Source organism: Trachemys scripta, chromosome 15 (genome assembly GCF_013100865.1).
Source record: "Trachemys scripta elegans isolate TJP31775 chromosome 15, CAS_Tse_1.0, whole genome shotgun sequence".
In the NCBI taxonomy this organism is placed as follows: Eukaryota; Metazoa; Chordata; order Testudines; family Emydidae; genus Trachemys; species Trachemys scripta.
In genome coordinates, this window is record NC_048312.1 from 28,601,811 (window position 1) to 28,670,681 (window position 68,871).

The 68,871-nt window shown below is 64.3% G+C and overlaps 2 protein-coding genes across 2 annotated transcripts; one reads left to right on the forward strand and one right to left on the reverse strand.

The window, feature by feature from the left end:
• Positions 1 to 501: 501 nt before the first annotated feature.
• On the forward strand, positions 502 to 4,296 carry SELENOM (selenoprotein M). The gene is made up of 5 exons (XM_034790955.1): positions 502 to 699; positions 2,321 to 2,356; positions 2,639 to 2,673; positions 3,302 to 3,380; positions 3,681 to 4,296. The coding sequence occupies exons 1-5, from the start codon at positions 598 to 600 to the stop codon at positions 3,918 to 3,920; spliced, it is 492 nt and encodes a 163-aa protein (XP_034646846.1). The 5' UTR covers positions 502 to 597; the 3' UTR covers positions 3,921 to 4,296.
• A 1,773-nt stretch (positions 4,297 to 6,069) lies between these two features.
• SMTN (smoothelin) lies at positions 6,070 to 38,243 on the reverse strand (the record flags this gene model as incomplete). Its single annotated transcript, XM_034791473.1, has 21 exons — positions 6,070 to 7,245; positions 13,469 to 13,537; positions 15,170 to 15,321; positions 16,300 to 16,423; positions 16,518 to 16,688; positions 17,257 to 17,317; positions 17,575 to 17,637; positions 19,276 to 19,440; positions 19,960 to 20,035; positions 20,530 to 20,688; positions 23,705 to 24,196; positions 28,465 to 28,553; positions 29,301 to 29,864; positions 30,241 to 30,342; positions 33,187 to 33,256; positions 33,852 to 34,210; positions 34,675 to 34,774; positions 35,879 to 35,976; positions 36,075 to 36,153; positions 37,506 to 37,599; positions 38,029 to 38,243. Coding segments are annotated over 21 exons (3,453 nt in total), but the record flags the coding sequence as incomplete, so codon positions are not given.
• Positions 38,244 to 68,871: the final 30,628 nt, after the last annotated feature.

Sequence of the window (68,871 nt, forward strand, 5' to 3'; positions counted from 1 at the left end):
GGTTTAATTAAACTGGTTTAGTTAACTCCTGCGGGGACACACTTATTTTGATTTAAGAGCAGCTCATTTTGGTTTAGCTTAAACACAAACCTAAATGAAACAAGCCTGGTTTACACTGAAATCAGAGCCTCCACGTGGCCCTTTGCCCCAACTTAATTAAACACCAGCGGTTCTCTCCATTTACCAGGACAATTACCCAGCTGCAGCTGTCCTGGTGCAGGGCCCATGTGCACGCTCTCACGCCGGAATTACCATGACCCCGGTGTGGTGAGGGACGCCCCTAGGTTTCCCTTTGGAGCCAAGTCCTGAGTTAACCTGGGGCCGCTTTGCCCGTGTGGCTGGTGGGGAGCGAACCTGCGTCCCTCCAGCTCCAGCCGGGGACTGTCAGTGGCTGGGGCCCGCTCTGCCCCCCATGCCCCGGGACCGGAGCGCTCCGCGAGGCGCCGTGCCATAGGGAGGGGCCGGAACCCCCCCTCGCGGCCGGACAGGCGGGGGCGCAGCTCCCGGCTTGCACCGCCGCCCTCCCCTCCCTCTGACGTGGCAGCGGCCCCAACAGCAGGCTCCGCTCCGAGCCCCCTGCGCGCCCGGCCCGGCCCCATGCGCCGCCTGCTCCTGCTGCTGGCCGGGCTGCTGGCGCCGCTGCGCGCCTACGAGCCGGACTGGGGGAAGCTGCAGGGGCTGGCCCGGGGCAAGGTGGAGGTAACGGCGGGGGGCGCGGGGAAACACCCGCTGCTTTGGGCTGGAGAGCGAGACGGGCCGGGGTGTGGGGGGATCGGGCCGGGGCGAGCGCTGGGGAGCGAGGGGGCGGGCACGGGGGGATCGGGCCAGGCCGAGCGCTGGGGAGCGAGGGGGCGGGCACGGGGGGATTGGGCCGGGGCGAGCGCTGGGGAGCGAGGGGGCGGGCGGCGGGGGGCGGATCGGGGACTGGGGGCCAGGCCGAGCCCTGGGGATAAGGAGTGGGTCATGCAGGAAGTGGAACGTGGGGTGTCCAGGCAAGATGGGGGGGGGGTGTCCTGCCTCCCCGGCCGGTGTCTCAGCGCATCCCTCTTCCCCAAGCTCTCCCCGCCCCCGAGCGAGGGGGGCCCCGTGAGCGGGCTGCTGGGCCAGCGCTTGGAACCCGAGTAGCCGGGTGGGGGGGAGGCCGATCCCGGGGGGCTGGAGCAGGACCGCCCGCAGCCGGTCGCTGGCTGCTACCTGGGGAGAGGCGCATCACCCGTCCCGGGAGTGAGAGCCTTCTCCTCTGCCGCGCCTTGGGGTACCCCTGCCACCTTGCGGCTCCAGAGCCCAGCTGGACCCCGTGCCGCGGGGGTCTGCCGAACCCCTGGGCGAGGTACCCCAAATCCTTCTGGGGAGAGCTGGGCTGGAACCAGAACTGAGATCTGAGTGCCCCAGACTACATGGGAGAGGAGCTACCACCTGGGTCCCACCTCCACCCGGCGATTAACCAGGGGCAAGTGGCCACTGGCATCCACCCCCCCCATCCCAGGGAGGGGTCCCCGGGAAGCTGGGGAAGGGCCAGCGTGCTGGGATGGGGGGCAGATGACTTGGGGGCAGGGGGCAGTGCTATGGGGCAGCTGGTTGGTGACCACATACCAGTGGAAGGTGGGGAGAGGCACAGCCCTAGTGGGGATGAACCCCCAAACTCTGATTGGGGAAGGGGGTGGAGCCTCCCAATGAGTTCCCCTGGAAACCATTATCATGACCTGTTACTAGGACAACCTGATGCTTGCTTCGTTACCATGGCAACCAGGCATTCTGCTTCTCCTGGTGACCTGGCCCTGGAGACATGGAGGAGCCCAGTGTGGGGCAGGGGCAGGTGGGGAGGGGCCGGGTCCAGGTAGGAGCAGCCCACCCTGCCCAGGGGAGGAGAGGAAGGGTGGCCCCGAGAACTTGGGGGGCCCCTGCTCTGCCACAGGCTCCTTGTGGGACCCTGGCAACTCACTGGCCTGGGGGGTGCAAGCCCTGCACAGCCCCAACCCATTACAGACTGGGAGGAGCTCAGACACCCTGCTGACGGGGGCCATAGAAGGACCAGCTGGGTCTGGGTGGGGTCAGTGGGATGGAGCAGAGGGCAGGATGGGGCCCTGGGATTTGGAGAGGTGCCCTACAGAGGGGTGGGGGTGCAAAGCCAGATTAAGTGGGATTGCAGGGGGCATGTGGGGCTGTGGAAGTAGGTTACAGGTGGGGCTGCAGGGCAATGGGGGGGGGGGGGCTGGTGGAATTGCAGGGGGGGGGTAGGGGGGAGACTGCAATGGGTTTGGGGGGGGGGGGGGGGGGGCCGGGGGCAGCTCTCACCCCCCATGCGCTCCCTTTCCCGCAGACCTGCGGAGGATGATGGCTGAGCCGCCTGAAGGAGGTGAGTGCTGCCGTTCCCTGGGAGCCCCACCCCCTCCACTGGGCTGCCCTATAGGGGACTGGGGCACCCCCTTGGCCTCCTCCTGGGGTCCTTCCTCCCCCAGGTGCTGCTTGTGCTGGGGCCAGGCTATCTCAGTGCTTTGCCAAACCCCTCTGGCAGGATGGGCAGGTGCACAGTTCTCATGCAGCCTCCTGCTTTCCCTGGCGGTTCTGTGGTGTGGGGGAGCCCTCCTGGCCGTTTTGGGGCGTCTCGGGGGCGGCGCTCATCTCTGCTCCCTTCCAGGTGAAGGCCTTTGTCACCGAGGACATCCCTCTGTAGTATCCTTTGCTGGGCCGGGCCGTGGATGGGGAGGGGGTTGGCAACCCTGGGATTTGGCTCCAAGATCCAAGCTCACATTTCCAGCCTGCAAGGCTGTGAACCCCCGTGCGTGTCTGTGGGTCTGTGGCGCCTGCCTGAGTCTGCAGACAGCCTGGGCCAAGAGCTCCCATTCACCCCAGTTGAGTGCTCACTCTGGAGCCCGACGACCATTTGCCACTAACCCGCCCCGCGCTGTGGGATGTGGTGGTGGCTCCAGGGTTGCGGGGGATGGGGGCTCCCTTTACCCTCAGAAGTAGCATCAAGTCCCTGTGCCTGGGGGGAGGGGAAGCAGAGATGCTGAGCCACCTGCTGGAGGCTAAACCCCACACTGCCTCCCACCAGCCCCCTGCTTCCCTAGACACTGTGCTAGGGCCGGTGTCATCCCAGGAGCTAGCCTGGGGGTTGCTGGGCTGCTCAGTGAATCTCACGCCAGCCAGGGGCCCGTGCCCTGCTCTCCCAGCCCAGGGGACACAGAGGACCCTGCAACTTCCAGGCCTGGGGCCCTGAGTCCCCCAGTGGTCAGTGGATGCTGATGCCAGGCCAGGGCCCTGCCCCATCACTGCCAGGATCCTTAAGGGCACCTTCCAGCCACAACCTGGTGATGAAGCATCTCCCTGGAGCCGACCCTGAGCTTGTGCTGCTCAGCTTCAGATACGAGGAGCTGGAGGTAAGAGCTGGCTGGGTGGGGGGAGAGGGTGCTCCTGGGTACTCTTGTCCCAGCCTCTGCCAGCAGGGGGCACTGTGGGGAGCAGGGTGGGAGCTCTGGCTGTGGGGATGCGTTCTGCAGTCATCCTGTGAAAGCCAGTGGGGCTGGCGCTCATGGTGCTGGACTGACAGGAGCCCTGGCCCTAGCTGTGGGAGGGAGTTGAGTTGCTGGCCCAGCTGTGACTAGCAGTGGGCCAGTCAGTGCTGGGCCGGGGCTGCTGGATGTCCGGCACAGCAATCCCTGGTTTGTTTGTTTTTGCAGAGAATTCCCCTGAGTGACATGAGCCGGGAGGAGATTAACCAGCTGGTGCAGGAGCTGGGATTTTACCGCAAGGAGGCACCTGATGCCCCAGTGCCTGAGGAGTTCCAGCTTGCCCCAGCCAGGCCTCTGCCCACCCTGCAAGCGAAGGAGCAGAGCCCTGGAGCACCCTCCCCCGCAGCTCCCGCAGCCAAGAGCGAGCCCCCCAGGAAGCCTGGCAACCAGGAACACCCAGATCTATAGAGAGCAGCCAAACGTGGGCATGGGGAGGGGTGTGCGGACTGGAGCTGTGCATCCACCCCACTGGTAGGGGTGACACAGCTTCTGCCCCCAGGGGGCGTTGTTCAGGGCACAACATGGTCTATACCAGCCCTGGGTCAGCTGCCCTCCCCTGGCTGTTAACAGGCAGTCCCGTGGCACCCGGACCAGCCTGCTAGTGCTTCTGTGCTGTGTCAGGGCCCCCTGCCTGCAGGGACAGAATGAAGCCCTCAGCTGAAAGCTCTGGGTGCTGAGGGTGGATGAGCTGAGTCCCAGAGGGCACCGGGTCGCTGCCCCCTGCCATCTGCGCTGTGGTCCACGGGCTTGTGTCCAGAGCTGGAATAAAGGCCCCTTCACCCCACCTGGTGCAGTGTGTCGTCTTCTTGTGGGGGGGTGTCTGTCAGAGCCCTACCCCACGCGTGCGTTAGGAGGGCCTGTCCCATGCAACTGGCTGGCCCTGCACAGCTGGAGCCAGTGTGGGGTGGGAGCGACTGGTGGTCCTCGCAGGCTGGGCTCAAGTCGGAGCCATGCTCTGGCCCAGGCAGCGGGCGGGGGAGGGGGGCTACAGAGCCCCCCCGGCTCATTACAGCAAACGCCCCCCCATCAGCACAACAGGGGCTCTGGGTGGGGGGCACGGGGAACCAGCACTGGAGACAGGCTGCAGCTGGTGGCTCCAAGGGGGGGCTCAGACCAGAGCTGGGGCTGTTAGGGGCTGCCCCCTGCTGGTTCCCCAGCTGCAGGGGAGGGAAACCCCCTTGCTGGGCCTGGCCCTGGCTGATGGACAGAGCAGGAGCTGGGCCCTGCAGCAGAGCCAGGGGCCGCGTCGGGGTCTGCCCTGTGTCCAGGACATGGGTTGGTGGAGCCGGGCCGGGGCTCCGCTCCCTCCCTCCCTCCCAGCTGCTCCCTTGGTGGGAGCTGGAGCAGCACCTGCCTTCTAAACACAGGTCTGGGCTTAGCCCAGCCCAGCCCGTGCTGGGGATCTCAGCCATGGATGGGAGCCAGCGGGGAGGGGGAGGACGAGTGCCTGATCCTGGGAGCCAGAGCAGAGGGGATGTGGGTGCGGCTCAGCCAGGAATACACCTGGCAGTGACACTCAGAAACAGTGCAGCCACTTCAGCTGCAGCCTGGCTTCAGGAGCCCCCCATCCCTCACACCTGGCCCCTGCAGGAACCTGGCCCAGGGACACCAAGAGGGCAGCGGACAGGCCCATCTGCCTCCTCCCCTAGGCTCCAGCCCTGCTGGTTGTTCCGGGAGGCTCTCAGCCCACGGGGATCCACTTTGCAGCCATAGCCACGGGGTTGGGGGTGGAAAATAGGGGATAGGGCCTAGAGCCCACCGGCTGTGGGGCTGCAACCATCACAGGTGAGCTGGTGGTGGAGAGGGGAGCAGGGCCGAGGGACTGGAGCTGGCCACAGCGCCTGCTGGCAGGGAAGGGAGCTGGCCAGGCCAGAAGGGGGCAGAGCTGCAGGTGAGAGAACGCAGGGCCCTTCCCCTAAAGGAGAGAGAGGCACATGGTATGCATGCCCCATGCCTCCCCCGGCAATGGGAGGGTAGCAGCGCTAACCAGGGCAGCCTGCAGCACCAGGGCAGTGGGAAAAGGGCCCCACTGCATTACCATAGCCAGCAGGCAGCCCTCTGCCCACCCAGGGGTGACAAGGCCCTGCACCCCCAGCGTCCTGCAACCCACCCGGACTCTCAGCCCGCCAGTAAAGCAGAAGGTTTATTTAGACGACAGGAACACAGCCCAGCACAGGTCTTGCAGGTACAGACAACAGGACCCCCTCAGTTAGGTCCATCTTAGGGGTCCCAGGGACACCACAGCCCTGTTGGGAAGCCTGATCCCCAATTTCCCACCCAGCTCGAAACTGACTCCCCTTCCAGCCCCTCCTCTTCTGCTTTGTTCCTTTCCCTGGGCTAGGAGGTCACCTGATTCCTTTGGTCTCCAACACCTTTAGCTATCTCCTTGCAGGGGTGAAGGGCCCCAGCCATTAGTTGCCAGGAGACAGAGTATTGGCCATTTATGTACACTGGCCCTTTGCTCTGCAACAATCTCACCCCCTAGAGACTTAAGAAATGCATGGGGAAACTGAGGCACCCACACAGTATTCAGAGGAAACATGAAGAACAGTCCCAGTTTGTCACACAAGGAGCAGAGGGCAGGCCCTGTATAACACAACTTTATTGTCGGGCTGGTGGTGATACAAGTGTCTATGCAGGTGTAGAAATGGTTACACAATCGGCTAGTGGCACTTGAGTGCAAAGGGCCCAGAGTCAGGTTGGAGGGCTGGGAATCAAGTGGGAGGTGCCAAGCCCCGGGGGGCTGCCCCACTGGGAAGGGCCTATGCCCCAGGAGCCCACCCCCTCACCAGGTTCCAGTCCAGCTCCCCAGGGCAAAGGGGCTGTGGGTCCCAGCAATGGCGGTGCCTCATGGGGGTGGGGGTGAGCAGCAGGCAGCAGCGTGCCAATGTGGGAACTGCCCCCCGGGGTGGGCACAGTGCTGAGCATGGAAGTTGCCAAGGGAGAGGGCTGCAAGCAGGAGCGTGAGCAGCATCCTTCTGGAGGGCACCTCCCCCCGAGGGCAGAGAACCCCACCCCCTACGTATGCTGCATCCAGCGACCCAGGCCGCTCCCTCACCTGCCCACCTAACTCCAGCGAGAAGGCCCTGGGCCAGATGTCTACAGCACCAGGCGGCGCCCAGGGCCACAGCCAGAGAGGGCAGGGCCTTGGCCCCACAGCCAGCCTGAGACGTACACAGGGCTCTCCCAGCCCCGGGGCGGGGGGAGGGGGGGTATTGCACAGCATAAAAACAATTCCTTTAACATGAATAACTTAAAACAATACTATATAAAGCACAGGGCAGGGGGGTGATAGCCAAGCTGGCAGGGGGACCAGGCCGGGACCATGGGGACTCAGTTTGCCATGGGACAGAGGAGCAGCTGGAGGGAGCTCGTAGCATGGACAGAGGGGCCAGAGCACAGACAGTGCAGGACCAGTCTCTTGGCCTCACCCAGGCCCCTCAGGGCAGCCTGGTGGCTGGGCAGGTCTGCTGGGGGCAGGCAGCCCCCCTCTGCACACCTGGGTCCCTGCAGGAGGGCAGCAGGAGTCTATTCACGCTGCAGCCGTGCCCAGGGCAGCAGGGGCAGGACGGGGAGGGGGCTCTAGAACTCTTTCTGCCGCAAGCGTAACTCATGGCGCCGCAGGTGGTTGTAGAGGGACTGCACGTAGGTGAAGACGCACTTGGAGTCTGGCCTCTTCCCCATGATCATCATGTCTTCCACCTCCACCAGGGGCATGCAGTCAACCAGCATCCTGCGGGTAGAGGGCAATGAGCCACGGGCACAACTGCCTCCTGCAGGTCAGCCCCTGCCCTGCCAAGAGCCTCCACCGCACACACCCCCCCCCGCCGAACCCCCCCCCAGCCCCCCCCCAGTCCCAGCCCCCAAGCACCAGGCCTTGCTCACATCCTGCATGGCCTCCTGCCCAGAGGCACTAGCCCACCACCCAGGGCTCCCTCCACAACCAGCAGCCCGCTAGGCCCACCTGGCATGGGTAACCCTGGTGCATCAGCCTCTCCCTTCAGTTAAACATCTCGGACAAATGCACGCCCAGGCAGGTGGGGTGCCCACCAGCGCAGCTTCTCCTTGGGCCTGCCCACACAACCCACTGTCCGGCCCCTGGACTCTCACCAGCCAGCCAGGCACTTGGCCCCATCACCCCCACAGCTGGCACCTGCCACATATCCCGCTCTCTCTCCTCACAGCCCTCCTTGCCCCCTCTCCCACATCCCTGCCCCTCTCCCCCTGAGCTTGAGGTGACCCCAGGCTCGCTTGCCTCAGTTGCCTGGCTCCCGGGGCCTCCCACTCAGGTGTGGAGCTAGGGCTAGTGCCCATTGCATTTAAACCTTGGTCCTGACTTGAATGCAGCTGCCCGCACGGAGCCCCAGGCCATTCCACATCCCCCTGGCCTCGCCGCTCGCCTCCAGCCTGTGGTGCCCAGAGGGGCCATGCCCTCAGCCTGTGTGTTAACCTGTTCCTGGGATGTGCCCAGAGAAAGGAGACTGCCCCCCACACTGCCCGGCTGGTGACCTGAAGTGTCCCCCCTCCCCTGTCACTGTTCTAAGTCCTTGAGTCCCATGGCAGCCTCCTCCCTTGCCTGGCCCCTCTGACAGGAACGGGGCAGCCTGCAGCTTCAGCTCCAGTGCCAGCCATGGGGCAGCAGGCACCCAGAAGAAGGGCAGACGTTGCATGAACCCCTGACCCCACACACCGCAGAACTCACCCCCTCTCCCCACAAGAGCCTCCTCCTCCACAGCTCCTCCCTGTGCTCCCTCAATCCCCCGTCCCCTCCCCCCCTGCCGCCAATGGCACGCTGAGAACCCTGCCACCAGGGCCCCTTCGCCCCGGGGTGGGCGGGCCCCTTTCCCCACACCCCCCACCCCACCCGGCGCCCCCCCCCCCCCCAATGTGCACAATCATCCCACTGGCATCACGGCAGGTGCCCCGGGCAAAGGGCCTGATCCTGCTAATGCCCTCAACTCCCAGCCTCACGGCCGATGGCTTGGACAGATCGCAGGGTCAGGCCCAGGGTAGCCCAAGGCCTCCAACGGCAGCTGGCACTGCTTGCCCGCCCCTCCCCTTCCCCAGCTCTGGCCGGCAACTGGCAGTGTTGGAGCGACCCAGGCAGGCCCCCAGTGGCTGATGGGGCTGCCGCTCTGCTCCCTAACACTCCTGATTGCGAACTGGCTGCCCGTGGGGCTGTGCGCCAGGCAGGCCGCAGTGCCTGAGCCTGGGGCGAATGGGCACGCTCCTGCCTTGGCAGACTCCCCTCCCTGCCCCGAGAAACCCATTTCCTTACAGCTCCCCAGGCAGAGGCGGTGACTCCATCAGCCCTGGGCTGAGGCTCGCCCCTGGCCTAACAGCAGGGGATTTTAAGCCTGGCTGGGATACAAGCTAGGGGAGTGAGTGGGTGCAGACGGGCAGTCTCGGCACTGCATGGGCAGAGGCACATCCCACATTGCCACACCTCCCCCGCAGCCCACCCAGGTCCTTCCAGGGCTGGTCAGCGCCCAGAGCCCATTCAGTTCTTGGCCCTTGTGCCACGCTGCACGCCCCACTAAACAGCTCAGCTGCGACCTGCTCTGGCTCACCCCCCCCCGGGAAATACCCAGCCCTGCCCCCCGAGCCAGACCCAGGGCAGGTGCAGAGTGGAAGGAAGCAGGAGCCTGGTTTTGCAGCTTCCCCCAGGGATGACAGCGCCAACCCAGCCTGGCACACAGCAGCTCCTGGCACAGGCCTGCCTGGGCTCCACCCACCAACAGCTCCTGTGCCGTCCTTCCCAGAGCAGGAGGGACGGCCCTGCCAGCACACCCCATGCCAACGGGGCAAGGGTGAGAAATGCTACCCCAGAGCTGCCCAGGGCCCACAGGCAGCCAATCAAGGTGAGGCCCAGGGAGACCACAGGTCCCAGCCTGCAGCTCAGCACCAGGGGAGGCAATGCATGCTGGGAGTTGTAGTTCCTGCACCGTGGCCAAAGCAGAGAGGGGCACAGTTATGGTGTATTAACTCCCTGCGAGCAGCCAGGGCAGAAACCGCGCCTGGAGCAAAGAGAACTGGGGCTGCAAAGGGAGCGGGAGCTCAGCTACGACCCAAACACGATCCCCCAGGCTACACTCAGCCAAACGCTGCCAAGAGCAGACGAGCCGACCAGGCACTGGCCAGGGTGCCAGGCCTGGAACCCAGCCAAGCTGCGCCCCTCGTAGGGGGCACCTCATCTCCTTCCCCCGGAGGGCTGCTCTGCAGGGGAGGCGGTGAAAGACTCAAGGCTGAGCCCATGGGGTGCCTGCCAGACCCACCTTCAGCAGCATCATGGAAGCCCTGGGTGCAGTGCTGGGGGTCTGGGCCACAGCACAAGAATGGGTTAACCTCTGGAGCAGGATTGCTAGTGTTGTACCAGCCCCTCGCCTGCCCCAGGGGCACATAGCGCCCCCCACCTCCCCAGGAGCGGGTGCAGGGGAAGCTGCAGCAGAGACAGATGTTATTGTAGCAGTGGGTGGGGGGCAGCCCAGGCCGGGCATGGCCCAGACTCCCTGTCCAGCACGACCCTGTTGGCCCAGAGCTCCAGCGCAGGCTCCCAGAGGCAGATTCTGCTGGGAGCCATTGGCACGAGCCCCAGGGCCACCGCAGCTGTTGCAAACAGTGCAGGAAAGGGGAGGGGGAGGCTCCCCTGAGCCCCATGCTGGCTGGCCAGGCTCTGCTACCTGGGACTGGAATGGGGGGAGTGGATTTTAAAGGGGCAGCTGGCTAAATCATGGAGCAGTAGCAGGGGATGCACTGGAGCTCTGCAGCGATGCCAGGCCCCCCAGCAGAGAGCAGCAGCCTGGCGCACAGGAGGGGGAGAGGGACGAGCCTGAAGGAGTGGAGCTGGTAACCTGGTGCCAGGCCTTGCCCAGCTCGCGCTCAGGGGAGAGACGAGCCTGAAGGAGTGGAGCTGGTAACCCAGTGCCAGGCCTTGCCCAGCTCGCGCTCAGGGGAGAGCCACGCATTCAGGGACATCCCAACTGCAGAGGGAGCAAGGGCTGGTGGGGTGAGCACAAGCCTGGAGCCAGCGTCCCCCTCCCCAGTGCTGGCACAGACCCCCAGACCAGCTGGCCGGCCCAGCGGGGGCTGGGGTGAGACCGAGGGCCCAGGCGGCTCGTGCCTGTAAAGCGCTGAGCAATCCCTGTGTGGAAGTGCTGGAGGGGGATGAAGGATCCCTCTGCCCCCAGCCATCAGCCCCTTCTGCTGAACAGGCCTGGGCACCGGGCGCAGCAGGCTGGGGAGACGCCTGGCAGCAGGAAGGAACAGCCCCTGGCGGTGGCAGCTGCGGGTACAGCAGCAGGCTGCTGTGTAGCCAGCACCCAGGACCCCCAACTCACTGGGAAACAGCCCCATCACCCAGAAGACCCCTCCCCACCCCTCCATTTGTCCGGGCACTGAGCAGCGATGGTGGAGGCTGGGAGAGCCTGGCCCATGCCACCACCATGGTGCTTGGCCCAGCCAGCTCCCTGGCCGGGGCTGAGGCCAAGCCCAGCTGATCACAGCCATGGTGCCTGGCGCAGGCTTCCTACCAGCACGTGGCTGATTTCCTAGGAGCCAGGCCTTCCCTGCGCTGCTCAGGCCCGGGACAGAGCCCAGAGCAGGAAATGCCCCCCACCGAGGCTGGCAGGGGGAGGGGCCTGCCCCCAGGGCCTCAGAGACCCCATGCCTGACTCCCCTCCCAGAGGCAGTAGAGTACCTCTCCCCTGCCCCAGCGCCCTCCCCCAAGCTCAGCCCCACGGTGCTTTAGAGGGAGTCTCAGTCCCCTCCCAGCCCCTCCTCGGCCTGCATGGTGCAGGGCTGAGATCACTCAGCAGCCTTCCAGCCAGGGCGCTCCACGTGCTGCCCCGCCACTGATTAGCCCCTTCAGCATCCTCCCACCTCTGCAGGTGGGGAAACCGAGGCACCACTTGCCCAAGGTCTCTCAGTGAGCCGTGGCAGAGCTCCAGCCACCAGCCGTTTGCTGCTGACGCCACGTGTGCACCCCTTGCAGGGTGTTATTCTCCCAGCCCAGGCCGCCTGGGCACGGCAGGGCGGTAAGGCAGTTGGGGGAAGTTGAGATGGACTCGGAGCCTGCAGTGCTGGCACATGAAGTGAACGGATGCTGGCCTGCGGCAGAACAGCTGGGAGCTGCTGCTCACTACTGCGCCCAGCTGCAGCAGCCCGGCTCCCCCTCAGCCAGGGCCACCGCAGCCAGCTGGGTACCCACAGGTGAACCCCCCAGCCCTGCACGCAGAGCTTCCCCCCCGCCTCCCGCTCTCGCCAACACCTGCTGATCTGCACCCAGGGAGGGCTCAGCCCCGCCCACCTGGCCTAGCCCCTGTACACGCTCGGTGCACACGCAGTACCCAGCCCCGTCACACCCAGCTCGGCGCTCCTGCCAGGACCACTGGCGCTGGGAGTGAAAGGGGCTCGCTGGCCCAGCGGCGTCCAGGCATTTGGCCGAAAGCACCAAGATGGGGCAGGCATTGCCCTGCACCCCTCCCCGCACAATGCCTGCTTGCTTCCACCAGCAAGACTGGCACCGGGTCTGCTGGGTAGTACCAGCACCGCTCAGGACATTCAGCACAGAGCTCCGGGGGTGGGGGGGGGTAAGGGCTTCTGCCCCCCCAGCCCTGCCCACTTAACTACCCCAGAGGCCCTCTGCCCTGCAGCTCCCCTCCCGAACAGCTGGGCCGATGCCGACCCCTCCTGCTCCGGGCCTAGGCCCCAAATGGTTCTTTCGCTGTACTGAGTCCTGCACTGCAGCAGAGTGGGCAATCACTGCCGTGACATCTCCAGCCTCGGGGGCCCTACTGGCTCTGGGGGGCTTGGAGCCCAGGTGCCCCCGGCCAGCAGCTGCTGCGCCCCTTGGTTCCAGCACCTCTGGAAATGCAGCCCCTGGCAGCTGGCTCCCTCCCCCCCGCGGCACCGGTCCGGCTGGGTTCGTGATGGAAAAGCTCCAGGCAGCCTCAGGAGAATCCCTGCCCTTATAAAGGCATAGTTGAGCCTGCAGCGCGCGGGCGGCTCCAGCGGGAGCAGAGATGCCCCCAGACAGGCTCAAACACTAACAAGGAGCAGCGTGATGGACGTGCCTGAGTCACACTTTCCAGGCTCCCTGCTCCCATCGCCTGCCCATATATGACGAGGAGGCACCTTGCAGTGGGAGGGCTGGCTCACCTCGCCTGAACCCCGGCTCAGCCTCGCCGGCCTGCGGCACAAGGCTGGGAGCGGGCGCCCGGGGCGAGAAGGCTGCTCTGGCGGGACACAGACTGAGGAAGCACCAGGCCCAGGAGTTCACTAGCCCCCTGGCCCTGCCAGCACGAGCAGTGGGGCGGGGAGGGCTGCAGAAGTCGCGCTGCCAGCCCTCGATCCAGCACCTGGCTGCTGCGGCCCAGGGAGAGGTGTAATTAAAGCAGCAGTTCAGAACAGCCCCCGGTGCCCCACATCCCGGGCTCAGAGAGCTGGGGAGGGAAATCTCGTCAAGGCGCCCCTCTGCCTGGTGGGGGCCAAGGCTGTGGCTCAGCCGGAGTGTGGTGCTGGGGGGCGATGATCTGGTCCCCTCCCCAGCCCCCATTCTAGACGCTGACACTCGGGCAGTGTTTCAGGGCAGAGTCAGTCTGGCTAACAGTGCTCTGCCCCTTAGCGCCCTGACTTCTGGCCTGCTCTCTGGGAAGAGGAGTGTGCCCCCCAGACCCCCCCCCCATGGATGGCAGGACTCACCCCCCCCTCCCCTGACCTACTGCACAGCTGCACCTGGGCATTACCAGGCTCACCCCTGCCCTGCCCGCTAGCCCCCAACTCAGCACAGCGCAGCCAGGCCCCTCGCTGCCCCCTCCGAGCCGGGGCTGGGCGGTAGATTGAGAGGAAGATTCTCACCATCGCTCCCGGGGGTGTAAAAAGGCTACGATTTTTTGGTTTTGACCAGCCCCTTCTGGACCAGGCAGCGATAGAACTCCTGAATGTATGTGTACACACACTTCCAATCCGGCTCGCGCATCCGGACCATGTCCTCCACGTCCAGCAACTGCGGACAGTCTGCGTGCTTCCTGGGGGCGGGGGGAAAGGGGGAGCGAGTGATCACAGCCCAGTCGGGGAGAGGGTGGGGGGAGGGGGAAGAGAGAGAACAAGAGAAACGTATCAATCCAATTCACATTCCCCTGGGCCATAACAACGCTCCAGTTCACACATGCTCGGGGGAGGGTGCGCATTCCCGGGTACCGCTGCACTACTGGCACTGTGAGACTAACAGGAATCGGGGCTACACGAGCACAGCCGGGGGAGACAGAGGTGCGGGAGTGTGAGGTCCAGCGTGAGGAGGAAGAACAGAGGGAGACAGAGGAGGAGGAGGAGGAGAGGAAGGGAGTGAAGTGCTCTGGCGCCAACCAGCGGTTGAGGAGCGGATTCCAGAGCGGAGCGGCTCTCTATATAGCTGCGTATATAGATGGGGTGGCAGAGGGGAAGGCCCAGCTCCCTCCTCGCCTGGCTCCGCTTGGAATCGGTGCAAGAAGCTCACCGAGGGCCGGAGGGGGAGGAAGGGGAAGGGCCACCTGGCTTCCAGGCCGGAGGGATCGATTGCTCTCATGGTCCACGCACCGGTCCCCGTTAAGGCAAAAGGCATAATTAACAGGAAGGCGGAAGTCCCAGGCACACACACCCCGCACACGACCGCTCGCCGTACCCTGTGCGGACTAGACAGAAGAGCACGCGGGCCTGGGGAGCTGACACCCACGCGCCCTCTGGGGCCTCCTGGCTCCCAGACATCAGCCCCGGCAGGGCAGCCTGCACGGGCCAAGGGAACTCAGATCACATCCTCACACACCCCCAGCCTGTGGAAACACTGCCTCTGGCTCCGCAAGGGTGCAGCCAGCCGCTGAAGGGAAGGAGGGAGAGGTGGATGAATGGATGGATGGATGGAGAGACAGAAGGAAGGAGAGGGGCTGACACAGCCTCCAGCTGGACCCGCTCCCTTATCTCAGCGCCCCAGGAAACCAGAAGCGAAAAGGGGGAGCTCAGGAAGCTGCAATAGCGGCCCAACCCCCGGGGCGGGACTCAGCCCCACGCTGCCTGGGCTGCAGCGCTGCACTGCACCCCGGCCCCCGCCAGCCTTGCCATCCCCTCCCCACTCGTCGCCAGGCAAGCCCCAGGCAGCTTGAGGGGCCTCGGCCTGCAGGTTTTCCTCCCGCGTTCAAGCAGTTAGAAGAGGGGGACGGTGGCAGGGGAAGGGGCTCCGTGCGCCCAGGGTTAGCCAGGGAAGGCCGGCCACTGTCGGTGCTCAGTGGCGTGGCGGGGCAGCGGCTGCCGGTTATGGGCAAGGAGCTCTCTGGGGAATCATTCAGTCCCTCGCGAAGGCTGCTCCGGGGCCATCTCAGCGATGCTCAGGGCTCCGAGGGTTTGGCCCAACATCTCTGCACTGAGCACTGGGCTGCGTTGGCTTCCTGTGCACCTGCACGGACGTCGCTTTGCCCAGGGTCAGGCCAGAGCAGCCACGCACGGCATGCTGGGAACAGCAGAGCCGGCCGGAGAGCCCCAAGCACGTGGCAGGGCAGCAGGGAGCCAGCTCAGCTCGCAGGAGAGGCAGCCCTAGGGGCACTTAGCAGGGCAGTGCCATGCTCCTGAGACAGCAGAGCGGGAAGGGCCCGAGCCCCGGCCCGCATTGCGCAGCGGGGAGGGGTACGTACTCTGCCGAGGAGAAGGCCACCTCAAAGTTGCGGCGGCGGTTCTGGGGCGTCAGCTGTGTGTAGTCGAAGGCCTCGGGGAAGAAGTTGTGGACAAGGGCGCAGAAGGCCATGCCGTCGCTCCAGCTGGAGGAGAAGTTCTGGATGTCCACGTGCTGTGGGGCAGAGGCAGGGTCAGAAGAGGGAGCAGGCCCCAACCCGGCTACAGGCCGGGAGGAGAGCAGGCCCTGGCCAAGAGCCAAAGGGGATGGGGGAGCAGGGTGAGGACTAGGGCCTGACCCAGCCAAGAACCGGGGTGAAGGGGAGGGGAAAGGAGAGCCCAGCCTGGCCAGGACCTGTAGCAGAAGGAGGGTGGGGGCGAGTAGGATCTGCTGCTAGGGTTGACAACTTTCTAATTGTAGAAAACTGACACCCTTGCCCCACCCCTTCCCCAAGGCCCTGCCCCCACTCACTCCATCCACCCTCCCTCTTGTCACTCACTCTCACCCACTCTCGCTCACCTACTCATTTTCACCAGGGAAGGGGTTGGGGTGTGAGAAGGGCTGTGGGCTCCGGCTGGGGTGCGGGCTCTGGGGTGGGGCCAGGGATGAGGGGTTCACGGTGCGGGGGCCTCTGGGCTGAGGCAGGTGGTTGGGGTGAGGGCCGCGGGAGGGGGTGCGGGCTCTGGGGTGGGGCCAGGGATGAGGGGGTTTGGGGTCCAGGAGGGGGCTCTGGGGGTCCAGGAGGGGGTTCCAGATGTGGGCTCTGGGCAGCAGCTGGCACATCCCTCCTGCTCCTAGGCAGAGGGGCCAGGTGGCTCAGAGCCCACGCAGCTCCCATTGGCCACAGTTCCCAGCCAATGGGAACTGCAGAGTCGGCACCTGCAGGCAGGGGCAGCGCACAGAGCCCCCCTGGCTGCCCCTTCGCCCAGGAGCAGGCAGGACATGCCGGCCGCTTCCAGGAGCCAGGCAGCTCCACTGCACTGGCACCACCGTCAACCAGATTTTTAACAGCCTGGTCAGTGGTGCTGACTGGAGTCTTCAGGGTCCCTTTTCGACTGCGTTTTCCAGACCTGGCAACCCTAGCCCCGGAGGATGGGGGGCAGGGAGTGGGCCCAGCCTGGCCAGGAGCTGCAGGGGAAGGGGGGCACTGACCTCGTAGCCCCGGGTCTTCGCTCTGCACCAGTCCAGCAACATCTGCTTGATGCTGTTGGCGTTGGGGACGCCGAAGCTGGAGGAGCGCTGCACGGCCACCCGAGACATGGCCGGGCTCGAGGGGCTGCAGGGAGCACACACAGAGCATGTTGGTCAACTGCCCACAGCACTGGCCCAACCCAGCCCAACCCTGACACGGCCGCACCCAGCGCCCTCACCTCCCGCTCTCCTTCTCCAGCTTCTCAATCATGGCCTTCCGCGCCTGTGTGGCCGATGTCTTGGGCAGAATCTGAGCCTTCAGCAGCTCCTTCTTCTTCTCGGCCTGGCGCCGCTCCAGAGCGGCCAGACTGCCCTGGCGCGAGCTGCTCTCGTCCTCGCGGTCAAAGATGCTGGGGGAGGGAGAGACTCAGCATGGGAGGGAGTCTCTGTTCAGCCAGGTCCCAACAGCACCCTGGGGAAGGGGTGCAGGGGGGACCCAAGGAGCAGCTGCAGCTCCCCAGACTCAGTTGCAGGCCCAAAGGTCTCAATGGGGCCCCCCAAGCCAGGGGAGAATCTGCCTTCGTGTGGCAGGGACGACACCACTCAGGGTTGTGGGAGCCTTAAATCAGTGGGGTCTGCACAGTGCTCAGAGACCCCCGAGTGACAGGCCCCGGGTTCTCCCGGCACTCAGCCACGTGGAGACATCACAAGACCCCAAAGGCTGACACCCCGCGGGGGCTGCTGGAAGGACACGTAGCAGGCTAGGCGACAGCAGCTGCCTTGGGTGGGGGGTGGAGGGTAACCAAGGTCGCTGACCCTTGGGGACACCCAAATACAGTGAGTAGAGGCCTGTCCCCCCTGCTGGGGTCCATGGGTGGCACAAGTGGCCCAAGGAGCTTGGGCGGCACACACGGAGCTGCCATGCCTTTCTCCACCTCTCCCCAGAGGGCACTGCCCATTCAGCAGGGTGTCACTCACCTGCCCACCTTCTTGGACGAGGAGCTGTAGGAGGATTTGGTCTGGACAAACGTGCTGCCATCTGCAGAGGCAAGGAGAAGAACCTCAGGCACTGGTGAGGGAGGTAGCAGTAGCTGCCTTTTCCCTGTGCCTGGCGCTGCCCAGAGGCGCCGCAGCCTGCTTCCACCAGGGCCCAGCGACAATGGGCAAGTGGCTGCCCCTCCCCCGGCCCCAGGGCTGAGCGCCCAGTGCCAATGGGCAAGCAGGTGCCCCCAGAGGAAGGGGGAATTGCCACCAGGTGGCAGGAGAGAGGCCAGGAGGGGGGCGAAGGGCCCTTACTGTCCGATCTCTTTGTGTAGCTCGACTCCACTGTCGTCATCCGGGAGGTTTTGGTGCCGTCTTCTGCAAAGGGAGGAAAAGAAAAGGATCAGCCAGGGTGGGGCGAGGCCAACACCTAGAGCACCTGCCCCTGGAGAGGGCAGGGCCAGAGAGCCGGCGTGGCTGCAGAGAGGCAGCTGAGTGAGGCCAGCGCATCCCGCGAAGGCCAGGCCAGGCCAATGGGCTCCAAAGGCAACAGAGAGTACGGGGCAGAAAGATGCAGAGAAGGATCTGCCTCAGCCCGGAGACAGGAGAGAACAGGCCTGTGGCAAGGAACGAAAGGAGCAGAGGCAGTAGGAAGCCAGGGCAGGTTTGTCTGAGGAGAGCGCCACCCAGCCGGAGCCGGGCCTGGCCAAGCGCCAGAGCACCTGGTGGAAGGGCCCACGTGGCCAAGCATCTTTGTATGCCTGAGAAGGCCGGTGGCACCAGGAAGGAACCGTAAGAGCCAGGGTGTAGGCAGCTGGTGCAGCTGAGGGCAGAGCACACAGGCCGATGGGGTAGAGAAGAGTCCCAGCCCTGGACGGGAGCTCTCCCTGCTGGCTGCTGGCAGAGCCCCCTGGGCAGGGCATGCTGGAGGGCCTGGCTGCCTGAGCTCATACCAGCCTGGGCAGCAGCTGCTGGCAGGTAGAGGAAGTGCAGGAATGGACAGGCAGGGCCAGGGATGGCTCCAGCCAGCCAGTGGGAGGCCCAGCTTTAACAAGGGGCCAGGCCCTGTTACAGACCCTTGGCCGCCCCAAAGGCTCCATGCTGTGGGCCAGGCTCACTGGGGGCTCCCCATGGCGCGTGTAATCCTGTGCCCCAGGTCCAGCTCTCCCTGAACCTGCCACAGCGCTGCTGGCATATTCCTGGAGCCCCCAGGGAGCAGGCGATTCTTGGCACAGAGGCGGCGCCTCCAGAGCCCAGCAGACTCTTGGCAAGGCAGAGCAGGTCAGCGCTGGGGAGCCAGGCCCCACGGCTGCCAGTTGTCCTGGAGTGCCTGGGCCCAGGGGCCCTTTTTCAGAGTGAAGCCCAGGCAGCCAAGCACCGTCGCCATGGGGGCGGCGAAGGACAGAGAAACAGAGAGAGACTCCAAGAGCAGGGGCCACGCATTGGGAGATGATAAAGAAGAGGCCAGCAGAGACTGGCAGGCACCCAGAGACGGGCCCATGCCAGGGTGACAGAGAAGAGATCAGCAGAGACAGGCCCGAGTCAGGGTGACGGAGAAGAGAACAGCAGCGATGGGCCCTGTGCCGGGGTGGCAGAGAAGAGAACAGCAGAGATGGCCCGTGCCAAGATGGCAGAGCAGAGAACAGCAGAGATGGCCCCTGTGCCAGAGTGGCAGAGCAGAGAACAGCAGTGATGGGCCCTGTGCCGGGGTGGCAGAGCAGAGAACAGCAGAGACGGCCCGTGCCAGGGTGACGGAGAAGAGAACAGCAGCGATGGGCCCTGTGCCGGGGTGGCAGAGAAGAGAACAGCAGAGATGGCCCGTGCCAAGATGGCAGAGCAGAGAACAGCAGTGATGGGCCCTGTGCCGGGGTGGCAGAGCAGAGAACAGCAGAGACGGCCCCTTTGCCAGGGTGGCAGAGCAGAGAACAGCAGAGACGGCCCGTGCCAGGGTGGCACAGAGTGGGACCAGGCTGTGAGACCAAGCGGTAGCGCCCAGTGGCCTTGCAGGGCCCTTACTGGACTGGACGAGGTGCTCAGTTTTGGTGAGTGTGTGGTGGGCCGAGCCATCAGCCGACTGGGTGCTCTGCCGGGTGGTGGTCTCGGTGGCATGGCCTGTCTTCCCCGCTGCGGCCTGGCTCTTCACCTCCTCCAGCCGCTGGCCCCGCTCCTTGTCTCGCTGCTCTGCAAATGCACGCGGGGGACGGCATTAACGCGGAGATGAGGGCACCGGGGGTGATGGATGCTGCCCGGCATGGAGCCACCACAGCATCTCTGGGGTGCCCAGTCCCTGCCCAGTCCATCCTCCGCAACACGTCCAGGAGTCAGGGCCCCATGGGGAACTCCTTGCCCAGACTGAGAGCTGGAGACACGGCAGGAGGGATGGGGCCGTTCTCCAGCCAGGCCCCTGCTGCCCTCGCCCAGGATGCTGCCATGCCAGACGGCTCCAGGGCTATGGCACTGGGGACACTCGCACACAATGATCCGCAAAGGCTACAGAGCCTGCCTGCCTCGCCGAGCCCCTCCCTGGGGCAGGGCCCAGACATCCCCAGGCCAGCTCAGGTTTCGGTAGCACAGCTCCTGGCTCCCTGACCCACCTCTGCTGCTTCCATTCCATAGCCCTGCCAGCCTGCTGCCAGGGTCAAGGTGCCAACCCCCCCAGCTCCCCCAGCCACCAACCCCTGGGGAGCCACAGGCAGCTACCTCTCTTCCTCTGGCGCAGCTCCCGCATGGCAGAGCGGATCAGCCGGCGCTCCTCAAAGTCCGACGTCTGGTCCAGCTGCCAAGGCAAGGGCGACACCAGCAACCTCAGCAACCGCGGCCTCACCCCCTGCCCCCCAGCCACCCTCCAGCCCCCACTGAGGCCTCACCTCCCACCCTGCCCCCCAGCCACCCCCCAGACCCCACTGAGGCCTCACCTCCCACCCTGCCCCCAGCCACCCCCAAACTCCACCGCAGCCTCACCTCCCACCCTGCCCCCCAGCCACCCCCAGACCCCACTGAGGCCTCACCTCCCGCCCTGCCACCCCCAAACTCCACCGCAGCCTCACCTCCCACCCTGCCCCACAGTGGCCTCACTCCCACCCTGCTCCAAACTCCACCACGGCCTCATCCTCCCGCCCTGCCACCCAGCCACTCCCCAGACCCCACCGCAGCCTCACCTGCACCCTGCCCCCCCAAACTCCACCATGGCCTCACCCCCACCCTGCCCCACAGCCACCCCCAAAACCCCACTGGCCCCTCAAACCTACGCCACAGCCCGGCTCAACGTACCATCTTATCCAGCACGTCCTCCTCCTCGATCCTGCTCAGCTCCTCAGCGCTCAGCTTGTTTCTCTTCTCCGGCTCCCTCGCCTGGGCCTTCTCCATCCCATTGGGCAGCTCCGGCTCTGGAACCGGCACCTGGGGCTGCTCCACCAGCTCCGCCTCCATCTGCGACGAGAGGGGCCGATGTGGAGAACCTCCCAGCTGCAGAGCGCCCTGCCCTGCCGAGGGCCACGCATACATCCCCCAGCCCCACAGGGAGAGCAGCTCCGGTCGACAGCCCCAGCGCCCAGCCCTGGGAAGACGTGCCGGGGCGCATGCCCACGAGCAGCCGAGGACTTGGTTTTACACCCCAGCACTACCGTGCCCTGAGCGCCAGGCTGGGCATTAGCTAGGGGCTGATGAGAGGGAAGAGCGCCACCTACTGAGTTGCCAATGCCACTGCCTGACCATCTGCCCTGCTCCCACTACCCATCGAGCCGGGCCGTACCAGCAAGCCCAGCAGAGGCTCTGTCTGCCAATCCTCTACGCCCACACGACAGGCTGAACCGTCCTGCCCTTCCCCAGCCCCACCATCCCCGCTAACCCCTCCAGCGTTCCATAAGTAGAGCTGTGTTGGAGGCAGCCCTGACCATCTCCACACGCAGAGGGGACGTGACTGACCCGAGGTCACCCAGCAGACCAGGGCGGGAGCAGGGAATAGAACCCAGGAGTCCTGCCTCCCAGGCCTGGGCTTCTGTCACTGAGCCACATGTGACAAAGCAGGAATTTTTTGTAATACTTTCAGGAGATCAGTTTGTGCCTCGGTTTCCCCTCTGTGCTGGATTGTCACTAGCGGGTGGAAAAGGGCTGTTTGCACTCTGGGCAGGCGAAGAGACAGATATGGGTGTGGCCTAGCTGTCTGACCCTTAGGCCCAAGTTCAGTGGTGCTCTGGAGAACACAACAGCAGATCCAATTACCCAGACGCTGACACCGAGCAAGCAAGGACCCAGAGGCACATGGACTTTCCCACCTCTCAGCAAGGAGGCTGCCCAGCATTTCCCAGCCCAGAAACAGGGGTCCGGAGAGGTGTGAGCTGGGGGACAAGTGTTGGCTGCTAGTGGCAGTCGAGGATTTGGACCAAGGTCAGACGGATGGAGAGCCAGAGTTCACTACAGCTTGGCTGGGCACAGGGCGACCCCGAATGGACGATGCTTTACCCCTCATTCCTCTGGGCTGCCCTAAGGGCATCCTGTGACTAATAAACCCGACTGGCTTGACAATACTGTGAGTGTCACTGCACAAGCTGGACGAGGTGCATGCATCCCCCAAGAGTGGACAAGTCCCCCTCGGCTGTCTCAGCAGGACTCGCTGAGCAGAGCAGGCCCAGAGGTCCAGTCTAAGGAGGAGGTGAAGCCGCGTGGCTTCCCCTGGAGGAAGTGAGAGATGCCGGGGATCTGGCCCATGGAAGGGTTCCTCCCAGACGTGTTCCAAAGCTGGCCCTAGCTCCGATCCGGTGGCTCCATCACCCCACACCACCAGAGCCCGGGGCAGACGTGCTGCTCCTGCAGGCGGGCGATTCCTTCCCTACCCTCACAACTCCTGCTCTCTGCCTCAAAGGGCCCACAGAACCCTGCAAGGGGAACGGAAGAGCCGGGGCCAGGGCTATCGGCAACCTTAGCACAGGCACGAGGGTCCAAGCAGCCCATGCGAGCTCAGCAGCAGTGAGTCTACGCGTCCGGCAGCCCAGCTACACCCAACGAGCAGGGGGGCTGCCCGGGCCGGCGGGTGGGCTGGGCAGCAGGCACCGTGGACGCCTCTAGCTCCAGCCCAGGATTTCCAGGAGATTAAGGGGCTTATCGGAAAGAGGCTCCTGGCCTGGGGATCAGGAGCTGCCCTGGCAACGAGGCAAGCCCAGCCTCTTCTGAACAATCAGGTGGTGCCGGCTCCTTGTCAACACGACCCCCAACGAATGCAGCCCGGCCAGCCGGCCAGGCCCAAAATAGCACCACAAAGGCCTGTGGACGGGGGCTGAGGTGTCAGCTGGGGGGCTGAGCCCACACCTGCTTGGCTCCCTTCACACCCCCCTGGCAGAGCAGCAGGGCCCGGGCACCCTGGCGCAGGCCGGCTGAGGGGCTGAGAGGGGATAGTAGCCCTGTTGGAGCAGGGTGCCCATGGCAGGCCAACATATACAGCACAGCTGCCCTCTGGGCGTGACGGCGGGCAGCGCAGCCTCTCTCACTCTGCCCAGCGGCTCGCTGGGGGTCAGTTGTCTTTAGCTAAAACACCAGGGGACCAAGGGCTGGGATTTCCCAGCAGCCCTTGGGGCAGGGGCGGACCAGATGCGCAGCACCCTTGGCAGGAAGCTGGCCTCTGCGGCTGGGGCTGGTGGTAGGCAGGCGGTGATGGGAGGAACCAAGCCTAGGGCGGGGCCGAACGCGTTGTCAGCCGGGCCCGCTGGGCTGTGCGCACAGCGGCCCGACTAGCCCTGGTGCTCGGGGGCCACACCCAGATCCAGGCGGCCCACGCGCCTCCCTGCCCAGCAGCCAGGGGAGATCCCGCTCACAGCGACGCCCGGCAGCAAGCAGCTCGGACGCTGCCCCAGCACCCGCGGGAGGGCGCAGCTCCCTGGCTGGGCTCGGAGCTGGCGTAAGGAGACCCCAGGCCAGCTGTCCCTGCAAACAAACGCCCAGCACAACAGGCTGCTCATGATGGCACGTCAGCAATGCAAGGCAGGCGGCCTGGATTGGCTCCGGGAGATGGGAGCCTCGGCTGGCACAGGTCTCCCCCAGCAACCCCCAGCTGTAATCTCCTGCCACAGCCCCAGCTAATCCCCCGTGAAAATGCGCCGGCCTGGGCCAGCAGCAGCTGGCGCAAGCTCTGGGGCTCCCCCACCACAGGAACAGCTTCCCTTTGCCCAGGGGAAGGGCCGATAGGGGCCTTGCCCAGGCAGCTCCAAGCCGGCCGCCTGCCCTGGCCCCAGCGGGGGGACCAGCACTGGGCACCCAGAGTAGATTTTCAGACCAGCCAGCAGGGGCAGACCAGGGCTTCTGCCCAGCAACATCTGCCCACCCCTGCCTCCTTCCCCCAGACCCAAGACCTAGCCAGCCAACGCTGCCCATGGGATGGGCTCTCAGGGAAGCCATCCACTGGAGGGAGTGGGCCTCCACCCCGCCTTCCCCTGCCCGGAGCCTGCACACTCACGAAGCTGTTGCTCCTGGAGAGGTGCACAGACGACTGCCTGCGGGTGCTGGAGAAGGTGGGTGGATGGGCCACGGGGCTGCTGGGCTCCTCGGTGCCCGCAAAGTGGGCACAGGGATCTTGTGCCTCCAGGAAGAGGGTGCTGGGGTCCTTCTCCTCCAGATCCTGGGCTCCCAGCCAGAGCGCGAGCACCTCCAGCTGCCGGCCGAGGCGCGCCTGCTCGGCCCGCAGCACCAGGTGCTCCTCCTTCAAGTCATTGAGGGCGCTGGCCAGGGGCTGCAACTGCTGTAGCGCCTCCTCCAGGCGCCTCTCGGTGGCCAGCTGGAAGGCCTGGAGGTCCAGCTGGATCTCCTCCACCGTCGCCTCACGGGCATTGTCCAGGCTGGGGAGGTGCACCCCCGGCATGGTGCTGGCTGGGGATGGGACGCGGGCACGGCGGGGACTCTGGCTGCCACGCCGCAGGCTCCCGGGGCAAGACGCCGTGTGGTCAAGCCCCTCTCACTGCCAGCTCCGGGCGGTGGGCTCTGCACGCTCCCAGCCCTTTATAGGGGCTCTTGGGCGTTGCCCCTCCCCGGGGCTGGGCTCCACCAGCAGGCCTTTGTGTTCAGCCTGGCTATTCTTATCCACAGGCCGGGGCCTGACACAGGAGCCGGGTGGGGAGGTGCTGAACTTGGGACAGTTCCCAGCGCAGCCCAGTGATGGACTTGGGCCAGGTGGCCAAGCTGTGGGGGGGGGGGCGGCACTAGGACATGCTCATGTGCAAGCCACCTGCCTCCCCCCCCCCCCCCCCCGCCCCGGGTCTCCCCGGGCTGCCCCCCCCCCCCCGAGGGCTCGCCCTCAGCAAATGGGGGAAAGGGTCAACCAAAGCTCTGCTGGGTAGAAAGGGGCTTGGATAGAGCAGGCCAGCCCCCGCCATGCCACCCCCTACCCCATACACCCAGCCCCCGCCATGCTGCTCCCTCAGCCCAGCCCCCACCTCCCTCAGCCCAGCCCCTGCCATGCCACCCCCACCACACTCCCTCAGCCCCCGCCATGCTCCCCCCCCCCCCCCCACCACCACCCCCAGCCATGCCACTCTCCCAGTACACCCCCCACCTCTCCCAACCCTCGCCATGCCTCCCGCCACCCCACACACCCAGCCCCCACCGTGCTGCTCCCTCAGTACACCTCCCCCAGCCCAGCCCCCGCCATGCCGATCCCCACCACACTCCCCCAGCCTCTGCCATGCTGGCCCCGTCACCTGTCTGTAACTCACCCAGACCAGCCCCAGCAGTGCCACCCCCTGCACCCCAGCTCTCAAAGGCCAGCACTAGCGTCCCCTCCCCACACCCTAAGGAGGGGGAGGCAGGGCCCTCAGCACACAGCCCTGCAGTTCCTTTGGGGAGGGGCAGCCTCCCAGTGCCACCCATGCCCGTCCAGGCAGTGCACCCAGCTCCCGTCCAGGCAGTGCACCCAGCTCCCGTCCCGCGCCCTGACAGTGCCAGCCCCTCAGCCCTGCATCAGCATCCCTGTGCATGGATCTCACCCGCAGGAGGGGAGGCCTCCATCTGGGCTCTGGGCCGGCGCTGCCCAGCCTGGGGGCAGAGAGCACAATGCACAGACAGGAGGTGGCTGCAGGCCCAGGCCAGGCTCCCCTACCCTCCATGGGCCATAGGGGCAGGATTTCCTCTGGGGCAGGGCTGCCTGTTCTGCTTGGGGGTTCTCAGGGGGTCCCCATCTTCACCCTGGGCCCTCCCTCCCCATGGCCTCGGTGTGCACAGCCCAGTGCCAGCGTTGGCAGGGACCCTGTTCCCGCCCGGCCTGCTCCATCCACCGGAGCCAAACCTCTCTGCGTCACAGGCCACTCCCCACCAGCTGCTGCCCCCCCACCGGGGGCTCCGAGCAGGCAGCTCCAGCCCCACTGCTGACTCTGCTCCAACACCAGCTCACCTGGGGGGCGCTGAGCTCCCACGAGCACCTGGCACAGCTGGTAAATAAAACATCAGCCAGGCAGATCAGGTTCCCAGGCAGCAAGCGGCAGCAGGAGTGACGCGCCCACCCTCAGCCTGCCCCCTCTAGGGCCCAGGAGCACGCAGCGCCCTCCGCAGGGGCCCCTGGAATAAAGCACCCCCACACCCCCAGCAGCCACACTGCTCACCCTCCGCATGGACACCTGAGAGCACGGTCCCCTTGGCCCCCCACCCAAGCACCTGCCAGCCCCACAGCGCACTCCATGCCCGTGGCCACCCGTACCTGGAAGAGGTTGTGGGCTGCTCCTCCTGCCCCTCTCCCCTGCGGACAGTCTCGGCGCCCACCTGGCAGCTGCGCTCTCCCACCGGGCAGACCCAGCTCCGTGCCCTCCACACTAATACCTTAATGAGAGCTGACGGGCAGCTCGCACCACAGCCGGGCCACGGGGCCGCGTTAGCTCATTAGTGTGGGAGAAGCCACCCTCCCCACCACACACACACCCAGCAAGAGCTGTCCCTGCTGAGTGCATGGCTCCCATGGAGGTGTTGCCCTCCTCCCCCAGTCTGCCCTGCAGATGCCCCTCAATGCTGACCCACAGCCCCCCGCTGTTCCCTCAGGGTAGCACCAGGGCTGTGGGGTGGTGGCTACTCCTGCAGGGAGCCCCCCGAGTGTGGCCCCCGCGGGGACCTGGGCACAGAGCAGCCGAGAGCTGCAGACTCAGCCAGAGGTGCCTCATGTACCCTGGGGAGGGCCAGGCCGGCTCAGCCCCTCCTCCAGCTCCAGGGGTCTTGTGGGACAGGACTCTGGGGCTGCACCTCCTGGGGAAGGGGAGATGCAGAGACTCCTGCCACAAGGGGGCGCCACCCACGGGGGCACGTGCCAGGCCTGGTGTCATCCTGGGCCCCACAGCCACTGCAGTCTGGCCCTGACGCCTTTGTTTTTCCTAAACACTGCAACATGCCTGAGTGCTCTGTATTACCCTACATGGCCAAGAGTGCCAACCATGCCCGGCCAGCTCAGTTCCCGGCCACACGCGCCCGGCCACACGCGCCCACTCCCTCCCCTCTCTTCCCACTTGGGGGCACGCGCCCGGCCACACGCGCCCACTCCCTCCCCTCTCTTCCCACTTGGGGGCACGTGCCTGCCCGCCGCCCCTCCCAGGGACATGTCCAGCTGCACACGCCTGCCTCCCTCTGGGGCGCACGCCCAGCTGTATGTTTCCCTTCGCTGACTCAGTTCCAAGGGCCACCCCCCACGCACATGCCATCCCCTCCCCAGGTCACACGCCTGGTACACACACCTCCCCGCAGCACACGCCTGGTACACACAGCACACGCCTAGTACACACGCAGGAATCCCAGCTCCAGGGACCACCCCCCCATGTGCACACCCCAGCCCCTCCCCGGGTCACACGCCTGGTACACACAGCTCCCCCCAGCACACGCCTAGTACACACGCAGGAATCCCAGCTCCAGGGACCACCCCCCATGCGCACACGCCATCCCCTCCCCGGGTCACACGCCTGGTACACACACCTCCCCCCGGTGCACGCCTGGTACATACAGCACCCCATGGCACACGCCTGGCCACACGCAGGAATCCCAGCTCCAAGGGCCACCCCCCACGTGCACTCTCCATCCCCTCCCCAGGTCACACGCCTGGTACACACAGCTCCCCCCGGCGCACGTCTGACCACACGCAGGAATCCCAGCTCCAAGCAGCCGCCTAGGGGCTAGGTGGCCACTCCCCGATGCCAGCCAGCTCTAACCCCCTAGGACAGGGGTTCTCAAACTGGGGGTCGGGACCCCTCAGAGGGTCGTGAGGTTATTACATGGGGGATCGCGAGCTGTCAGCCTCCACCCCAAACCCCACTTTGCCTCCAGCATTTATAATGGTGTTAAATATATTAAAAAGTGTTTATCGTTTATAAGGGGGGTCACACTCAGAGGCTTGCTATGTGAAAGGGGTCACCAGTACAAAAGTTTGAGACCCACTGGCCTAGGAGAAAAGGAAGGCAGGGGAGAAGGGGTACGTTTTCCAGTCCTTCCCAAGAATCCCCCTCTGGAGCCATGATGGGCAGGGTCCGGCCCAGGTGGCTCCTTGCTGTGCCCAGCGAGGTACCACCCCGCACTCTGCGAGGGCTCTGGGGTCCTGTCCCGTGGCTTGTGGGGTCACTCGGCCCCATGTGACCCCAGAGTGAGGCCAGGATCTCCAGAGGGTGTGGAGGGGATGGGGACACACTCCCCACACAGACCACACCATCACAGAACTCCAGACGTAACGCTGCTCTGACCTGGCCACCAGGGGGGGCAGCTGTGACAGCTCCCCACCAGGTACTCGCTGGGCTCAGTGGCAAGGCCCCCGCAGCCGACTCGGCAAACACGCTGGGGGGCTGGGGACAGGCCTGGCCCAATCCCAGCCGGGAGCCGCGGGGCCCATAGCCAGGCTGAGGCAGGATCTGGTTTCACAGCAGAGCCAGTGGAGGCCCAGGGACTTGCTTCCCTCCCCACCCCATTCGCACAGCCTGAGCCCCCCAGTTCCTGGCACCTGCTCTGTGCCCCAGACCCAGGCAACCAGGGCTGGCAAACTCCCGCACCTGCCGGCTCAAGGGCTGAAGCATCCTTCCCTTGCGCAGGGCACTGTGCTGGTAAAGCCCCCCCCCGGGACAGCCTGCACCGGGCGCGAGGTGCCCAGCTGGGGGCATAGAGTGTGGCAGGGCAGGACTCAGACACCTGCAGGGGCAGCAGATCCCTCGTGTGCACCCAGGCCCGGCTCTTCCCCAGGCCCGTGGGGGGGAGGCGGGGGGGGCTCACCTTGCTGGCTGTGCTGACCCTGCCGGTGCCGCTAGCGGTGCTGCTGCTGCTGATCCGGATGGGTGAGCTCCGCAGCCCCAGGGTCAGCTCTAGGAAGGGAGGCAGGAGAGTCGAGGCTGACAGACAGCTGGGGCCAGCCAGCATCGGCCGCGGCTAGCTCAGCGCCTCGCCAGGCCCCCACAACATGCACACCCCAAAGAGCCACACAGGGCTCAGACCCGCCCCCGCAACTGTCCCCCACCCTCACAGAGCCCATCCCCCCAGCGCCAGGGCTCACCATGCAGAGCACAGCCCACCCCTGCTGATGGCACAGCTGGCCTCTGCATAGGGCGGGCCCAGAGTCAGGGGATCCCCCATAGGAAACCCAGATTCCCCAGCAGGGGACCTGCCTACTTCACAGTGAGGGACTGAGGCCCCTGGGCACCCACAGCGAGCCGAGGCGCTCCCAGCTCCGGGGCAGGCCTGGGGGTGAGGACCCAATGTCCGGGGAGTGTCCCACAGCCCTTCGGCTGGACCCTGACACTCCCCTGGCTGGGACCGGGGGCAGCCAGCCCTGGGGCCATACAGCCCAACTCCAAGAGCAGGTCGAGGCTCTGCTGGTTTCCCGTGAGCCCCACTGATCTGCCCTGGGGAGAGGGGGAACCATGGGGCAGCTGCTCAAAGGCATCTTAGCGTGATAGCCGGGCAAGGCTGCACGCCCGCCTGGCTGCAGAGCCGGCCCCACCTTGGCACGCTCAGGAGCGGCTGCCCTTTGCTCACAACTCTCCCAGGAGCAGAGCCGTGGGACCCACACGTCGGCAGCTCAGCCCTGCCACCACAGCCGCTCTGGAACCTACCTGCCCGCTGGCTGCCCGGCACGCCCACGATGCGGTTGCTCACGGGCTGGGCCCTGCCATCCTTGATCTCGATGGTGAAGAGCGTTTTCATGGTGTCCTCGTCCCTGGTGCTGGCCTTGGTGCCGCAGGCAGGAGGCTGGGGCTGGGCCGGGCAGCTGGGCAGAGAGGCAGCGTGCTGGGCACCAGGCTCCTCTGTGCCGGACAAGCTTCCCTCGGCATTTTCAATGGGCCTCTGCGGGGACGTCAGCCGGCCGCCCTGCGATTGGCCAGCCTGGCTCCTCCCCACAGAGCTGCCCTCCTCTTTAGGGCAGGCTGGGCCCCCGGCCATCGCAGCCTGTGCCTCCGAGGAGGAAGTGTGGTGCTCCGCACGGCTGCTGGCTGGGGGGCCCCCTGAGCCCTGGGGACGCAGGAGCTGCTGCTGCAGGACCCAGGAGCCTTTGCCAGGGCTCTCCCACTTCTGGCTGCAGGACCTGGGACCAGGCTGGGCCAGGGAGTCCGAGGTGAACTTGCGAACGCGCTCCCGCACCGAGTTGGCTCTCTGGAAGGGCTGCTCCCGCGCGGGCTCTGGAAGGGGAGACAGGAGCAGAGTGAGGACTTGAGCCATTCACCCGCCCGTGGGCACAGAGCCTGACTGGCACTGGAGCGCTTTGCCAGGCATCCCCACCCCCAGCTCAGTCAGGTTTCAGGAGGACCCCGCCAGCCCATTACCCCAGAAGGGGGAGCGGAGAGGCAGCCTTGCACCAGCTCTCATGCCCCCGGGGCAGGTGCCCCACCTGCAGGGTGGCTGGCGTGCTCTCTGGAGAAGCCAGGGCCGGGGCCCCTTCCCACCGCACCCCTAGAGCGGCAGCGGGCAGTGTCACAGAAAGCCCTCCCGGGACTCCTGCTGCGGGAAGGACATGGGGCAGAGCACAGGCCAGGAGGCAAGGGGAGGGGGCATTACCAGTGTTGCGGGCCGGGAGCGGGGAGTATGGCGCAGACGGCATGTGGGCGTAGCGGTGAAGATCCTGGCGGGCAGGGGTTCCTGGCACATCATGGGTAGGTGCTGCCAGCCACAGCGTTTGGGAAGGACCAGACCAAGGTAGCATTTTCAGAGATGCAGATAGCACAGCCAAGGAGAGCGACGTTAGAACAGCAGTGCCAGGCATCACCTCTGAGCACAGCAACCCGCGGCCCGCCCCATGGGCAGGGAGGCCGAGCCCCCCGCCACAGAGCCCGGCGCAACCCCCAGGGGCCCAGGCCGCCCTGCCCCGCGGGTACCCAGCCCTCAGCCAGGGGTGAGTTAATCTGGGCCGGCGCAGGCCCATGGCCAGCAGAGGGCAGACTGCAGCCCTGCCCCCCAGCTCTGAAGCACACAAAGTCCCCAGGCAGGGCAGACTCGGGGACAGGGCCCACGTTCCGCCCGCCTGCCCCCCTCCAAGGGCACTGCCAGGCTGAGGGAACCTGGCCAACTTCCTGCAGAGGTGTCCGAGGAGTGCAAGGTTTGCTGCAGAACCAGCCCCTTTGCACGGGCTCCATTTGTGCCCCCTCTGCCTGGGCCTCCAACGAGCACCCCGCCTCGCCAACTTGTGGCAGGGCCATGTGCTGAGGGCCAGTCCAGGGCACTGCCCGGGGAAAGCCCACCTGCAGGGGTAGCCGTGAGCGTCTGCCCTGGGAACCTGGCCCCAGGGGTTACACTTGGTCAAACCAGGACCCCTGACCCTCCACGAGCACAGATAACAGTCCTATGCTGCCAGACACCAGCGCCCCCATGCCCTCCGCTACGACCAGCCCCACCACAAAGACTGGGCTGGGGGCTAGTCCAGCAGGCGAGCTCCAGGCTCAGCCCAGCGGGCGATGCTGCCAGGGCACAGCCCTGTGGTGAGAGCCGAGGGGAGGCGCTGTCCTGGGGTCTGCAGGAGACGTCCCCCTTTCCAGAGGGGCGATCGCAGCCGCCACGGTGCGCACTGTGCAGCTCCTGCTCCATACGCTGCCCTGGCACGGTCATCCCCAGGACCCCCTGCTCTGGGGCAGGGACGCGGGCACCGCAGCATCTGCCTGGCACCACGCAACAGAGCCAGGCTCACACAGTGAGACGCTGAGCCCACCTCTGCCAGCCAAGGTGTCACCCTCTGATGGCTGTTGGGGAGTCTAGGGGCTTGACCCACTTCCACAGGGGGCCTGGTGGTTGGGAGGGGGACCCTCTTGGCCATGGAGAGGGGCCTGCCCTCCCCTGACCAGAGTGATGCATGGGGCGGTGCCTGTCCCGGCTCTGGGCAGACCCCAGGGCTGTAGGTCTCCAGGTCTCCTCCCTGCCCTTTCTGCGCACTCCCTCTGCTCTCGCTGCCAGCCAACACCCGGCCTTGCTCAATGCCTGGGGGCAGCACCTGCCCAGTTAGCGAGGGCGCAGGAAGCTCAGGGGGGCTGTCACAGAGATGACCCCCCCAGGGGGGTACTGGAGAAGGGCTATGCACAATGAACCCTGCTCCGCCTGGGAGAGGAACCCGAGAGCCTGTCCTGCAGGGAACTCCCGACTCATCTCAGCCCCTCCCCGGCCTAGCGGAGACCCTGGCAGGTTGAGTCAGGGGAGCGGGGGGGCCGACCAGGGCCAGGATCTCAGCTATTTCCTCCAGCTCCCCAAGCCGCAGCAGCCGGCAATGGGGGGGAAGCCCTGGCGCTGCCTGGCGCAGCAGGCCTATGGTACGAGTCGAAGTGTGGGGCGGTCCCCCGAGCTGGGAGCCCAGCTCCCCCGCTGAGATGCCTTCAGCCAGCAGAGCGGGGTGGAGGGCCAGGAAAGCACAGAGCGGTGCCGAGCCGCCGGCCTTATTGGGCTAAAGAATGTAAAAGGCTGGAGTTTGCTGCACACACGGATTCCCTTTCATGGCCCTTCAGCAGCCCAGGGAGCAGGCAGGCGATGTCGCAGCACCAGGCCGGCCCCGCTCCCACATCAGCTGGGACCGGGGCAGCTGATGAGCAGGGTCAGGGAGGGGTCACAGGCCTGGGTCACTGGGGGCACCCCCTCTAGGACCCCCCCACAGACATGCACCAGTCTCCCAAGGCACCTCCATGATTGTGCCCCCTGCCTTCGCTCTCTGCCAGGAGTGGTCTTGATTTTGCCTGGGAAGCTTGTCCTATCCCGGGGGGGCGGTGGAGGGGGGGGTGCACATCCCCCAGCTCGAGCCCAGACCCAGCTGTGCCCGGCCAGGAGCCCAGAGGTTGGTCACAGAAGACTCAACGCCTTCGAGCAGCCAGACTGGAGCAACGAGGACACAGGCTGGCCAGGAGCCCCAGCAAGGCCACGCCGCCTCCCCCAGAGGGCAGCACCACCCACTGACCTACCTTGGAGCCTGGCACTGCTGCAAGAAAGCCCACAGCTCCGTCCACCCACGCCATCTACCTGGAGGGTGGCACCACCGCAGGGAGCTCCGAGCCAACTCTGCAGCCAGCCCAGAGGGAAGCAGCATCCCCGAACAAGGCAGTTCACAGCATGGCCACACTGGAAGGGGCACTGCTGTGGGGAAGCTCGCAGCCTCAAGGGGGAGATTGGCACAGGGGAGCTCCCAGCAATGCTCACACAAGCACCCCCAGCAGAAGCATTGCTGGGTGTCTGCAAAACATCCCCAGAGAGGGGGTGCACAAGTCAACATGGCCAGCAGGGAGCTACTGCGGAGAAGCTCTCAGCGTCACTGGAGAGGGGGCACTGCTGCGGAGAAGCTCGCAGCCTCGGTGCCCCAGCATACAAGGAAGCCCTCACTTGATGCAGGAAGGTCCCTACGCAGACAGTCCATAAACACTAGTGAGCACAATCCACTGGTGCAACTCCCGGCAGGGGCTCCCTGACCACAAGGCCCTGGCCAGGCACAGCTGGGGATGGCGTGGGGGAGGGGATGGTGCTGTGCCTTCGTCTTACCAGCTCGCGTCGTCTTGTTGGCAGAGCTGGCCGGCTTCCCGGGCACTTGGCTTTTGACACAGATGCTGACCTGGGGGGAAGGGGGAGGTGGAGGGTTAGCCCCAGCAACTCCTCAATCCGACAGGTGCCAGATGGTGCTGGGTACTGCCTGCCTGGCCCCCCTCCCCTGACTCTGCCCACCCCCCTCAATCCCACCACGCAGCCCTCTGCCAATCCAGCCCTGCCCCTCTCCCCCGGCTCTACCCACCCCGCTCAATCCCACCATGCAGCCCTCTGCCAATCCAGCCCTGCCCCCTCCCCCGGCTCTGCCCACCCCCCCTCAATCCCACCACAGCCCCCTGATAATCCGGCCCCAGCCCCGCTGACCTGCAGCCCCCTGCCAAGCCACTCTGGGCTGACCTTGCAAGGCGCAGGGGAGTTTTGTGTACTGATCAATGGGGACGTGTTAAACCCCAGACACATTTCGCTCACGTCCTGTTTCAGGCCTGGACAGCGGGTCCCTGTGGTGAGCAGCCACCTAGCGGCCAGCATTCGCAGTACCCGGCTCAGCCCTCCACTCACACCTGTCCCATACGGCCCGTGGGCGCCGGCCAGCAGAGAGGGCAGGCGCAGCCCGTTCCTGGGCACTCCCCTTCAGCCCCCGGGAGGGGCAGCTGGCCCGTTACCTGGCTGCTCTGGTTCCCGTCGCTGGGCAGCCTCCGGCGAGTCTCCTCCACTGGGCAGCTGTCGCCCGTGGTAGCAGGTGTCTCTTGCTGCTCTGGTCCGCCCTGGCTGGGCTCCCCACTGCCCTGGCTGGGCTCCCCACTGCCCTGGCTGGGCTCCCCACTGCCCCCTGCCTCTGGCTGGCCGAGCCCCTCGCCGTCCCCCTCCTGTGTGCAGGGCTGCTCTGCCCCTGGGCCGGGCTCAAGGCTCTGGGAGCTGCGCTCCGGGCGCTCGGCTCTCCGCTGTGACTCCAGCTCCAAGGACGAGGAGCAGCACGGGGGATGCAGCGGGTCCAGGAGCAGCAGGGTCCCCGAGGCCGGGTCTGCAGGAGAAAGAACCAGCTTATGGGGGAAGGTCGCCCCAGAGTCCCCCCACCCTCCTCCACAGCTAAACAGCCCCTCCCAGCCCCTCCCGAGTGAGACCCCCGACTGGGGCAAACCCTCTCCCACCACTCTCTGCCGCACACCAACTGCCATGTCCCGGCCCTGCAGGGAAAGACCCCTGCTCAGGACCGAGCAGCAAACCGGGTGCTGCCCTGACCCCACACCGCAGCCTGGGAAAAGGGCGGCTGCCAGGGAGAGAGCAGGCAGCCCCTACAGGCCACGACCCCATTGGGCAGGGCATGGCGGGGTCCCACCCACCCCGCCCCACTGCCCCTGCATGACCAGTGGGGGAAGACAGCTCTGTGCCCTCCCCTCTGGGCCCCCAGGCTCTGCCCCGGTGTGGGCCGGGCTGGACTTTGCCTATGAAAATCAGGCCCCGGGGGCAGGATTTGCATGGACTCACCCTGGGCATCTGGTTTGTGGGGCTCTCCCCTCTGCTCACTGCGTAGCTCCCGGATCTGAGCCCGGATGCGCTCCCGCTCCTCCAGGTCCTCTAGCTGTGCCTGGGGGACAGGGGAGTGAGTGCCAGCCCCCCGACAGGGAGCACCCAGCTGCGGGCCCCTGGCCGGCTGTCCCTGCCCACCCTCCAGCACTGGGCGTTTGCGTTAACCCTGCTCCCAAATCGCCCCCTGGTGGGGCCTGGGGCCGGCAGTGGGCAGCCCGCGTGACACCTGAATAGAGGCGGAGAAGCGGAGAACCTGGCTGGCCCCGAGCCCAAGGGGGACATGGGCGTCCCCTGGGAAGGGCTCAGTGCTCCTCACTGCCCAGCCTGCCCCAGGGACTGGGACGTACAGGCCACCCCCTTACACATCTCCTCAGGAGCCGGGAGCAAGCCCTCAGCAGCTTGCCATGCTCCTCTGGAGGGCGGGTTCGAATCCAGCCCAGGGAGGAAGTGGCTGGAAGTCCCCAGGGTGAGGGAAAAAGGGCTCATCCCAGCTCCCACCCCCCAAGCCAGCCAGTTAGCCCTTCTCTCAAGGGGGCAGGGAGGGACGAGAACTGACGAGCCTTCAGCTAGTCTCCCCCCTCCCCAATTTCAGGAAGAAAGCCTCAAGGTCCCCCGGCACAGATCCCCTGCCCACGTCACTGCCCAGAGCAGCTGTGGGAAACCCACCTGCCCCAGGGCCAATGCCCCAGGGCTCAGGGATGGCAGGGTGGGACCATGGCGATTACCCATGGGCTGTGGGGTCCCAGGGTGCCCTGAGATGCAAGAGGGAGGAATGGCACCCAGCGACAGTGGGCACCCTAGAGGGCACTTGGGATGCATGGGGGGAAAGCCTGGGACAAGATGGAGCCAGCACAATGCCCAGCACATTGGGCAAGTGGCGGGAGACTACCCCCAAGTGCAGCGATAACACGTGTGGGAGTAGGCACATCCCCGGCCCACTGCAGAGCCCTACACTAACCCTCTGCCCCAGGCCTCCCAGTTCCTGCAGAGCCTCCCCGGCCCCACACCCCACCCGCGAGCGCCCCCCCCCCCCCGCCCCACTCACCACAGAGCTCCCTCCGGCCCCACACCTCACCGGCGAGCTCTCCCGCCCCCACCCCACTCACCACAGAGCTCCCTCCGGCCCCACACCTCACCGGCGAGCTCCCCCCGCCCCACTCACCGGCGAGCTGCCCCCATCCGAGCTCTCCTTCCCCTTGGAGGCCAGTGGCTCCTTTTCCCCTTTCCGGCTGTTGTGGGCTCTCCCTGCCGAGGCCGCAGCTGGAAGGGAGGGAGGGAGGAGCCAGTTAGCGAGGAGCTGGCCCGAGGCAGGGCCAGGCCAGGCCTGCGCAAGGAGCCAGGGGACGGGGGTGCCGTACCCTCAATCTCGTTGGCCCGCAGCTTGCGGATGGCGGCCCGGATCAGCTTGCGCTCCTCGTACTCGTCGGCTCCTCGCAGCTGTGGCAGAAAGGGGCACAACATGGGCTCTCTCCGCTCCACAGCCACCCCAGGCTCCTGGCACGATGGGGGAGGGAGCGCCCCCAGGGCCAGGGCCAGCCCACCCAGGCTCGGCTGCAGCCCACTCCCACACGGGCCAGGTGGGTTCAGCAGCCGCCAGAAATCCTGTCTAGGTGTATGAACAGCGCAGGTTTCCTCTGCCGCTGCTCCATGCATGGGCGCCAGGGGCAGGAAGGGAGGGAGCACAGAGCAGGGGTTATAGTGGATGGTTGGGAGCCAGGACTCCTGGGTTCTAGCGACAGTTCTGCCACAAACTCCCCATGGTACCTGGGGAAGGCATGTCCCCGCCTTGCCTCAGTTTCCCCACGGCTAGGTGGTCAGGCGCTGCCCCGGGGGAACAGTGCTCCAGACGCTCTCGCTGAACGCTGCCGACTGGGGGCAAGGGTGGGAGGTGCAGCACTTGCTGGGGAGGAGCTCACACTCCAGGCAAACTAGCCAGCAGCCTCTTCCTCCCGCCCGCACCCCCACGCCAGTGGGAGACCAAACCGTCTGCATCCTCCCCACCTCCCATCCACCAGGACACTGCAGCCCTAGACTCAGGTCCCCTTGGCGGGACACCCTCCACTGCCCTGCTCCTTCAGCCCTAGCCCCCAAGAGGGAGACTCCAGAACATGCCAGTCGACAGCCGGCTCTGCCCCCGCGCTGCCATACGCACAGCCCTGCTCGCCAGCCTGGGTCGTGAGAGGTCCCAATCTCAACTGCTCCATTGGCACGACGGCAAGTACCCACCCTGCTCCTGGCACCGGGGGCTCCATGCCCGCCCAGCTCTCTGCGCCTTGCCAGCAGCCCGACGGCACTGCTCAGACACTGCCTGGCCACGGCTCCCCTGGCCACTGCTCAGACAGGGTAGCTGATGGGAGCGGAAGGTGATGGGACATGGCAGATGGGGGAAGGCGCTGACGAGACCAGGGGACCCCCAACCAGAGTGTGCGAGCAGTAGCAAGGGCACAGCAATGGACCCGCACCCCGGCCTGTTTTACCGAGGGGAAACTGAGGCACAGAGAGGGTCAAGGATATGGCCTACCCCAGCTTGCACAGCGAGTAAGGGGCACAGCTGGGAACAGAACCCAGGAGTCCTAGCTCCCCATCTTGTGCTTGGCTGCCCTGATTACAGGAAAGGAGAGGGAGTGAAGGGAGCCGAGCTGGAAGGCAGCAGGCACCCTGGCTGGCACCAGATCCTCCCCACCCCACACCCAGGGCAGAGCGCTCTTTCCTCCCGGAACGGAGCCAGAGCGGGGTCATTCCCTCCCCCAGAGAGCAGCCAGCAGCCCACGCCCTGGAGGGCAACTCACCAGAGCCGTCAGCTCCTCCACGTCCGTGATGGAGTCGAGCTTCCCGGAGAGCAGCGCCAGGGATTTCTGCTGCTCTTCCTCCAGCCGCTGAGACCTGCAGAGAGACAGTCTGACCAGGGGCACGCAGGCTGGGGAACTGGGCTGTCCCCCAGTGCCAGAAATCCGAGTGCACGCTCAGCTTCCTGGTGGTGCGGGCAGGGAGGGGCCAAGACGGCATGATGCCAGGATGGGGGCACTTCCCCTAAGCCGAGCTGTAGCTTCTCCTCTGGGGGGACCAGGGACACGGAGCAAGCAGGAGCTGCCATCCCAGCCTGCCTCATCCCACACGGGCCCTACAGCAGGAGGACCAGGTATCCAGGGAGCAGCGAGCACCGGCCTGCCTGCCAGGGGCACTGCCATCCCTGCTGGGAGGGGCAAAGACTCTGCTCCATAAGCCAGGCTCACTGGGCCGGGGGGGGGCAGCTCAGCCCTGCCCACGAGGTGTGGCGGGGCCCACACCCCATGCCCCAGCCCCTGCACTCACCGCAGCCAGTTCTCCTTGTTCTCCTGCCGGCGGCTGCCGCGCTCCGAGCGGAAGCGCTTGGATGCCAGAGCCTCCTCGTCCCGCTCCAGCTCCTGGCGCCGCAGCTCCCGGATGGCCGAGCGGATCTGGCGCCGCTCAGCGAGGTCCGGCGTGGTCTCCAGCTGAGGAGCAGAGCAGAGCGGGGAGGTTACCCAGGGACGGCTAGAGCCTGCTATTTATCCAGCCCCCTTCTCCCAAGGGAGCGGCGGTCAGTGCCACCCCTCCTGAGCGCCCCTCCCGCCGGGCCGCCCCCGCTCAGCACAATGGGGCTGTTTGTGCCACTGCGCTAGCTGCACGGGAGTGTCACCGCACACACTGCTGGGCACTGTCCTCTCCTCGCCAGGCAGCATGTGCCCTTGGCGCACAGCCCTCCGGCCCCAGCACACAAAGCAGAGGGTGCCTATGCAGCGGGGGCACCGGCATGGCTCTCAGAGGCAGCGTCACACATGCACGTGCCAACAGGGACAGAGAGCAGGGACTGGGCAGGAGAAGGCCAACTGGCCTTTCCCGACACTGCAGCTGGCAGTGCCCGGGCAGGGAGCAGAAGGCAGAGGCAAGACTTGGGCCCACACTGTCCAGCTTCAGATCATGCCGCGGACTTGCCGCCTTGCCAACGCTTGCCCTGGGGAGGAAGGAAGCTGGCAGCACACTCCGGGGCACGTCCAGGCCAGGCCCCTCCGCAGAGACACAGATCTGTCCGGGGGGCACAGGGCGGTGGTTGGACGGGAAAGAAAATGGAAGGCCCAAGGGCTGGGTCTGCTTGGGGCAAAGGGAGCCCGCGGAGACGGCAATGGGATGGGGTCGACAGGCACCCACGATGCACCAATGCAACTCCCCCTGACCACTGCAGCCCCTGCCCCCTCCCCCCAATACTCCTCTATTCCCTTCCCCACCCTCAGAGTTTGCTCTGCTTCTCTGCCTGCAGCGGGGGGCCCTATCCTGGGTGCTGCAGCAGCTGGAGGGAGATGTCGGAGCGGCAAGGGCAGCGTGCCAGGGCGTGGGAGGCCCCGTTTCCTGACGTCGATCTCACGGCAAGCTCTGATCCACATGTCCCTTCCTTCGGTTGGGCTCTAGCTGGGAGCGATGTCCAGCTATCGTCCCCCCCCGTTTGCAGCCACCGCCCTGTCCTGCCACAAGATGAGCTCTGACGGCATGCCCAGCAGGTAGGCCCGTGGGAGGGGCAGCACCTTGGATAGCGGGTGGGACAGGGAACAGTGCAGAGATTCGGGAGTGGTTGGAGCTGGCGCGGGTGGCTGTGGAGAACCTGGGCTCCCAGCGTCCTTGGGGGCAGCGTACCCAGCTCAGAGACCTCAGCTCCAGCAACCCTCCAAACCCTGGGCAAAACAGGACCTGTTTCCCCCGCACCCCCCGGCAGCACAGCGGCCTCAGCCAGCCCACCACACGGGACACCCTGCTGCCGCTCTGGGGAAGGCTGCTCAGACAGGTCTGCAGAGTGCTGCCATGGGCAGCGCCAGTCATGCAGGACGAAGGGCACCGCCGGCTCCACATGGGCTCAGTGCCCTGGGCCTGGCCGAGGAGCCAAGGGTGGCTCCCTTGCTGTTGCTACGGCAGCACTCCTGCCTTGCTCTGCACAGGGTCTTGTCTCCAGGGACCTCATGGCTGGGCCAGGTGCAGGAAGCCAGGCCCAGGCCTAACGGGAGGGGGGAGCCCAGAGACCCCCAGCCCCAAGGGGTGGGGACCCAGCAGACCCCGGGAAGCGAGGGCAGGAGCCCAGCCAGCTGGGCCCTGCACAAGCCGGAGCGCCTCTCTGACTGCAGCATGTCAGGGCTGAAGGAGCCACTGGCTCCAGCCGCTATTTCTCATGGAATTTGTTAAAAATAAACTATTTGACCCAAACCAGCTGCTGTTTGAGATGGAGCCTTTGAAGGGTGGGAGCAGCGGTGCCAGCCCCAGCCTGGGTTCCTGCTTCCGCCTCCCCTGCCCCTGAGCACATGGAGCCAAACAAACCCTGCAGCCCACTGACCAGGCCCAAGGGGAAAGACCCCCAGCGCAGGCAGCTCCCATCCCGGCAGCCCCAGCCTTTGTCTGTTTCTTGGGGGACTGGGCTAGGGTGGAATTAACATTGCCAGCCATCTATAGCCTGGGCCCGTTCCCCATCAGCCAGCTAGGGACACCGCTCCATAAACCCCCCGAGGGGAGACCCCACTCCAGATTCCTGGCCACACACCGCAACCGCTCAACAGAGGGGGAGCCCCCCAGGTGCCAGCCAGGACGCAAGGGCCCCAGGCTCTCCCCAGCCCCCACTTCCCTCCTGGCAGCTCCAGCCCAGGTTCCCACTTCCAGCCTGGACAGAGCAGAAGCAGGTTGGGCCCGGATTTCAGCAGCGAGCCGGATCCAGCCCACGTGCGACGCTGGGGGGACTATGGAGCATGGTGTGGGTCAGGTCAGCCACCGGCTCCCCTGTTTCCCCAGCCAGAGCTCACCCTGCCAACATGCAGCGTCATTCCAGGAGGTGCCAGGCCAGCTGGACCCACCCCCAAGAAGCCAGTGCCCTTTGGTGCCTCTGGAAGCCCAGGCACCCACAGGGGGGTAAACATTGCCTGCCCCAGACCCCCCTCCCCACCACTAGGGCACTCAGTGGTGGAGTCCCTAGGGAGCGGCTCTGATGCATCAGGTTAGGGAGCTGGCAGGCACACCGGGGGTGGGGGGGACCAGCCAGCAGGGTGGCTCAGAGCTGCACCAGACTCTGCTTCCTAGACGCTGAAGCATCAGGTGGAGCTGCTAGTCCTTGCCTGAATCCCAAACACCTGGCCCAGAATGTCTGCACAAAGGGCCCGCAGCTATCCAGAGCCCACAGCCGGGTGGGAGGGCGAGCGCGGGTCACCAGTGCTCTGCGCCATGCTGTGCAGGGGGGGGCGCTGGCCTGCCAGACACCTTGCCCCTGATCCCCAGAGAACAGGAGAGATTCCCCTCCCTGGAGCCCCAGCTCATCCCCTCGGGCTGGTGGAGATGGGGTCAGACAGGACAGCAGGGGGAGGAAAAGGCAGGATGGAAGGGATACCGAGCAGAGATTAACTGGGGGGTGGGGGGGAGGGGAGATAGCCAGGTACCAGCCATGGGGCCTCTGGTGGGACCAAGTGGCAGAGTCCTGGGCATCCCTCTCCCCTTCACTCACAGGCTGCCCTGGAGCCCAGGACACGTACGCCAGGGCAGGAGGTGGCATTTTGCTGGCTACAAGGCACCTCCTGGGAGAGCGTCTGAGCCCCAGGGATGCACCAGTGGGACCCCACTCTGAGACGAGGCTGCCAGAGACAGTAGGGGGCTGAGTGGCACAGGGCTGACGCTGGACTGCCCGATGCGCTGGAGAGCGCAAGCATGCCAGAGATACCTGCTCCCTTCTGGAGCCACGACCTTAGTCCCGTCTGGCTCTGAGTGGGGACCCCCTCCCCCTCACGTGCTGCCCATCAGCACAGGTGGTATCAGCCATGCTGCGGCTGGTTCTCACACCCTGCGGCAACTGGTGCCTCTTCACCACAGCTGGGAACGGCCCCCGGGGCAGGGGGGCTGCCAGCCAGGGTCCAGCTGGCTCTCTTCCACACAGCCCCAGGCAGGGCTCTCTCAGGGGGGGCTGTAAGCCAGGATCAGGCCCTGCCTCTGGCCCTGGGGCACGGAAGCGGCTTCAGACCCCGTGAACCCTGGCAAGGAAAGCAAGTCAGTTCTGGAGAGAGGTGCAGGGAGAACAGCTGGGAGGAGACAGGGCCTCTTGCTGCTCCCCGGGGAGGGGTGTGCAAGGGCGGGGCAGCTAATGAGGAAATTACCCCTTCCATTCCGGGCTTCCCTCCCAGCCCCTCCTCGGCAGCTGCTCCAGCTCTCCAGTAAAGGGGGGCGGAGGGGACTCCGCACTGACAAGCCAGGTCGGCTGCTGTCCCCAGGAAGCAGCACGAGGCACATTCCCCACACAGCCCTAGTCAGTCATCCAGTGCCACGCACTGCGCTGGCACACGGAGCAGGCAGGAGACACCCACCCCACCCAGCCACAGACAGGAAACCCTGCCTGCCAGCAATACCCTTTCAATCTGCAGACAGGCTGCACAGGGATCGGCTGGGAGGGCTCACGCCTCCCATGAGCCAGCTCCATTGGGGTCTCTCAGATTCACAGCCTGATGCCCCCAACTCCCCACGCTTCTCTCCATCATCCTGGCCCCGAAGCCAAGTGCTCCTGCCTGCCCTCAGCAATCCCACAGAGCCAGGATTCCACCACTGCCCATGCTCCCCCATTGTGCGCCAGGCCAGCTGCCCCAATGGTCCTTTTGGTTCAAAGCCGCCCACGCTCCAGCGTGGCTGTGCAGGCCGGGGGCAACGAGAGACCTCAGCCCTGGGCTGCCACTGGGGCAGTCACCAGAGGCCCTGAGGAATGCGGGAGTCAGGCTCCCACAGGGCAGGAGCTTGCGAGGGGCTCAGAGGAGGAAGCTGAGCTCAGCACGGGGCCCAGGGCCCTTCTCCCTGCCAGGATGGGGGCACAAGCTCTGCACTCCTCACGCCCTGCCCAGCCCAGCCAGGAATTGGTGCTCCCGCCTGTCCCCATGGGGACTGAGCCGGACTCTTCACCTCAGGAGAGGCTAGGGCGCACTGCACAGCATCCTGGACCAGGGGGCCGCCTGCCCTCCCTTGGCAGACCCAGACCTCTTCTCCCCCCAAGCCAGGTGTGCTCTGCCCTGGGGTGAACCCCTAGTGGGCGTACGGCAATTGTCAGCAGGCCAAGGCCAAGCCACGGCTCCCCCTCATGACATCCCACAGCCAGGGCAGGCCGTTCTGCCTCCAGCAACGCCTCTCCCCGCCTGGGGGCACCAGCATACCCAGCCTGGGACAGCACCTCCCTCTGCCCTTCCATGGCCCAGCCCCGTCTAGTGCCACTGCCTGCTCTGCAGGGTGAGCCCCCCGGCTCCTCTCTGGAGCTTCCCCAGGACCAAGAGCTTGTGGGGTGGGAAGCAGGTGCCCTGGCACTGGGCTTCCTCCAGGGGAAGCCTGGACCACAGCCCCTGGGCCATTCAGAGTCAGACCAGTGCTAGGCCTAGTAACAGCTGGCTTGGCGACACACAAACAGTATCTATTCCAGCCCAGGGCAGGGACTTGACGAGCCGAGAGCTGGGCACATGCTGCCCCTCAGGAGCCACCGCCCACAGTGGCAGGCTTGGGTGCTTCCCCCCTCAGCTGCCAGCCTGCAGGGTCGGCTGCCCCCAGCAGCAGGAGCGCTTAGCACACAGACCGTCTCCTGGGTGGGTTTCAGCCACCTGCTTCAGTGGGACAGGGCGGGCCAGATCGCCCGTGGCAGCAGCGTACCCAGAGCCCTGGGGGGGACACTGCCAGGAGCACCCGAGGGAGCACAAAGGGGACCCAGACAGGGCAGCCCCTCAGCTCTGGCGCAGGAAGGGCTGTTCCCTGGCTGGAGCCTAGCAGCAGATACTCCCCCAGTGAGTCCTGGGCTCCCCCACTGAGGCTAACAGCCGGGCATGTGGGGGTGTCACAAGCCCATGTCCCGCCCCCCCGAGCCAGAGCCCAGCCAGGCCCCCTAGGGACAGAGTGCAGCCCTGCCCCTTGCGCAGAGGAAAGCAGGGGTCAGGCAGGCCGAGGCCCGCAGAGCGGAGCTGGCCAGGACAGCGGGTAGCTCGTTCAGAGCTCAGACACGCAGGGGACACCCACAGTCTAGGCAGAGGCTTCCCTGTGCAGCATCAGCAAGGACGTTCTGGGGGAGGGGAGGATCAGAGGTGAAACCCCCTGCATTTGCCATGCAGAGTGAGTGGGGGGCACGCCCCCCAACAGTTCCAGCCCCTCCCCCTCCCATCCATCAAAGTGGCCTCCACCTGCAGCCTCTGGAAAGGCCCCGGCAGCTGAGCCGATCCGGCCTGGCGTCTGCCTGATCAGCCCACTCCAAATGCTGCCCCAAGGTCCCCCTGTGACGAACTGGGACTGTTCTTGCTGGGGTGTGGGAATGCTGACAGGGGAGTGTGACTAGGATGGTCTGCATCGGAGGATGGGAGTCGGCCCGAGGGAACATACCTGAGCTTGTAACATGAGAACCCAGGAGGGGGTTGGAGGTCAGGTGACTCCGGGGCCCGGGAAACTGAACAAAGGCTGTGGGAGGGGTCGCTGAAGGCAGAGTGCTGGAAGCAGGCTGGAGAGATGGCTGGGAGGCAGAGATGGCTCTGACCCCCCAAAGGGGGGTGGGCTGGCATGCCCTGGGACCCCAAGCTGGACCTAACTGAGGGGGGCCCTGTTGTCTGTGCCTGCAAGACCTGTCTTGGACTGTATTCCTGTCATCCAAATAAACCTTCTGCTTTACTGGCTGGCTGAGAGTCATGGTGAATCGCAGGAAGCCGGGGGTGCAGGGCCCTGAGTCCCCCAATACTCCGTGACAACTGGTGGCAGCGGCGGGATCTACTGCACCCCGTGGACGGCGCTTCCTGCAGTAAGTGACTGGGGAGCAGTAAAACGAAGGGGGATTGACGGGGACCAGGCGTGCTGAAGAGTGAGAGAGAGACGGTTATTACCCCTGGGAGTGTGTGACCAGCGAGAAGGACTTTTGCAGTAACAGGGTCCCCCGGGGGGATCGCAGCGAGTGGTCCCAGGGGCGGAGGAGTCTGCAGCTCGACCCTGGCAGAGAGGTGGTGACCTCGAGAAGGGCTGGCACACTAGGGGTCCCCCTGGGAACTGTGGGGAGCTGTGAGCACACAGGCCGGTGAGTGGCCAGCAGGAAGATGTATGCCAAGCGGCTTAAGAGCGACCTGGTGGAGCTGTGCAAGCAGAGGCGGCTGCGCATTGGGAGGCTCACCAAAGAACAGCTCATTGCCCAGCTGGAGGCGGAAGATCGCGCGAATGAACTGATCCCTGTGTCTCAGGGAAGCAGCCTGGCAAATGCAGCGCAGGCACCAGTGTCTGTCCCAGCTGGGAGTGGTCAGCCGGCTGCTGAGGGCTTCCCGAGACCCCTCCTTCCTATGCCTAGGGGAAGGGTGGGGAGGAGCCCAGCAAATACCGAAGGCGCCGTGACCCCCCCGGCCAGCAGGGGATCCTCCCGGCGAAGCTCGCCGGCCAGCAGAGGATCCTCCCGGCGACGTTCGGCATCCGGGGAGCGGAATTGGCTGGAATGGGAGAAAGAGCTAAAACTGAGAGAGCTGGAGGATCGTGAACAACAGAGACAGCATGAAGAGAGACAGCGTCAGCATGAACGGGAGGAGAAAGAGAGACAGAGACAGGAGAATGAGAGACAGCGTCAGCATGACCTGGAACTGGCGAGATTGAAGGGCAGCGAACCCCCGGCTGCGGTGAGTGAGGGGGGACCCAGGACTGCACGGAGCTTTGATAAGTGCATCATGGCCCCATACAAGGAGGGGGAGGACATGGATGACTTCCTGGAGGCCTTTGAGACGGCCTGCGAGCTGCACCGGGTTGATCCCGCGGACAGACTCCGGGTCCTTACCCCCTTACTGGACCCCAAAGCCGTGGCATTGTACCGCCAACTGGGAGAGGCAGAGAAAGGGGACTACGAACTATTCAAAAAGGCCCTGCTACGTGAGTTTGGGCTGACTCCTGAGATGTACCGGGAAAGGTTCCGGAGTCAAGATAAAACCCCTGAGATCTCATATCTGCAACTAGCCGTCCGCATGGAAAGATACGCCAGCAAGTGGGCTGGTGGGGCCCAGACGAAGGAGGACCTGATTAAACTGCTGGTACTGGAGCAACTGTATGAGCGGTGCCCATCCGACCTGAGGCTGTGGTTGGTGGACAGAAAGCCAGAGAACCCGCGACACGCCGGGCAGCTGGCTGATGAGTTTGTAAAGAGCCGGTCAGGGGGTGGCAGGGAGGAGCCCCAAAGGAACAGGCCCGCCGCGATGCAGAGAGAGAGTCACCCTGGGACCTCCCAAAGGGGGAATATGGGGAATCCCCTCCCACGGGGAATGCCCAGCGTCAGGGACAACCGACCGGCTCGAGGGGACCCACAGGACATGAGCTGCTATTACTGCGGCCGAAGAGGCCACGTTCGGGCCCAGTGCCCCAAGCTCAAGGACAGACTGAGCAGACCGAACCCGCACCGGGTTAACTTGGTAGAGGCCCAGACGGACGAGGGGCAGGCTTCTCACGCAAGAGGGGCTGGCAGCTTATCAACTGCTCAAGAGAGAGAAGGGCCCCAGGCCAGCTCCTCTAGGGGGCTGGATGCCCCAGACTCAGGGTTTTTGGTTTATACGGTGGGCGCGGGGCTGTCCCTCCGGAGAGAGTACCTTGTTCCCCTGGAGGTGGATGGGAGGAAGGTCAATGGATACTGGGATACGGGCGCAGAGGTGACGCTGGCCCGGCCCGAGGTGGTGGCCCCAGATCAGGTGGTGCCCAACACCTACCTGACCCTGACGGGGGTGGGCGGAACACCAGTCAAAGTGCCCGTGGCAAGGGTACACCTGAAGTGGGGGGCCAAGGAGGGCCCCAAGGATGTGGGGGTACACCCGTATTTGCCCACTGAGGTATTGATGGGGGGGGACCTGGAGAACTGGCCAAGCAACCCCCAAAAGGCACTGGTTGTGACCCGCAGTCAGAGCCGGCGAGGGGCACTGCGCCCTGGCCTTGGGGGGGGTGCCTTGCCTGAGGCGCAGGACCCTAACCTGGTGGGGAGGGAACGCCCAGGGACACGGCTCAGGGAGGCTGCAGCTTCAGACCCAGCGGGCGAGAAAGAGCAGGTGGCCATCCCTGTCCCAGCTGCTGAGTTCCAGGCCGAGTTGCAGAGAGATCCCTCCTTGCGGAAGATAAGGGACCTGGCCGACCTCAATGCGGTACAGACCATGGGACGAGGTGGCCGGAAAAGGTTCCTGTGGGAGAAGGGGTTCCTGTACCGAGAATGGGCTCCCCCAGGGAAAATGGAGTCAGGGGGGATCAGGAGGCAGCTGGTGGTACCCCAGAAGTATCGCCGCCAGCTGCTGTGCCGGGCCCATGACATTCCCCTCTCAGGGCACCAGGGAACCTGGCGTACCCAGCAGAGGCTGCTACGGAGCTTTTACTGGCCTGGGGTCTTTGTTACTGTCCGACAGTACTGCGGATCCTGTGACCCCTGTCAGAGGGGGAGGAAGGCCTGGGACAAGGGGAAAACAGCTTTAGGACCCTTGCCCAGCATAAAGGATCCTTTCCAGAGGGTGGCCAAGGTTAAAAGGGCGGCTCTAAACCAAGAGAGCCCAAAGCACAGACCTCCAGACTGGAGCGCTGGGAGAAGACCACAGCCCAGTTGGAACCCCAGAGGTATGGGGGTGGGAAAAGGGCACAGGCCGCATAAACCTTCCCACATGCGAACTGCGAGTGCCATCAAGCACCCCGACCTAAGGGGGGGCGTGAAACTGAAGGGGCCTGGTGTAATTCCCACCAAGGAACTGGAGGGATGCGGGGGCATCCATGGGAACGGGGGTAGGTTCGAACTTCCCCAGGTCACTGGCTAAAGTGACCCCGCTCAGTTCGGTCTCGAAGGGGGGAGAGATGTGACGAACTGGGACTGTTCTTGCTGGGGTGTGGGAATGCTGACAGGGGAGTGTGACTAGGATGGTCTGCATCGGGGGATGGGAGTCGGCCCGAGGGAACATACCTGAGCTTGTAACATGAGAACCCAGGAGGGGGTTGGAGGTCAGGTGACTCCGGGGCCCGGGAAACTGAACAAAGGCTGTGGGAGGGGTCGCTGAAGGCAGAGTGCTGGAAGCAGGCTGGAGAGATGGCTGGGAGGCAGAGATGGCTCTGACCCCCCAAAGGGGGGTGGGCTGGGATGCCCTGGGACCCCAAGCTGGACCTAACTGAGGGGGGCCCTGTTGTCTGTGCCTGCAAGACCTGTCTTGGACTGTATTCCTGTCATCCAAATAAACCTTCTGCTTTACTGGCTGGCTGAGAGTCATGGTGAATCGCAGGAAGCCGGGGGTGCAGGGCCCTGAGTCCCCCAATACTCCGTGACAACTGGTGGCAGCGGCGGGATCTACTGCACCCCGTGGACGGCGCTTCCTGCAGTAAGTGACTGGGGAGCAGTAAAACGAAGGGGGATTGACGGGGACCAGGCGTGCTGAAGAGTGAGAGAGAGACGGTTATTACCCCTGGGAGTGTGTGACCAGCGAGAAGGACTTTTGCAGTAACAGGGTCCCCCGGGGGGATCGCAGCGAGTGGTCCCAGGGGCGGAGGAGTCTGCAGCTCGACCCTGGCAGAGAGGTGGTGACCTCGAGAAGGGCTGGCACACTAGGGGTCCCCCTGGGAACTGTGGGGAGCTGTGAGCACACAGGCCGGTGAGTGGCCAGCAGGAAGATGTATGCCAAGCGGCTTAAGAGCGACCTGGTGGAGCTGTGCAAGCAGAGGCGGCTGCGCATTGGGAGGCTCACCAAAGAACAGCTCATTGCCCAGCTGGAGGCGGAAGATCGCGCGAATGAACTGATCCCTGTGTCTCAGGGAAGCAGCCTGGCAAATGCAGCGCAGGCACCAGTGTCTGTCCCAGCTGGGAGTGGTCAGCCGGCTGCTGAGGGCTTCCCGAGACCCCTCCTTCCTATGCCTAGGGGAAGGGTGGGGAGGAGCCCAGCAAATACCGAAGGCGCCGTGACCCCCCCGGCCAGCAGGGGACCCTCCCGGCGAAGCTCGCCGGCCAGCAGAGGATCCTCCCGGCGACGTTCGGCATCCGTGGAGCGGAATTGGCTGGAATGGGAGAAAGAGCTAAAACTGAGAGAGCTGGAGGATCGTGAACAACAGAGACAGCATGAAGAGAGACAGCGTCAGCATGAACGGGAGGAGAAAGAGAGACAGAGACAGGAGAATGAGAGACAGCGTCAGCATGACCTGGAACTGGCGAGATTGAAGGGCAGCGAACCCCCGGCTGCGGTGAGTGAGGGGGGACCCAGGACTGCACGGAGCTTTGATAAGTGCATCATGGCCCCATACAAGGAGGGGGAGGACATGGATGACTTCCTGGAGGCCTTTGAGACGGCCTGCGAGCTGCACCGGGTTGATCCCGCGGACAGACTCCGGGTCCTTACCCCCTTACTGGACCCCAAAGCCGTGGCATTGTACCGCCAACTGGGAGAGGCAGAGAAAGGGGACTACGAACTATTCAAAAAGGCCCTGCTACGTGAGTTTGGGCTGACTCCTGAGATGTACCGGGAAAGGTTCCGGAGTCAAGATAAAACCCCTGAGATCTCATATCTGCAACTAGCCGTCCGCATGGAAAGATACGCCAGCAAGTGGGCTGGTGGGGCCCAGACGAAGGAGGACCTGATTAAACTGCTGGTACTGGAGCAACTGTATGAGCGGTGCCCATCCGACCTGAGGCTGTGGTTGGTGGACAGAAAGCCAGAGAACCCGCGACACGCCGGGCAGCTGGCTGATGAGTTTGTAAAGAGCCGGTCAGGGGGTGGCAGGGAGGAGCCCCAAAGGAACAGGCCCGCCGCGATGCAGAGAGAGAGTCACCCTGGGACCTCCCAAAGGGGGAATATGGGGAATCCCCTCCCACGGGGAATGCCCAGCGTCAGGGACAACCGACCGGCTCGAGGGGACCCACAGGACATGAGCTGCTATTACTGCGGCCGAAGAGGCCACGTTCGGGCCCAGTGCCCCAAGCTCAAGGACAGACTGAGCAGACCGAACCCGCACAGGGTTAACTTGGTAGAGGCCCAGACGGACGAGGGGCAGGCTTCTCACGCAAGAGGGGCTGGCAGCTTATCAACTGCTCAAGAGAGAGAAGGGCCCCAGGCCAGCTCCTCTAGGGGGCTGGATGCCCCAGACTCAGGGTTTTTGGTTTATACGGTGGGCGCGGGGCTGTCCCTCCGGAGAGAGTACCTTGTTCCCCTGGAGGTGGATGGGAGGAAGGTCAATGGATACTGGGATACGGGCGCAGAGGTGACGCTGGCCCGGCCCGAGGTGGTGGCCCCAGATCAGGTGGTGCCCAACACCTACCTGACCCTGACGGGGGTGGGCGGAACACCAGTCAAAGTGCCCGTGGCAAGGGTACACCTGAAGTGGGGGGCCAAGGAGGGCCCCAAGGATGTGGGGGTACACCCGTATTTGCCCACTGAGGTATTGATGGGGGGGGACCTGGAGAACTGGCCAAGCAACCCCCAAAAGGCACTGGTTGTGACCCGCAGTCAGAGCCGGCGAGGGGCACTGCGCCCTGGCCTTGGGGGGGGTGCCTTGCCTGAGGCGCAGGACCCTAACCTGGTGGGGAGGGAACGCCCAGGGACACGGCTCAGGGAGGCTGCAGCTTCAGACCCAGCGGGCGAGAAAGAGCAGGTGGCCATCCCTGTCCCAGCTGCTGAGTTCCAGGCCGAGTTGCAGAGAGATCCCTCCTTGCGGAAGATAAGGGACCTGGCCGACCTCAATGCGGTACAGACCATGGGACGAGGTGGCCGGAAAAGGTTCCTGTGGGAGAAGGGGTTCCTGTACCGAGAATGGGCTCCCCCAGGGAAAATGGAGTCAGGGGGGATCAGGAGGCAGCTGGTGGTACCCCAGAAGTATCGCCGCCAGCTGCTGTGCCGGGCCCATGACATTCCCCTCTCAGGGCACCAGGGAACCTGGCGTACCCAGCAGAGGCTGCTACGGAGCTTTTACTGGCCTGGGGTCTTTGTTACTGTCCGACAGTACTGCGGATCCTGTGACCCCTGTCAGAGGGGGAGGAAGGCCTGGGACAAGGGGAAAACAGCTTTAGGACCCTTGCCCAGCATAAAGGATCCTTTCCAGAGGGTGGCCAAGGTTAAAAGGGCGGCTCTAAACCAAGAGAGCCCAAAGCACAGACCTCCAGACTGGAGCGCTGGGAGAAGACCACAGCCCAGTTGGAACCCCAGAGGTATGGGGGTGGGAAAAGGGCACAGGCCGCATAAACCTTCCCACATGCGAACTGCGAGTGCCATCAAGCACCCCGACCTAAGGGGGGGCGTGAAACTGAAGGGGCCTGGTGTAATTCCCACCAAGGAACTGGAGGGATGCGGGGGCATCCATGGGAACGGGGGTAGGTTCGAACTTCCCCAGGTCACTGGCTAAAGTGACCCCGCTCAGTTCGGTCTCGAAGGGGGGAGAGATGTGACGAACTGGGACTGTTCTTGCTGGGGTGTGGGAATGCTGACAGGGGAGTGTGACTAGGATGGTCTGCATCGGAGGATGGGAGTCGGCCCGAGGGAACATACCTGAGCTTGTAACATGAGAACCCAGGAGGGGGTTGGAGGTCAGGTGACTCCGGGGCCCGGGAAACTGAACAAAGGCTGTGGGAGGGGTCGCTGAAGGCAGAGTGCTGGAAGCAGGCTGGAGAGATGGCTGGGAGGCAGAGATGGCTCTGACCCCCCAAAGGGGGGTGGGCTGGGATGCCCTGGGACCCCAAGCTGGACCTAACTGAGGGGGGCCCTGTTGTCTGTGCCTGCAAGACCTGTCTTGGACTGTATTCCTGTCATCCAAATAAACCTTCTGCTTTACTGGCTGGCTGAGAGTCATGGTGAATCGCAGGAAGCCGGGGGTGCAGGGCCCTGAGTCCCCCAATACTCCGTGACAACTGGTGGCAGCGGCGGGATCTACTGCACCCCGTGGACGGCGCTTCCTGCAGTAAGTGACTGGGGAGCAGTAAAACGAAGGGGGATTGACGGGGACCAGGCGTGCTGAAGAGTGAGAGAGAGACGGTTATTACCCCTGGGAGTGTGTGACCAGCGAGAAGGACTTTTGCAGTAACAGGGTCCCCCGGGGGGATCGCAGCGAGTGGTCCCAGGGGCGGAGGAGTCTGCAGCTCGACCCTGGCAGAGAGGTGGTGACCTCGAGAAGGGCTGGCACACTAGGGGTCCCCCTGGGAACTGTGGGGAGCTGTGAGCACACAGGCCGGTGAGTGGCCAGCAGGAAGATGTATGCCAAGCGGCTTAAGAGCGACCTGGTGGAGCTGTGCAAGCAGAGGCGGCTGCGCATTGGGAGGCTCACCAAAGAACAGCTCATTGCCCAGCTGGAGGCGGAAGATCGCGCGAATGAACTGATCCCTGTGTCTCAGGGAAGCAGCCTGGCAAATGCAGCGCAGGCACCAGTGTCTGTCCCAGCTGGGAGTGGTCAGCCGGCTGCTGAGGGCTTCCCGAGACCCCTCCTTCCTATGCCTAGGGGAAGGGTGGGGAGGAGCCCAGCAAATACCGAAGGCGCCGTGGCCCCCCCGGCCAGCAGGGGACCCTCCCGGCGAAGCTCGCCGGCCAGCAGAGGATCCTCCCGGCGACGTTCGGCATCCGTGGAGCGGAATTGGCTGGAATGGGAGAAAGAGCTAAAACTGAGAGAGCTGGAGGATCGTGAACAACAGAGACAGCATGAAGAGAGACAGCGTCAGCATGAACGGGAGGAGAAAGAGAGACAGAGACAGGAGAATGAGAGACAGCGTCAGCATGACCTGGAACTGGCGAGATTGAAGGGCAGCGAACCCCCGGCTGCGGTGAGTGAGGGGGGACCCAGGACTGCACGGAGCTTTGATAAGTGCATCATGGCCCCATACAAGGAGGGGGAGGACATGGATGACTTCCTGGAGGCCTTTGAGACGGCCTGCGAGCTGCACCGGGTTGATCCCGCGGACAGACTCCGGGTCCTTACCCCCTTACTGGACCCCAAAGCCGTGGCATTGTACCGCCAACTGGGAGAGGCAGAGAAAGGGGACTACGAACTATTCAAAAAGGCCCTGCTACGTGAGTTTGGGCTGACTCCTGAGATGTACCGGGAAAGGTTCCGGAGTCAAGATAAAACCCCTGAGATCTCATATCTGCAACTAGCCGTCCGCATGGAAAGATACGCCAGCAAGTGGGCTGGTGGGGCCCAGACGAAGGAGGACCTGATTAAACTGCTGGTACTGGAGCAACTGTATGAGCGGTGCCCATCCGACCTGAGGCTGTGGTTGGTGGACAGAAAGCCAGAGAACCCGCGACACGCCGGGCAGCTGGCTGATGAGTTTGTAAAGAGCCGGTCAGGGGGTGGCAGGGAGGAGCCCCAAAGGAACAGGCCCGCCGCGATGCAGAGAGAGAGTCACCCTGGGACCTCCCAAAGGGGGAATATGGGGAATCCCCTCCCACGGGGAATGCCCAGCGTCAGGGACAACCGACCGGCTCGAGGGGACCCACAGGACATGAGCTGCTATTACTGCGGCCGAAGAGGCCACGTTCGGGCCCAGTGCCCCAAGCTCAAGGACAGACTGAGCAGACCGAACCCGCACAGGGTTAACTTGGTAGAGGCCCAGACGGACGAGGGGCAGGCTTCTCACGCAAGAGGGGCTGGCAGCTTATCAACTGCTCAAGAGAGAGAAGGGCCCCAGGCCAGCTCCTCTAGGGGGCTGGATGCCCCAGACTCAGGGTTTTTGGTTTATACGGTGGGCGCGGGGCTGTCCCTCCGGAGAGAGTACCTTGTTCCCCTGGAGGTGGATGGGAGGAAGGTCAATGGATACTGGGATACGGGCGCAGAGGTGACGCTGGCCCGGCCCGAGGTGGTGGCCCCAGATCAGGTGGTGCCCAACACCTACCTGACCCTGACGGGGGTGGGCGGAACACCAGTCAAAGTGCCCGTGGCAAGGGTACACCTGAAGTGGGGGGCCAAGGAGGGCCCCAAGGATGTGGGGGTACACCCGTATTTGCCCACTGAGGTATTGATGGGGGGGGACCTGGAGAACTGGCCAAGCAACCCCCAAAAGGCACTGGTTGTGACCCGCAGTCAGAGCCGGCGAGGGGCACTGCGCCCTGGCCTTGGGGGGGGTGCCTTGCCTGAGGCGCAGGACCCTAACCTGGTGGGGAGGGAACGCCCAGGGACACGGCTCAGGGAGGCTGCAGCTTCAGACCCAGCGGGCGAGAAAGAGCAGGTGGCCATCCCTGTCCCAGCTGCTGAGTTCCAGGCCGAGTTGCAGAGAGATCCCTCCTTGCGGAAGATAAGGGACCTGGCCGACCTCAATGCGGTACAGACCATGGGACGAGGTGGCCGGAAAAGGTTCCTGTGGGAGAAGGGGTTCCTGTACCGAGAATGGGCTCCCCCAGGGAAAATGGAGTCAGGGGGGATCAGGAGGCAGCTGGTGGTACCCCAGAAGTATCGCCGCCAGCTGCTGTGCCGGGCCCATGACATTCCCCTCTCAGGGCACCAGGGAACCTGGCGTACCCAGCAGAGGCTGCTACGGAGCTTTTACTGGCCTGGGGTCTTTGTTACTGTCCGACAGTACTGCGGATCCTGTGACCCCTGTCAGAGGGGGAGGAAGGCCTGGGACAAGGGGAAAACAGCTTTAGGACCCTTGCCCAGCATAAAGGATCCTTTCCAGAGGGTGGCCAAGGTTAAAAGGGCGGCTCTAAACCAAGAGAGCCCAAAGCACAGACCTCCAGACTGGAGCGCTGGGAGAAGACCACAGCCCAGTTGGAACCCCAGAGGTATGGGGGTGGGAAAAGGGCACAGGCCGCATAAACCTTCCCACATGCGAACTGCGAGTGCCATCAAGCACCCCGACCTAAGGGGGGGCGTGAAACTGAAGGGGCCTGGTGTAATTCCCACCAAGGAACTGGAGGGATGCGGGGGCATCCATGGGAACGGGGGTAGGTTCGAACTTCCCCAGGTCACTGGCTAAAGTGACCCCGCTCAGTTCGGTCTCGAAGGGGGGAGAGATGTGACGAACTGGGACTGTTCTTGCTGGGGTGTGGGAATGCTGACAGGGGAGTGTGACTAGGATGGTCTGCATCGGAGGATGGGAGTCGGCCCGAGGGAACATACCTGAGCTTGTAACATGAGAACCCAGGAGGGGGTTGGAGGTCAGGTGACTCCGGGGCCCGGGAAACTGAACAAAGGCTGTGGGAGGGGTCGCTGAAAGCAGAGTGCTGGAAGCAGGCTGGAGAGATGGCTGGGAGGCAGAGATGGCTCTGCCCCCCCAAGGGGGGTGGGCTGGCATGCCCTGGGACCCCAAGCTGGACCTAACTGAGGGGGGCCCTGTTGTCTGTGCCTGCAAGACCTGTCTTGGACTGTATTCCTGTCATCCAAATAAACCTTCTGCTTTACTGGCTGGCTGAGAGTCATGGTGAATCGCAGGAAGCCGGGGGTGCAGGGCCCTGAGTTCCCCAATACTCCGTGACAACTGGTGGCAGCGGCGGGATCTACTGCACCCCGTGGACGGCGCTTCCTGCAGTAAGTGACTGGGGAGCAGTAAAACGAAGGGGGATTGACGGGGACCAGGCGTGCTGAAGAGTGAGAGAGAGACGGTTATTACCCCTGGGAGTGTGTGACCAGCGAGAAGGACTTTTGCAGTAACAGGGTCCCCCGGGGGGATCGCAGCGAGTGGTCCCAGGGGCGGAGGAGTCTGCAGCTCGACCCTGGCAGAGAGGTGGTGACCTCGAGAAGGGCTGGCACACTAGGGGTCCCCCTGGGAACTGTGGGGAGCTGTGAGCACACAGGCCGGTGAGTGGCCAGCAGGAAGATGTATGCCAAGCGGCTTAAGAGCGACCTGGTGGAGCTGTGCAAGCAGAGGCGGCTGCGCATTGGGAGGCTCACCAAAGAACAGCTCATTGCCCAGCTGGAGGCGGAAGATCGCGCGAATGAACTGATCCCTGTGTCTCAGGGAAGCAGCCTGGCAAATGCAGCGCAGGCACCAGTGTCTGTCCCAGCTGGGAGTGGTCAGCCGGCTGCTGAGGGCTTCCCGAGACCCCTCCTTCCTATGCCTAGGGGAAGGGTGGGGAGGAGCCCAGCAAATACCGAAGGCGCCGTGACCCCCCCGGCCAGCAGGGGACCCTCCCGGCGAAGCTCGCCGGCCAGCAGAGGATCCTCCCGGCGACGTTCGGCATCCGTGGAGCGGAATTGGCTGGAATGGGAGAAAGAGCTAAAACTGAGAGAGCTGGAGGATCGTGAACAACAGAGACAGCATGAAGAGAGACAGCGTCAGCATGAACGGGAGGAGAAAGAGAGACAGAGACAGGAGAATGAGAGACAGCGTCAGCATGACCTGGAACTGGCGAGATTGAAGGGCAGCGAACCCCCGGCTGCGGTGAGTGAGGGGGGACCCAGGACTGCACGGAGCTTTGATAAGTGCATCATGGCCCCATACAAGGAGGGGGAGGACATGGATGACTTCCTGGAGGCCTTTGAGACGGCCTGCGAGCTGCACCGGGTTGATCCCGCGGACAGACTCCGGGTCCTTACCCCCTTACTGGACCCCAAAGCCGTGGCATTGTACCGCCAACTGGGAGAGGCAGAGAAAGGGGACTACGAACTATTCAAAAAGGCCCTGCTACGTGAGTTTGGGCTGACTCCTGAGATGTACCGGGAAAGGTTCCGGAGTCAAGATAAAACCCCTGAGATCTCATATCTGCAACTAGCCGTCCGCATGGAAAGATACGCCAGCAAGTGGGCTGGTGGGGCCCAGACGAAGGAGGACCTGATTAAACTGCTGGTACTGGAGCAACTGTATGAGCGGTGCCCATCCGACCTGAGGCTGTGGTTGGTGGACAGAAAGCCAGAGAACCCGCGACACGCCGGGCAGCTGGCTGATGAGTTTGTAAAGAGCCGGTCAGGGGGTGGCAGGGAGGAGCCCCAAAGGAACAGGCCCGCCGCGATGCAGAGAGAGAGTCACCCTGGGACCTCCCAAAGGGGGAATATGGGGAATCCCCTCCCACGGGGAATGCCCAGCGTCAGGGACAACCGACCGGCTCGAGGGGACCCACAGGACATGAGCTGCTATTACTGCGGCCGAAGAGGCCACGTTCGGGCCCAGTGCCCCAAGCTCAAGGACAGACTGAGCAGACCGAACCCGCACAGGGTTAACTTGGTAGAGGCCCAGACGGACGAGGGGCAGGCTTCTCACGCAAGAGGGGCTGGCAGCTTATCAACTGCTCAAGAGAGAGAAGGGCCCCAGGCCAGCTCCTCTAGGGGGCTGGATGCCCCAGACTCAGGGTTTTTGGTTTATACGGTGGGCGCGGGGCTGTCCCTCCGGAGAGAGTACCTTGTTCCCCTGGAGGTGGATGGGAGGAAGGTCAATGGATACTGGGATACGGGCGCAGAGGTGACGCTGGCCCGGCCCGAGGTGGTGGCCCCAGATCAGGTGGTGCCCAACACCTACCTGACCCTGACGGGGGTGGGCGGAACACCAGTCAAAGTGCCCGTGGCAAGGGTACACCTGAAGTGGGGGGCCAAGGAGGGCCCCAAGGATGTGGGGGTACACCCGTATTTGCCCACTGAGGTATTGATGGGGGGGGACCTGGAGAACTGGCCAAGCAACCCCCAAAAGGCACTGGTTGTGACCCGCAGTCAGAGCCGGCGAGGGGCACTGCGCCCTGGCCTTGGGGGGGGTGCCTTGCCTGAGGCGCAGGACCCTAACCTGGTGGGGAGGGAACGCCCAGGGACACGGCTCAGGGAGGCTGCAGCTTCAGACCCAGCGGGCGAGAAAGAGCAGGTGGCCATCCCTGTCCCAGCTGCTGAGTTCCAGGCCGAGTTGCAGAGAGATCCCTCCTTGCGGAAGATAAGGGACCTGGCCGACCTCAATGCGGTACAGACCATGGGACGAGGTGGCCGGAAAAGGTTCCTGTGGGAGAAGGGGTTCCTGTACCGAGAATGGGCTCCCCCAGGGAAAATGGAGTCAGGGGGGATCAGGAGGCAGCTGGTGGTACCCCAGAAGTATCGCCGCCAGCTGCTGTGCCGGGCCCATGACATTCCCCTCTCAGGGCACCAGGGAACCTGGCGTACCCAGCAGAGGCTGCTACGGAGCTTTTACTGGCCTGGGGTCTTTGTTACTGTCCGACAGTACTGCGGATCCTGTGACCCCTGTCAGAGGGGGAGGAAGGCCTGGGACAAGGGGAAAACAGCTTTAGGACCCTTGCCCAGCATAAAGGATCCTTTCCAGAGGGTGGCCAAGGTTAAAAGGGCGGCTCTAAACCAAGAGAGCCCAAAGCACAGACCTCCAGACTGGAGCGCTGGGAGAAGACCACAGCCCAGTTGGAACCCCAGAGGTATGGGGGTGGGAAAAGGGCACAGGCCGCATAAACCTTCCCACATGCGAACTGCGAGTGCCATCAAGCACCCCGACCTAAGGGGGGGCGTGAAACTGAAGGGGCCTGGTGTAATTCCCACCAAGGAACTGGAGGGATGCGGGGGCATCCATGGGAACGGGGGTAGGTTCGAACTTCCCCAGGTCACTGGCTAAAGTGACCCCGCTCAGTTCGGTCTCGAAGGGGGGAGAGATGTGACGAACTGGGACTGTTCTTGCTGGGGTGTGGGAATGCTGACAGGGGAGTGTGACTAGGATGGTCTGCATCGGAGGATGGGAGTCGGCCCGAGGGAACATACCTGAGCTTGTAACATGAGAACCCAGGAGGGGGTTGGAGGTCAGGTGACTCCGGGGCCCGGGAAACTGAACAAAGGCTGTGGGAGGGGTCGCTGAAGGCAGAGTGCTGGAAGCAGGCTGGAGAGATGGCTGGGAGGCAGAGATGGCTCTGACCCCCCAAAGGGGGGTGGGCTGGGATGCCCTGGGACCCCAAGCTGGACCTAACTGAGGGGGGCCCTGTTGTCTGTGCCTGCAAGACCTGTCTTGGACTGTATTCCTGTCATCCAAATAAACCTTCTGCTTTACTGGCTGGCTGAGAGTCATGGTGAATCGCAGGAAGCCGGGGGTGCAGGGCCCTGAGTCCCCCAATACTCCGTGACAACTGGTGGCAGCGGCGGGATCTACTGCACCCCGTGGACGGCGCTTCCTGCAGTAAGTGACTGGGGAGCAGTAAAACGAAGGGGGATTGACGGGGACCAGGCGTGCTGAAGAGTGAGAGAGAGACGGTTATTACCCCTGGGAGTGTGTGACCAGCGAGAAGGACTTTTGCAGTAACAGGGTCCCCCGGGGGGATCGCAGCGAGTGGTCCCAGGGGCGGAGGAGTCTGCAGCTCGACCCTGGCAGAGAGGTGGTGACCTCGAGAAGGGCTGGCACACTAGGGGTCCCCCTGGGAACTGTGGGGAGCTGTGAGCACACAGGCCGGTGAGTGGCCAGCAGGAAGATGTATGCCAAGCGGCTTAAGAGCGACCTGGTGGAGCTGTGCAAGCAGAGGCGGCTGCGCATTGGGAGGCTCACCAAAGAACAGCTCATTGCCCAGCTGGAGGCGGAAGATCGCGCGAATGAACTGATCCCTGTGTCTCAGGGAAGCAGCCTGGCAAATGCAGCGCAGGCACCAGTGTCTGTCCCAGCTGGGAGTGGTCAGCCGGCTGCTGAGGGCTTCCCGAGACCCCTCCTTCCTATGCCTAGGGGAAGGGTGGGGAGGAGCCCAGCAAATACCGAAGGCGCCGTGACCCCCCCGGCCAGCAGGGGATCCCCCCGGCGAAGCTCGCCGGCCAGCAGAGGATCCTCCCGGCGACGTTCGGCATCCGGGGAGCGGAATTGGCTGGAATGGGAGAAAGAGCTAAAACTGAGAGAGCTGGAGGATCGTGAACAACAGAGACAGCATGAAGAGAGACAGCGTCAGCATGAACGGGAGGAGAAAGAGAGACAGCATCAGCGTGAAGAGAGACAGAGACAGCATGAACGGGAGGAGAAAGAGAGACAGAGTCAGCATGAACGGGAGGAGAAAGAGAGACAGAGACAGGAGAATGAGAGACAGCGTCAGCATGACCTGGAACTGGCGAGATTGAAGGGCAGCGAACCCCCGGCTGCGGTGAGTGAGGGGGGACCCAGGACTGCACGGAGCTTTGATAAGTGCATCATGGCCCCATACAAGGAGGGGGAGGACATGGATGACTTCCTGGAGGCCTTTGAGACGGCCTGCGAGCTGCACCGGGTTGATCCCGCGGACAGACTCCGGGTCCTTACCCCCTTACTGGACCCCAAAGCCGTGGCATTGTACCGCCAACTGGGAGAGGCAGAGAAAGGGGACTACGAACTATTCAAAAAGGCCCTGCTACGTGAGTTTGGGCTGACTCCTGAGATGTACCGGGAAAGGTTCCGGAGTCAAGATAAAACCCCTGAGATCTCATATCTGCAACTAGCCGTCCGCATGGAAAGATACGCCAGCAAGTGGGCTGGTGGGGCCCAGACGAAGGAGGACCTGATTAAACTGCTGGTACTGGAGCAACTGTATGAGCGGTGCCCATCCGACCTGAGGCTGTGGTTGGTGGACAGAAAGCCAGAGAACCCGCGACACGCCGGGCAGCTGGCTGATGAGTTTGTAAAGAGCCGGTCAGGGGGTGGCAGGGAGGAGCCCCAAAGGAACAGGCCCGCCGCGATGCAGAGAGAGAGTCACCCTGGGACCTCCCAAAGGGGGAATATGGGGAATCCCCTCCCACGGGGAATGCCCAGCGTCAGGGACAACCGACCGGCTCGAGGGGACCCACAGGACATGAGCTGCTATTACTGCGGCCGAAGAGGCCACGTTCGGGCCCAGTGCCCCAAGCTCAAGGACAGACTGAGCAGACCGAACCCGCATAGGGTTAACTTGGTAGAGGCCCAGACGGACGAGGGGCAGGCTTCTCACGCAAGAGGGGCTGGCAGCTTATCAACTGCTCAAGAGAGAGAAGGGCCCCAGGCCAGCTCCTCTAGGGGGCTGGATGCCCCAGACTCAGGGTTTTTGGTTTATACGGTGGGCGCGGGGCTGTCCCTCCGGAGAGAGTACCTTGTTCCCCTGGAGGTGGATGGGAGGAAGGTCAATGGATACTGGGATACGGGCGCAGAGGTGACGCTGGCCCGGCCCGAGGTGGTGGCCCCAGATCAGGTGGTGCCCAACACCTACCTGACCCTGACGGGGGTGGGCGGAACACCAGTCAAAGTGCCCGTGGCAAGGGTACACCTGAAGTGGGGGGCCAAGGAGGGCCCCAAGGATGTGGGGGTACACCCGTATTTGCCCACTGAGGTATTGATGGGGGGGGACCTGGAGAACTGGCCAAGCAACCCCCAAAAGGCACTGGTTGTGACCCGCAGTCAGAGCCGGCGAGGGGCACTGCGCCCTGGCCTTGGGGGGGGTGCCTTGCCTGAGGCGCAGGACCCTAACCTGGTGGGGAGGGAACGCCCAGGGACACGGCTCAGGGAGGCTGCAGCTTCAGACCCAGCGGGCGAGAAAGAGCAGGTGGCCATCCCTGTCCCAGCTGCTGAGTTCCAGGCCGAGTTGCAGAGAGATCCCTCCTTGCGGAAGATAAGGGACCTGGCCGACCTCAATGCGGTACAGACCATGGGACGAGGTGGCCGGAAAAGGTTCCTGTGGGAGAAGGGGTTCCTGTACCGAGAATGGGCTCCCCCAGGGAAAATGGAGTCAGGGGGGATCAGGAGGCAGCTGGTGGTACCCCAGAAGTATCGCCGCCAGCTGCTGTGCCGGGCCCATGACATTCCCCTCTCAGGGCACCAGGGAACCTGGCGTACCCAGCAGAGGCTGCTACGGAGCTTTTACTGGCCTGGGGTCTTTGTTACTGTCCGACAGTACTGCGGATCCTGTGACCCCTGTCAGAGGGGGAGGAAGGCCTGGGACAAGGGGAAAACAGCTTTAGGACCCTTGCCCAGCATAAAGGATCCTTTCCAGAGGGTGGCCAAGGTTAAAAGGGCGGCTCTAAACCAAGAGAGCCCAAAGCACAGACCTCCAGACTGGAGCGCTGGGAGAAGACCACAGCCCAGTTGGAACCCCAGAGGTATGGGGGTGGGAAAAGGGCACAGGCCGCATAAACCTTCCCACATGCGAACTGCGAGTGCCATCAAGCACCCCGACCTAAGGGGGGGCGTGAAACTGAAGGGGCCTGGTGTAATTCCCACCAAGGAACTGGAGGGATGCGGGGGCATCCATGGGAACGGGGGTAGGTTCGAACTTCCCCAGGTCACTGGCTAAAGTGACCCCGCTCAGTTCGGTCTCGAAGGGGGGAGAGATGTGACGAACTGGGACTGTTCTTGCTGGGGTGTGGGAATGCTGACAGGGGAGTGTGACTAGGATGGTCTGCATCGGGGGATGGGAGTCGGCCCGAGGGAACATACCTGAGCTTGTAACATGAGAACCCAGGAGGGGGTTGGAGGTCAGGTGACTCCGGGGCCCGGGAAACTGAACAAAGGCTGTGGGAGGGGTCGCTGAAGGCAGAGTGCTGGAAGCAGGCTGGAGAGATGGCTGGGAGGCAGAGATGGCTCTGACCCCCCAAAGGGGGGTGGGCTGGGATGCCCTGGGACCCCAAGCTGGACCTAACTGAGGGGGGCCCTGTTGTCTGTGCCTGCAAGACCTGTCTTGGACTGTATTCCTGTCATCCAAATAAACCTTCTGCTTTACTGGCTGGCTGAGAGTCATGGTGAATCGCAGGAAGCCGGGGGTGCAGGGCCCTGAGTCCCCCAATACTCCGTGACAACTGGTGGCAGCGGCGGGATCTACTGCACCCCGTGGACGGCGCTTCCTGCAGTAAGTGACTGGGGAGCAGTAAAACGAAGGGGGATTGACGGGGACCAGGCGTGCTGAAGAGTGAGAGAGAGACGGTTATTACCCCTGGGAGTGTGTGACCAGCGAGAAGGACTTTTGCAGTAACAGGGTCCCCCGGGGGGATCGCAGCGAGTGGTCCCAGGGGCGGAGGAGTCTGCAGCTCGACCCTGGCAGAGAGGTGGTGACCTCGAGAAGGGCTGGCACACTAGGGGTCCCCCTGGGAACTGTGGGGAGCTGTGAGCACACAGGCCGGTGAGTGGCCAGCAGGAAGATGTATGCCAAGCGGCTTAAGAGCGACCTGGTGGAGCTGTGCAAGCAGAGGCGGCTGCGCATTGGGAGGCTCACCAAAGAACAGCTCATTGCCCAGCTGGAGGCGGAAGATCGCGCGAATGAACTGATCCCTGTGTCTCAGGGAAGCAGCCTGGCAAATGCAGCGCAGGCACCAGTGTCTGTCCCAGCTGGGAGTGGTCAGCCGGCTGCTGAGGGCTTCCCGAGACCCCTCCTTCCTATGCCTAGGGGAAGGGTGGGGAGGAGCCCAGCAAATACCGAAGGCGCCGTGACCCCCCCGGCCAGCAGGGGATCCCCCCGGCGAAGCTCGCCGGCCAGCAGAGGATCCTCCCGGCGACGTTCGGCATCCGGGGAGCGGAATTGGCTGGAATGGGAGAAAGAGCTAAAACTGAGAGAGCTGGAGGATCGTGAACAACAGAGACAGCATGAAGAGAGACAGCGTCAGCATGAACGGGAGGAGAAAGAGAGACAGCATCAGCGTGAAGAGAGACAGAGACAGCATGAACGGGAGGAGAATGAGAGACAGCGTCAGCATGACCTGGAACTGGCGAGATTGAAGGGCAGCGAACCCCCGGCTGCGGTGAGTGAGGGGGGACCCAGGACTGCACGGAGCTTTGATAAGTGCATCATGGCCCCATACAAGGAGGGGGAGGACATGGATGACTTCCTGGAGGCCTTTGAGACGGCCTGCGAGCTGCACCGGGTTGATCCCGCGGACAGACTCCGGGTCCTTACCCCCTTACTGGACCCCAAATCCGTGGCATTGTACCGCCAACTGGGAGAGGCAGAGAAAGGGGACTACGAACTATTCAAAAAGGCCCTGCTACGTGAGTTTGGGCTGACTCCTGAGATGTACCGGGAAAGGTTCCGGAGTCAAGATAAAACCCCTGAGATCTCATATCTGCAACTAGCCGTCCGCATGGAAAGATACGCCAGCAAGTGGGCTGGTGGGGCCCAGACGAAGGAGGACCTGATTAAACTGCTGGTACTGGAGCAACTGTATGAGCGGTGCCCATCCGACCTGAGGCTGTGGTTGGTGGACAGAAAGCCAGAGAACCCGCGACACGCCGGGCAGCTGGCTGATGAGTTTGTAAAGAGCCGGTCAGGGGGTGGCAGGGAGGAGCCCCAAAGGAACAGGCCCGCCGCGATGCAGAGAGAGAGTCACCCTGGGACCTCCCAAAGGGGGAATATGGGGAATCCCCTCCCACGGGGAATGCCCAGCGTCAGGGACAACCGACCGGCTCGAGGGGACCCACAGGACATGAGCTGCTATTACTGCGGCCGAAGAGGCCACGTTCGGGCCCAGTGCCCCAAGCTCAAGGACAGACTGAGCAGACCGAACCCGCACAGGGTTAACTTGGTAGAGGCCCAGACGGACGAGGGGCAGGCTTCTCACGCAAGAGGGGCTGGCAGCTTATCAACTGCTCAAGAGAGAGAAGGGCCCCAGGCCAGCTCCTCTAGGGGGCTGGATGCCCCAGACTCAGGGTTTTTGGTTTATACGGTGGGCGCGGGGCTGTCCCTCCGGAGAGAGTACCTTGTTCCCCTGGAGGTGGATGGGAGGAAGGTCAATGGATACTGGGATACGGGCGCAGAGGTGACGCTGGCCCGGCCCGAGGTGGTGGCCCCAGATCAGGTGGTGCCCAACACCTACCTGACCCTGACGGGGGTGGGCGGAACACCAGTCAAAGTGCCCGTGGCAAGGGTACACCTGAAGTGGGGGGCCAAGGAGGGCCCCAAGGATGTGGGGGTACACCCGTATTTGCCCACTGAGGTATTGATGGGGGGGGACCTGGAGAACTGGCCAAGCAACCCCCAAAAGGCACTGGTTGTGACCCGCAGTCAGAGCCGGCGAGGGGCACTGCGCCCTGGCCTTGGGGGGGGTGCCTTGCCTGAGGCGCAGGACCCTAACCTGGTGGGGAGGGAACGCCCAGGGACACGGCTCAGGGAGGCTGCAGCTTCAGACCCAGCGGGCGAGAAAGAGCAGGTGGCCATCCCTGTCCCAGCTGCTGAGTTCCAGGCCGAGTTGCAGAGAGATCCCTCCTTGCGGAAGATAAGGGACCTGGCCGACCTCAATGCGGTACAGACCATGGGACGAGGTGGCCGGAAAAGGTTCCTGTGGGAGAAGGGGTTCCTGTACCGAGAATGGGCTCCCCCAGGGAAAATGGAGTCAGGGGGGATCAGGAGGCAGCTGGTGGTACCCCAGAAGTATCGCCGCCAGCTGCTGTGCCGGGCCCATGACATTCCCCTCTCAGGGCACCAGGGAACCTGGCGTACCCAGCAGAGGCTGCTACGGAGCTTTTACTGGCCTGGGGTCTTTGTTACTGTCCGACAGTACTGCGGATCCTGTGACCCCTGTCAGAGGGGGAGGAAGGCCTGGGACAAGGGGAAAACAGCTTTAGGACCCTTGCCCAGCATAAAGGATCCTTTCCAGAGGGTGGCCAAGGTTAAAAGGGCGGCTCTAAACCAAGAGAGCCCAAAGCACAGACCTCCAGACTGGAGCGCTGGGAGAAGACCACAGCCCAGTTGGAACCCCAGAGGTATGGGGGTGGGAAAAGGGCACAGGCCGCATAAACCTTCCCACATGCGAACTGCGAGTGCCATCAAGCACCCCGACCTAAGGGGGGGCGTGAAACTGAAGGGGCCTGGTGTAATTCCCACCAAGGAACTGGAGGGATGCGGGGGCATCCATGGGAACGGGGGTAGGTTCGAACTTCCCCAGGTCACTGGCTAAAGTGACCCCGCTCAGTTCGGTCTCGAAGGGGGGAGAGATGTGACGAACTGGGACTGTTCTTGCTGGGGTGTGGGAATGCTGACAGGGGAGTGTGACTAGGATGGTCTGCATCGGGGGATGGGAGTCGGCCCGAGGGAACATACCTGAGCTTGTAACATGAGAACCCAGGAGGGGGTTGGAGGTCAGGTGACTCCGGGGCCCGGGAAACTGAACAAAGGCTGTGGGAGGGGTCGCTGAAGGCAGAGTGCTGGAAGCAGGCTGGAGAGATGGCTGGGAGGCAGAGATGGCTCTGACCCCCCAAAGGGGGGTGGGCTGGGATGCCCTGGGACCCCAAGCTGGACCTAACTGAGGGGGGCCCTGTTGTCTGTGCCTGCAAGACCTGTCTTGGACTGTATTCCTGTCATCCAAATAAACCTTCTGCTTTACTGGCTGGCTGAGAGTCATGGTGAATCGCAGGAAGCCGGGGGTGCAGGGCCCTGAGTCCCCCAATACTCCGTGACAACTGGTGGCAGCGGCGGGATCTACTGCACCCCGTGGACGGCGCTTCCTGCAGTAAGTGACTGGGGAGCAGTAAAACGAAGGGGGATTGACGGGGACCAGGCGTGCTGAAGAGTGAGAGAGAGACGGTTATTACCCCTGGGAGTGTGTGACCAGCGAGAAGGACTTTTGCAGTAACAGGGTCCCCCGGGGGGATCGCAGCGAGTGGTCCCAGGGGCGGAGGAGTCTGCAGCTCGACCCTGGCAGAGAGGTGGTGACCTCGAGAAGGGCTGGCACACTAGGGGTCCCCCTGGGAACTGTGGGGAGCTGTGAGCACACAGGCCGGTGAGTGGCCAGCAGGAAGATGTATGCCAAGCGGCTTAAGAGCGACCTGGTGGAGCTGTGCAAGCAGAGGCGGCTGCGCATTGGGAGGCTCACCAAAGAACAGCTCATTGCCCAGCTGGAGGCGGAAGATCGCGCGAATGAACTGATCCCTGTGTCTCAGGGAAGCAGCCTGGCAAATGCAGCGCAGGCACCAGTGTCTGTCCCAGCTGGGAGTGGTCAGCCGGCTGCTGAGGGCTTCCCGAGACCCCTCCTTCCTATGCCTAGGGGAAGGGTGGGGAGGAGCCCAGCAAATACCGAAGGCGCCGTGACCCCCCCGGCCAGCAGGGGGTCCCCCCGGCGAAGCTCGCCGGCCAGCAGAGGATCCTCCCGGCGACGTTCGGCATCCGGGGAGCGGAATTGGCTGGAATGGGAGAAAGAGCTAAAACTGAGGGAGCTGGAGGATCGTGAACAACAGAGACAGCATGAAGAGAGACAGCGTCAGCATGAACGGGAGGAGAAAGAGAGACAGCATCAGCGTGAAGAGAGACAGAGACAGCATGAACGGGAGGAGAATGAGAGACAGCATCAGCGTGAACGGGAGGAGAATGAGAGACAGAGACAGGAGAATGAGAGACAGCGTCAGCATGACCTGGAACTGGCGAGATTGAAGGGCAGCGAACCCCCGGCTGCGGTGAGTGAGGGGGGACCCAGGACTGCACGGAGCTTTGATAAGTGCATCATGGCCCCATACAAGGAGGGGGAGGACATGGATGACTTCCTGGAGGCCTTTGAGACGGCCTGCGAGCTGCACCGGGTTGATCCCGCGGACAGACTCCGGGTCCTTACCCCCTTACTGGACCCCAAAGCCGTGGCATTGTACCGCCAACTGGGAGAGGCAGAGAAAGGGGACTACGAACTATTCAAAAAGGCCCTGCTACGTGAGTTTGGGCTGACTCCTGAGATGTACCGGGAAAGGTTCCGGAGTCAAGATAAAACCCCTGAGATCTCATATCTGCAACTAGCCGTCCGCATGGAAAGATACGCCAGCAAGTGGGCTGGTGGGGCCCAGACGAAGGAGGACCTGATTAAACTGCTGGTACTGGAGCAACTGTATGAGCGGTGCCCATCCGACCTGAGGCTGTGGTTGGTGGACAGAAAGCCAGAGAACCCGCGACACGCCGGGCAGCTGGCTGATGAGTTTGTAAAGAGCCGGTCAGGGGGTGGCAGGGAGGAGCCCCAAAGGAACAGGCCCGCCGCGATGCAGAGAGAGAGTCACCCTGGGACCTCCCAAAGGGGGAATATGGGGAATCCCCTCCCACGGGGAAGGCCCAGCATCAGGGACAACCGACCGGCTCGAGGGGACCCACGGGACCTGAGCTGCTATTACTGCGGCCGAAGAGGCCACGTTCGGGCCCAGTGCCCCAAGCTCAAGGACAGACTGAGCAGACCGAACCCGCACCGGGTTAACTTGGTAGAGGCCCAGACGGACGAGGGGCAGGCTTCCCACGCAAGAGGGGCTGGCAGCTTATCAACTGCTCAAGAGAGAGAAGGGCCCCCGGCCAGCTTCTCTGGGGGGCCAGATGCTCCGGATTCAAAGTTCTCCGTTTACAGGGTTGGCGCGGGGCTGTCCCTGCGGAGCGAGTGCCTTGTTCCCCTGGAGGTGGATGGGAAGAAAGTTTATGGATACTGGGACACGGGCGCAGAGGTGACACTGGCCCGGCCCGAGGTGGTGGCCCCAGATCGGGTGGTGCCCAACACCTTCCTGACCCTGACCGGGGTGGGCGGGACCCCATTCAAGGTTCCCGTAGCGAGGGTACACCTGAAATGGGGGGCCAAGGAGGGCCCCAAGGACGTGGGAGTGCACCACCATTTGCCCACTGAGGTGTTGATGGGGGGGGACCTAGAGGACTGGCCAAGCAGCCCCCAGACCGCCTTAGTCGTGACCCGTAGCCAGAGCCGGCGAGGGGCACTACGCCCTGACCTTGGGAAGGATGTCCCACCGGAGGCACCGAACCCTTCCCGGGTGGGGAGGGAACACCCAAGGACAGGCCGCGGGGTGGCTGGGGCTTCCGACCCAGCCGACGAGAGGGAGCAGGTCCCCATCCCTTCCCCAGCCGCCGAGTTCCAGGCCGAGTTGCAGAAGGACCCCTCCCTGCGGAAGCTAAGGGGCCTGGCTGACCTCAGTGTGGTACAGACCATGAGGAGAGGATGCAAGGAGAGGTTCCTGTGGGAGAAGGGGTTCCTGTACCGAGAGTGGGCTCCCCCGGGGGAAGTGGAGTCGTGGGGGATCAGGAGGCAGCTGGTGGTTCCCCAGAAGTTTCGCCACAAGCTACTGTACCTGGCCCATGACATCCCTCTCGCAGGGCACCAGGGGATCCGGCGCACCAGGCAGAGGCTGCTACAGAACTTTTACTGGCCCGGGGTCTTCACCAACGTCCGGCAGTACTGCCGATCCTGTGACCCCTGCCAGAGGGTGGGGAAGGCCCGGGACAAGGGGAAGGCAGCATTGAGACCTTTGCCCATCATAGAGGAGCCTTTCCAGAAGGTGGCCATGGACATAGTGGGACCTCTCAGCAAGACGACCCGGTCTGGGAAGAAATACATCCTGGTGGTGGTAGATTTCGCCACCCGCTACCCCGAGGCAGTGCCCTTATCGTCCATTGAAGCAGACAC